Source organism: Electrophorus electricus, chromosome 2 (assembly GCF_041902795.1).
Source record: "Electrophorus electricus isolate QZ-2024a chromosome 2, ASM4190279v1, whole genome shotgun sequence".
Classification (NCBI taxonomy): Eukaryota; Metazoa; Chordata; class Actinopteri; order Gymnotiformes; family Gymnotidae; genus Electrophorus; species Electrophorus electricus.
Window position 1 is genome coordinate 17,402,496 of NC_137498.1, and position 72,089 is coordinate 17,474,584.

Here is a 72,089-nt window from a genome sequence, read left to right on the forward strand (position 1 = left end):
GGGGTGAGAGTTTGTGGCAGGGTTTGTCTTCTCCATTCTGGTGGGGGTGGGCTGCATCCTTGCCATGATGGAGATGTTGGTGGTGATCTGCTGAATGGTCTTGATCATGATCCTGCTCCTTGATGCCTACAGTCCAGTCCACTGACAGTATGAGGACAACAATCAAACAGCACTGGACCTTTCCCCACATTTTAACACCTGCAGAAGCACTGCACAGATTTGAAATGTATCACATGCAGGTTCATTTAAACACAACTATTACATTAGAAAATAGTCAACACATGGATTTTCATAAGAGAGGTATATACGTGATAGCCTGCATGGAGACTACTTCTGAGTCTAGTCTTTAATTCAGTTTTTACATTTTTAAAGATGTAATAGATCACTGTTGAAGTGTTTGCCATTTAGTTGAAACAAGATCTGAGGAAAAAATTATTTGTATCTCCAGAATATCAGTCATCTTACAGTACATTTACTTACCATCCACGTCCTGTCAGCAGTAAACTATTGGGATTGAGTTCATACATTTTATAGTCTGTTTGGTGTAATCTGAGGTCAGTCCTTTAAACATTAACCACTGAGGGGCTGTTTCAAATAGAGCAGGAACATTGCACAGCATTTATCCTTTAGTTAACATTACTGATGCCAAAACCCTGTATGCTGGCATTGTTAGCTCTGGTATTGATTCCTGTTAGGCTGTGTAGTCTCATTCCAAACTCAGCTGCTGCGGTCTTCGAATACACTAACTGATCTGTGTACATAAGTGCAATTCTTTTTATCAGCTATACAGGATGGCAGTCTTTTTTTTCATATTAGCTAACATGTACTTAGTACTTTCAGAGCTCTTTTTATTCTCGGTACCACTGACCTCTCTGAGAACCTTCACACAACTTGAACGATTCCTCGCCATCGCAGCCAGTTTTGGAAGCTTTTGAAAGTGCACATTTAGCCACACAGCATGTTTCAGTCTCAGGTGTATGCATTTTTATTTTATTTATTTACCTCCTATTTCAATTTAAGCTTGTATCATTAGCTCTGCTGTCATCATTTACCATCAGGGTCAGCTGCAAGCTCCATCTCTGAGCCTTTATGTGGTTTAAATGCACAGAGTTAGCCACACTGCTAGCAATAATATCTGACTAAATTAGCTTAGCATTTCTCATCATGACGGTTGAGCAGATTGTGAAACATTTTATGTTTGCCTTTAAAAGTGGGGAAAAAAACTTATTTGAATCTATATTAGGACATTCCCCTGATTATACGATCAGATTTTCTGTTTTATTAACTCCAAACATCTTTCACTGGTTAATGCTGGTTATTGTTTTTCTTCTTGAATAAAGAGCATAGATCTTGCTGCATTTCTAGAATCATCCAAGGCAGATGCATGACGCACCAAGCCCTCCACTGAGTCACCAATGTAAAGAGAAAGATCGCAACTCTACGGATCCACCTCGTTTGACACGAGGAATTCCTGATACGCCCAACGTAACTTAGCGTGTAAAACATACAGAAGGTTAGAGTGAAAATAGTAAGACATCTTAAATGACATCACATTAATATTAATCTAGATGGGGTGTAAAGGGAGATATGTTTTACAAGGGATTGGTTGTCCGCATGTATTTTTTTTTTTTCACTGGGAGATTTGCATCTCCTCACATCCCTCTTCAAATCAAGCCCAGAATATAGTTCTGGCTTTCAAAATATGACTAAACACATGCCAACCCATTATGTTTTACTGCCTCCTCAACCAGAGCAGTCTAGATCCAGGGCTGTTAAAATATATTGTGGATTTAATTTTAAAATTGAGAACAGCATTGTACACGCAGTGAAGTTTCATTTTCATTTCAGTTCCAACTCACATAGAATTAAACCCCTTATATGTTTTATTTAGCACAAAATTCTATTGATAAGGATATGAGGCTTGTCTCTTCAGTGCCTGACATGCCAGTATTACTGAGATTTCTTATGATCATGTTCTTAGCTAACCTACATACAAAGAGTCAAATGTTCAAATGTTGTGTCCAGTGTTCAGTTGATCCCAAAATTAGCTAAAGAGTATTTGTACTTTTTCTGCTATCTTAAAAATATCAGGCAAGCAGACCTAAGCTTGTGAGATTTTTTTTAATTGACTTTGGTTTGGCACAAGTTCAGGACAAGTTCAATAACCTGTTTTGTGAAACCTGATTTGGTCTGAGAGTTGGCACCGACTATTGTGGACCGTCCTTCATGGTCAGCCAGCATGCATGAAGAGCAAACAAACTGGAAGCTTGTGTCATTACATTTGTCTCCTTGCCATGTCTGTTTTGTACATTTTCCAGTTCCACAGGACTCAGTGATACATGTAGGAAATGATTGATTAAGAATTAGAGCAGGAATGCTAATGTTACATGTGACTCTACTTTACATATTACAGACTGTAATAATTATCAAATCATCATTTATTCAGTGGAACACAGCATTAACTGTGGTGAAAACAGCTGCTGCAGTGTCTTGCTCATCAATATCGAGGACCTCCCAGTAGAGCTGAGGAGTGCCTGGTGGAGCTGATGCCTACCTGTTGGAGTTAAATTCTGCCTGGTGGAGATATGGTGTACCTGGTGAAGATGAGGTCTGCCTGGTGGAGGTCCACCTGATGGAGATGAGGTACATATGGTGGATTTGAGGTGTGCCTTAATACTACTTAATTGAAGTGTCACAGCATGTTTATATTTCCCCCTAGGATAATGTAAGAGAGATTATAAACATTAACTTCCTGTCACACACTTCACCATTTAGTTAACTGTTGGAAAATCTACTTACATTGTAAAACATTCCTTGATGACACTAAGTAGGAATTTTTTTTTCCATCATGAAGGTTCACACTGTGAACTGTTTGTCGTTTTTTATAATTCACAGCCACAACCCACAGGAACATTTCCCCAGGACAATTTTAGCTTCAACAGTTTTCTGGGGAAGGATCAATCTGGCATTCTCTTGATTTTTGTTTAAGGTAACATTAGCTAATGTTACTCCCAGAGTGTCCTTTTTAGCAAGAGGAACCATATGAATCAAAATAATGATAACTCAGCATATGACATCATACACATAATAACTAATAATCTAACATCAAACTAATGACATCACATAATGTAAAGGCAACCTGGTGAATTTTATGTAGAATGTAACATATAGAATAAGAACTCTGAGTTGTGTTGATTGTGTAACACTGAATTAAGCTTATTGAGATGTTGAGAGAGACAACTGGAGATAAATGTTAGCACTGAATATATGTTTAGCACGCATCTTTAGTAAATCCTTCATACAAAAATGGAAACTGAACAGCAACCTGAACAACAAAAAAAGAACTAAGATTTACTAAATGGCTCTGTTTGTGGCTGTCTTTGGTGCTGAAACTAACTGTAATTTCAGCACCATGGGCAGCAGGCAGGCTGTCTAGGACTTCAGAACTCTCTCAGAAGTGCTTTGCTTTACTTAATAATACCTTTGTGCACAAGTGACTTTTTGTTACAGAGTAACTGTAAGGAGAGTGAGGCCTCTGAGTGAGCCCATGGTCACACATAATTTCTTTAGTTCCGCTACACCTTTGTGGTTTCCCTGAATATATATAAATCTTGGCGGTAACAGTACAGTACAATTTACTTTAGTGCAATAGATCATTATGCCTTTGTAGGAATAGGCACTGTATTTACTTATAATTAAGAGAATAGAGTCAAAATGTGGGATAATCAACTGAGTTCTTATGAGTTTACATGTAAAAAAAAAAAATTCAAACCACCAATTGTTACAATCCAGTAAAAACTGCAATCTAACGTTTTACCACTAGGTGGACCCATGCTACAATTTTACGTAAATCATATGGCAACACTGGGATTACAAAATTACAAATTTCTTATTAAGACTGATAAATGATTTTTTAAAAGTCCAATTTTCTTCTATAAAATTGGTGTTTTTTATTGACATACATAATCCATACCTTTAGCCTGTGCATTATTGCATGGACCAAGAAAAGGCTTTTGATATGCAGACTGCGCCTTTAAGAGGGAGCTATATGGTTATGTAGATTGAGTAACTGAGAGAGTGTGTGTGTGTGTGTGTGTGTGTGAGGGGAGAACCGTCACCTTTCTGTTCGTCTTCTCAACACTCCTTTTTCTTTGGTAACGCTGTACGGTACTTTTTACTGTTTCCTTTACGTATAAGTACAATGATGGCTTGAAGTGGTCCAGGAGAGAATAAAAGTCTTTCAGATTGCCCACAACAGTGTGTGTGTGTGTCACTCCATGTTTACTCCACGCATCGCGGTTACCCCGTAACACCTGTTCCTCACTCCAGGTAAGAAGCGTTACACTGTTTTCATTAATAAGCCTTTGAAGTACTTTGGGTGTCGTAGTGAAATGAACTGACCAAACAACAATAAGGGAGGTTATATTGGGTCTCACCCCCTGAGCTTCTACATCGTGTCTCTATGACAAAGGACGGAGCCACTTAACTAAGAATGAGACCGTCCTCACTGACAATGTGAGAATATCTGACAGATCACTGACTGATAAAGAAGAAAGAGGACGTACCACATGACATCTTACAAAACCTACCGCATCTCTATATTTGGTGTGTGTGTTGTGTTGTGGTTAGTTTGTCAGTTTCATCTGAATACACTTCCTCTCCACTATAAGTGTTCTTGTGAAATCAATCAGTAGACTGTATTGAAGAGTGTGTACGGTGTGTATCAGCAGTCCTGCTGTAGCTGTGTGTAGTGTGTGTGTAACTCAGTAAGAATGCAAGTGTGTGTTTATCTGCTCCTTGTGCTCCACGCTGCTGATGGTGAGTGTTACCTTTTCTCTACAGGTGTTGTCATCCTCATACATTCATTTGCACAAAGGCATTTATATCTGGGAGCAGCAGAGAGCAGCAGCTCACCACTTACCCCAGATTCTGTCTATCGACCAAGAAATTTTGCCTCTTTAGTTTAGAACAAAAGCTGTTAAATGCTAACGTTGCTAACAAACACTGGAAGTCAACAGCAGCTCAAATATAGCCTTCGTAAATACATGCCCACAGACTTCTCTCAAGACGGTCAAACCGCATCCAAGTATTAATAAATGTCTCCCAGACTAGTCGGTGTGTCGTATAACTCACTGTGAACTAGACAAGTGAAGAAACACGTCACCGGGAAGCGACCTGGATGAGGTTTGAGGACATGTAGCTCGCTATCTGACTTATTTACAAATCCTATTAGCTATCGTTGCTGTTGGCTTCCAATGTTTGTTAGCAATGTTAGCAGCTTTTTGTTCTAAAGGAGCGAAATATGGACTCCAAACATGCCTTGTCCACCCGGGTTAAGGGAAAATAAAGTAAATTTGATTCTTCGCCGACTTGTTCCGTTAAGTTGCACTGAAATCTGCGCTGTGGTTCGGTCCGGTAGAGAGGAACCGGTGCTAATTACATGCTAATTGCTGATTAGTTACTTCAGACCAGCATAAGGTAGGAATTGTAGGGACATTAGTAAGACTGACAAAATTGAGAAATAAGAAAAGTACAAGAGTATTGTGACTCTTACAAGGATAATTTTGCTCTATAAATCTGTACATTTATAAAAACAACTTGTTTTTTATTATGGTGTGGTATGTGAAATGTGCTCACTTGTTTATTTCTGTTTGTGTTATTTATTCCTCACTTTTTCATTCTGTGTATGATGCAGCTCTTGTCCACTACCCACTTCTGTATCCAGCTGCCTGTGACAGAGGTCACACCTCATTGTAGTTGATTGTATATGTGGTACAGTCCTTTACATGTGGTGTATGATGTGTGTGTTTGGTGCTTCTGTGTGTTTTCCCGAGTGTGGGTGGGTTTGGGGGAGAGACTACAGAGGATTCTGATCTCATGAATTTTGACATGCCCATCATATCCCTTATTGAGCTAGCAGTCAAACAAGTCAGTACTACTCTATATTACCATGGAGACCAGAGGAGGGGCAGAGCTCACTACCTGTGGGTTAAAGAGCTGGACTGGTACTGAATAAATCCATTTCAATCAGGAGGTCTCAGCTATCAGGACTTCCCAGAGGGTTTCAGCCAGACAGCTGTCTCCCAATGTGAAGACAGTGTTTGTTTGTTTGTTTGTTTGTTTGTTTGTTTGTTTGTTTTAGCCTATTTATATGGTTTACCCCCATGTTGCTCAGGGACACTATAGTACTTCCTGACACTTCGTCCAGTGTAGTGATTCAGATTAGGCTGGACCCCTGCTCAGCTTTCCTGAAACAAATGCACATGCTTTACCATATGGTCAACCAAAGTGGCCCAAAGCTCATCTGTGATGGTTGTTCTTCCTCGTCCTCATCCTCTCTTTCAAATATTGGCCTCCATTGATATCCAACCAAGACATCGAGCCTGTGGCCTCTTTATAGTGCTCAGGCTCTACAAATAGTATAGTGCTCCATGTACAAATTAGTCATAATTGTCTTCACCTATGAGTACTGGGTTTGGTTAATTGATAAATGGATGCATCATTTGCATTTGAGGGTTTTCTATAAGAAATGATGTGTCCAATATAGAGAATTGTGTTTAGCGTATTGGAAAAAAATGTGTTTTAGAAATACAAAATGAGTGTAAATCAGAGAAGGTGCTTTTGGTTTAGTATAACAGGTCAGGAGATGGGCTACATGAGTTAGTGGTTTCAATTATTGTGTCACATGTCACCGTTTTTGTGTCCTGCAAAAAACTGTAATATCACAAAAACAGTACAGTTTCCCAGCAAGCACTTGTTCCTCCTACCAAACTTGGAGCACTGTTTAACAATTTAACAATACATAACTAATACTGTCTCTCTCTTTCTTTCTCTCTCTCTCTCTTGCTCACACACACACACACACACACACACACACACACACAAAACATGCACAGCTGTTGCAGGATGGCCAGATCCACATCTGAAGGACTTGGAGAAAGACAATTTTACACACACAGTAAATGTACATTCAAAGTGATACTTGTAGCTGCAAAAACACCCCCTCCCACGGCCTGCCCTGCTCTCTCTCACACTCTGACACACACTCTCTCTCTCTCTCTCTCTCTCTTCTTGTTGGGTGTTTGGGCTTCAAGTTCTCCTATGTTGTTCCTCTTATCCTAGAGGCTTAGAACAATTTACAAATAAAAAATGAACAAATAAGAAAAAAATAAAACCATAAAGACAGTACAGTTTCCCAGTATGCACCTCTTCCTTCTCACATATGTATTGCTAAACTTGGTGCACTTTAGCAATACATAACACACACACACACACACACAGACATGCATATGTGCATGCTTCCTTTTTGGGTTCGTGATCTTAAAATTCTGCTGTGCTGTTCCTCAGAGTGGTGTGTGAACGACATGTTTACTTCTTTCACACACCCACGAAGATTGTCAAACAGTCTCCAAATCCTCATCAGTGTCAGTGATCTAGCTCTGAACTTCATGGTTTAATCAGTCAATCACTAACTGACTCTGGCAGCATAAATTCACTCCAGTGACTCCAGTTTAAAGACTTTTCTTATTTAGTCCCAAGTTATTCTGATGCCACCATAGTCATAGCTACCAGTTTACAGATGTGAGAATTCCCAGTATGCACCTCTTCCACCTGACATATGTATTGCTAATCTGGTTGCACTGGGTGCTACGTGTGAAATGTGCTCACTTGTTTATTTGTGTTTGTGTTATTTATTCCTCATTTGTTCATCAATTGGCCAGGAGGCTTAGACAGCCCATGCTGGGGGTTTTGTCTTTTTACAGTTTTAATTTTATTTTGTTGTTGTTGTTACAGCGCAGTGCACACTAGCCTACAGCCTCAGTTAGTTACTTTATAGATATCCACCATCATCAAACAGCTTTTGGCAGCTTTAACAACAAAAAGAACAAAGTAACAGAGAAAAGGTGAGAAAATGTTTCTACTTCCTGTGATAACTGTTGGGTTGTGATGACATTGTACTGTCTACATCCAAAGTGGTCTTTACTTTGGTGACTCCTTTAGTGGTTCTGTGTCAGTGGGTGGATTTCACAGCTTCACTTAAGCAGTTTTGTCTTAATAGTATGAAAGCTACAACATGATCATAGACTGCTGCAATCCACCTGTACTCTATGAATAATATGAATATCAGACCATCCTCATGTTTACCTGATTAAATGATCAATGTTTATTTTGATCAGCATGTAGTCTAGAGATCTTCCTGTCTGATCTCTCTAATATTTGCTAAGCTACACATTCAGTTTGGCCCTCTGATCACTAAGTGCAGGAGTGAAATGATGTGTCCAAACAGTGCTGAGGGGGATCACTGTGTAGCACTACTTCTTACTGCAGGATCACTTTACTGAGGATGGGGACTGAACACTGGGAAGCTCAGGAGGAAGTGATGACACTAGAAAGACACTGTTTCACTGTTAGATTTAGTCTGTATGTGAGAGAGAAAGAAGTGGAGGAATAATTTATTTTGCACTTGAACACACTTACCCTCTACTGTGGATATTAGTGGGTGGAGAATTTCTGTAGAGTTCTACTGAGAGAGTTGTAGAGTTCCAGGTCATAGTTGTGTGGTGGTTTCACTAGACAGACTGTAGTCTGGGCTGCAGTTTTCAGTGTTCAGTACACTGTAGTTTTGTAGCGTGTATAAGATGTGTAGCAGCGTTACTGCTGTAGCTGTGTGTAGTGTGTTGTGGAATGCAGCTGTGTTTTTATCTGCAGATGTGTTTTTACTTCCTTTTTGGTAATGATGTGCATAGGAAGTCCTGTGAAGCGTTTGAGGTTCTTCCTTATTGTACTGCTGAAGGATTCGAAGCTTTGGAGCATTGAAAGCTGGTGACAAAACAGCGACACCTGGTGGTTTTCAGAAATTATAGCAGCCATAGATTCAAAACTGCGCAATACAACACTGCACCGCCTTCATATTTCATTAAAAAAAATGATCAGTAATGATGTTTAGTAATTAAATTCTGCAATAATTAGTTTAGAATCATTGTTTCCATTTTTATGTGAAAACATAATACAAAACTATACTGGGAGACAACAGGTTGATGTAATGAAACATTTACCCTCCCTTTTGGGTTCTATAATTTGCACATTTCCAATTTTTTAGTAAAAAGATAAAGCTTCCAAGTTATAGGACAGTGCCAAACTTATGAAGCAGTCTCAAGCTCATCCTGTGTATCTGTGATGTTTGAAGCTTCAAACAAGATTAGTCACGTTATTAGTAACTTTAGTGGTAATGTTAGTGGTAATAACTTTAGTGGGAAGGGAGAGGGAGAGAAGGAAGGAGGGAGTGAGTGAGAGGGAGGCAAAGACAATCTATAATCAATATAATCAGACATTTACATCTTATAACTTGATGGTCATGCATCCATCATACCAACATCTATTGGGAAATCTCTTAGTGATTTCCAGTACCATCATCAGTTGGCTGGTACCATCAGTACCATCAGGTGACTGGACCTGGAGCAATTAAGTATGTCATATATAATAGTTAAGTATGTGATATATAATAATAATGGAGTATGTCATATATAATAATAATGGAGCATGTCATATGTAATAACAGCCATTTTACATGTACATGTGCAGCCATGTTTAATAGTGAAGGCCTTTATCCTGTGTGTTTCTGCAGGCTGCATGTTGGTAGGGAATCTGAGGACAGACGACATCACTGCATACACAGGAGACTCAGTACTGCTGCCCTGCTCCTGTACTGACCCACACGCCAAACCTGAGAGTTTCACCTGGAAGAAACACAACACAAACAGAAACACATGGGACGTGATCACCAGTGAGAGTGAACAGTACAGAAACAGAGTTCAGCTGGGTACTGTTCACTCTCCAGGAAATCTCTCTCTACTCATATCACACCTGACTGAAGAGGATGAGGGAGACTACAGGTGTTATCTTACAAACCAGAAATATAAAGACATCAGACTCACCGTTAAAGGTAAAACACTGTTTTTGATCCAAATCCAACTGCAAATGATAAATCCAGCTTTAAGGTTTTCTTAGGTATCCACACTAGCAAAGTCTTGGTTGTCTGAGTTACTTGTAGACTTTCTGCTGTCATATTTGTTGTTGTGCTGTCATCTGTGCACATTACCAGTAACGTTTAGTTCAGTGATGGTCAAATACTCCTTTAATTGTAACAAATATCTTGGGCAGTTCAAGTAAGAATGTCTCAGGTTTTTAACACACTTGCTTCTTTGTTTTGGTTTTTCTGTTCCGACCCCTCATTTGGTTTTCCTGTCACTGTTTTCATCTTTGTCTAGTTTGCATTCGTTAATCTTTGTATAAATATCCCTTGTTTTATCGTCTTGCTTGTGGGTCTTTGAACGTGCGCTCTCTCGTCCTCCCGTGAGTTTATTGTTGTTTGGTAATGTTATTAGCCTGCTCGTTATTCTAGTGTTTACTGTTTAACTTCCTTCTTGGTAATGATGTGCAGACGAAGTCCTGTGAAGCGTTTGAGGTTTTTCCTTATTGTACTGCTGAATGATTCGAAGCTTTGGAGCATTGAAAGCTGGTGACAAAACAGCGACACCTGGTGGTGTTCAGAATTTATAGCAGCCATAGATTAAAAACTGCGCAGCATTAGAAACTATTACAACACTCCGCCGCCTTCATATGTCATTAAAAAAAATGGATGATCAGTAATGATGTTTAGTAATTACATTCTGAAATTATTTGTCTAAAATCATTGTTTCCCTTTTATGTAAAAAACAACAGGTTGGCGTTATGAAACGTTTACACTCACTTTTGACTTCTGTAATTAGCATTTCCATTTTTTTTTTTAGTAAAAAGAAAAAGCTTCCAAGTTATAGGACAGTGCCAAACTTATGAAACAGTCTCACCCTCATCCTGTGCTTCAGTGACGTCTGAAGCTTTGACCATCATTAGTCACGTGTTAGTAACTTTAGTGGTAATATTAATGGTAATATTAACTTTAGTGGTAATAGTAACTGATACAGGCTTCGGTACACAGTGTGATACGAGCTTTGATGCCTTAGTATTAAATGTTACATCATAATTTTATTGTTTCTGCACAGTTCCTGTATCGTTTTTCTCCCTTTTTGGTGTTCCATTTAATCAGTGTTTAGTTTGCATCATTTGGTTAATTTTGCCGTTGTGTCCAGCTGTTTTGCAAATAAAGAACTTTCGTTTACACATGTGCGTAAAGTCCTGTCTGCCTCTGCGTTACATTATCGTTCTGAAAACTGCACAGTGTGCAGATCATTAATGTAGGTGGACCAGCTGGATCAAAATCACTAATGTGTTCTTATTTTAGCTTTTTGATTTGAAACATCTAAAATAAGAAGCAAGGCTTTGCTATGGCAAGTTGCAAATGGGCGTAAACAAAGAGTCATAAAAGTTGATTTAGTCAATGTTGATGTCAGTTTGACATTACAAGTGACATATTTGGAGCTTGTTACTGTAATTATTTACCCCTGTCCCACTTACCTACAACCAAAGGCAGAGGTGCAGGCAAAGGTTTAATGCACATAAAACTTATAAAATGTATCTGATTCCAAATTATGCCTGTAATTATAATTTATATTCTGAAGAGAATGCTCTACTGCATTGTCTAGCATGTGTTATGAGAATATGCATAACCACCTTTCTATAATTCCTCAGTCTTAATACATCCTGCTTTGTCAGTGGTTCTGTCAACCTAACATAGGGTTTGATCTACTAAACTTACAGTGCAGAGATTGGATACTTTACAGGAAACTGGTGTCAGCAGTCTAAATATATAGAAAAATATAGCTGGCTCTTCACTCAGCCTCAATCCACCAGTGCAGAGAATTTTGACTACAGTTTTGGACTTCCTCTCTCTTAATAAATTATCAAGTGATTAACATCATCTGCGAGTGTCTGGACTCCATCAGTCTCATTACAAATACTACACGGAGAGCCGAGCTTCATGAGTTCAATGTAGCAAAGAGTTCATTAGCATAACAGAAGAGAAGTAGATACACAATAGAATAGAATAGATATTATAATGAAACCAATTAGAATAAAATAGATATTATAATGAAACCAATTAGAATAAAATAGATATTATAATGAAACTCTGTAAATAAGTTACAGAAATGTGGCACAGAAAATACTTTCTAAATGTTACCTAACTGCTAGATGGATTGAGAGAAAGACAACATGAACATTAAAGAAGGTGAAGTGGGTGGCCAGGAACAGGAGAGCATGTCTGCTGAAAGAGAGAGAGAGAGAGAGAGAGAGAGAGAGAGAGAGAGAGAGAGAGAGAGAGAGAGAGAGAGAGAGAGAGAGAGAGAGAGAGAGAGAACAAGCACAAGGGAGAGATTTCTCCAAATGTACGTCTTCAGTCCACCAACTCTGCTCCAGCTCCACTCTCAGCTCTGCTTCAGCATTAACTCCATATGGTTCAGAATTTCTTTAGTCTTATCTTGATTGATCAACAGCAGAGTTTGTCCAACACTGACCAATCAAAGAGTGACCACATACGAGCAGCATCCCTGTCATAGCACATCCGAGAGGAACCCACAGCTGGTAGAGTGATTTACTGTCCTGAATAACAATTGATGAATAACAATACCTCTGCAAGAGACCACAGATGACCACAGCAGTTGGTGGCAAACAAGAACAAGACTTCATAGTTGAGAGTTTGGCGTACACATATCAATATGTTACGATTTTCTTGGTTGAAATGACATAGTATGCCATGACAAATGACGTTGTAGCTCAGTCTCTCTGTGTACACACATCTCAGCTACCTGTATGAGGGCATTATGGAATTTGTAGTTCATGAAGCATTTATGTACAAAGTCTTGTAATTTTGCTTTTTTTTTATCTTAATTTTGTAGCTGGTTGGGTTGAGGCTTTAAATGAGAATTTTCTGGAATGTCTATGGAAATACTGACCAATATGCTTCCAGATCCAAGACTGTTGAATAAATGTGTGATCACTGTTCTCCCTCTGACATATGCTGCCTGCTAAGGCATCTTATTTAGGTTCAATTTAAAGGCAGCATCAGACACTAAATCTGCAGTATAAATAATCTTTCACACCGAACACAAGAAAAATCTGCCTGGTGAAAAACCTCATTCACTTGAAGGGGCAAGAGCTTTACTTGCTTCTTTCTGAAAGAAAAGCAGCTGCTATTATTATACTAATTATTAGAACAATGTCACAAGTAGTGTTAGCTGTTTTCTGAAGGACTACGTTCCCCAAAATTACACGATACCAAGACCGCCCATAATCCCCTCATTTTGCTCCACCCATGTGAAAACATGAGCGAGGTGGCAGTTAGATGTGACCGACGCTTAAGTCTTCATACATGATGGGATTGGAAATCTAATTAGAATGGGAATCTAACTGGATCATTTCTGTTACTCAGACCTTTGCCTGTACAGACAACACCAGACCCCTCACTAGACACACAGGCAAACTCAGTGAGATCAGGTGGAAAACTGAACAAACATCAGCACTTCAAGAATCTGTAGCATTTGTTGTATGTGCCACTTGATTGCTGAGCAGGACGCACAGACTCCTTCGACTTTGACACACATTTATTGATACTTAACGCTTACGATGACGGCACTCGCACAACATATACGGATAACACGAATACACGTAACACTGCAGGAACACTAATGACGGCAACATGAACATATACGTTTAGCATGAATACACGTAGGACTAGTAACACAAACAATGACCAACACTAATGCACACACCAACAGGGGTTTAAATACACACAGACACACACAACATTAAACCAGGGGCAGGTGTGTGCCATCATGGGGGCGTGGTTACAAAACAAAAAATCACTTCAACTGCACTCAGTGGGCCGTACTGCATATAGCGACTGGTCTGTATCAATAACTACTGTACTACATAAAACAAAAAATCTATCCAGCGGCAGGATCTGCAGTTCTACTTCTGTCTGTTTCTAGTTACATCTTCTGTTTGTATTTGTATTTCATGCCTGTAGTTAATGACTCTTGTCTTCTGTCCTGTTTAGGTTCTAGTCAGTTATATACCCATATTACACACGACTTATGCCAAACTTATGAAACAGTCTCACCCTCATCCTGTGCTTCAGTGATGTCTAAAGCTTCGACCATCATTAGTCACGTGTTGTTAGTAACTTTAGTGGTAATATTAATGGTAATTTTAACTTTAGTGGTAATAGTAACTGATACAAGCTTCAGTACACAGTGCGATACAAGCTTCGATGCCATAGTATAAAATGTTACATCACAATTTTATTGTTTCTGCACAGTTCCTGTATCGTTTTTCTCCCTTTTTGGTGTTCCATTTAATCAGTGTTTAATTTGCATCATTTGGTTAATTTTGCCATTGTGTCCACCTGTTTTGCAAATGAAGAACTTTCGTTTACACATGTGCGTAAAGTCCTGTCTGCCTCCACGTTACATTATCGTTCTGAAAACTGCACAGTGTGCAGATCATTAATGTAGGTGGACCAGCTGGATCAAAATCACTAATGTGTTCTTATTTTAGATAACTTCTGTTACTGTAATTATTTACCCCTGTCTCTCTGTGTACACATATCTCAGCTACCTGTATGAGGGCATTATGGAATTTGTAGTTCATGAAGCATTTATGTACAAAGTCTTGTAATTTTGCTCTTTTTTATCTTAATTTTATAGCTGTTTGGGTTGACGCTTTAAATTAGAATTTTCTGGAATTCTAATTTTCGAGGTGGCAATTAGATGTGACCGACGCTTAAGTCTTCATACATGATGGGATTGGAAATCTAATTAGAATGGGAATCTAACTGGATCATTTCTGTTACTCAGACCTTTGCCTGTACAGACAACACCAGACCCCTCACTAGACACACAGACAAACTCAGTGAGATCAGGTGGAAAACTGAACAAACATCAGCACTTCAAGAATCTTTAGCATTTGTTGTATGTGCCACTTGATTGCTGTAACAGCTGGAGTGCCGCAGGGCGCGGAGCAGGACGCACAGACTCCCTCGACTTTGACACACATTTATTGATACTTAACGCTTACGACGACGGCACTCACACAACATAAACGGATAACACGAATACACGTAACACTGCAGGAACACTATCGACAGCAACACAAACATATACGTTTAACATGAATACACGTAGGACTAGCAACACAAACAATGACCAACACTAATGCACACACCAACAGGGGTTTAAATACACACAGACACACACAACATTAAACCAGGGGCAGGTGTGTGCCATCATGGGGGCGTGGTTACAAAACAAAAAGTGACTTCAACTGCAGGCGGTGGGCCGTACTGCATATAGCGACTGGTCTGTATCAATAACTACTGTACTACATAAAACAAAAAATCTATCCAGCAGCAGGATCTGCAGTTCTACTTCTGTCTGTTTCTAGTTACATCTTCTGTTTGTATTTGTATTTCATGCCTGTAGTTAATGACTCTTGTCTTCTGTCCTGTTTAGGTTCTAGTCAGTTATATACCCATATTACACACAACTTGTTTAGTTTCCTTATTTAGTTACTACTGTTCTCATTTGCTCTAGAGAGAGGGGGAGAAAGAGAAAGAGGGAGAGAGAGATGGGGGAGAGAAAGAAAGGAAGTGAGAGAGACAAGGAGGGAGGGAGAGAGAGGGGAAGAAGGAGAGAGAAAAGGAGGGAGGGGAGGACGGCAGAAAGGGAGGGAGGGAGAGAGAGAGAGAAAGGAAGAAATAGAGAGAATGAGGGATGGAGAGAGAAGGAGAGAAGGAGGGAGGGAGCGAGGGAGGGAGGGAGGGTGGGAAGAGGGGGAGAGAGACAATCTATAATCAATATAATCAGACATGTAAAACATTATTAGCAACCGCATTCCTAATGCCAATGAAAACCTCATAAGTCGATTTAGTCTCTCCACCATGAACTTACTTTTTAAACATACAAATAAATGTAATATAAATACATTCACCACACACTTTATTAGACACACATACATCAGATATTACTAAAATTCAAAAACAGGACATTTAAATATACAGAAACACCATTACATATTTATGTATCTAACATGTGGACCACATTATCCTCAGATATTAGTCAGATATTAGTACATGACCACCATGAACTTTACACATAAATGTAATATAAATACATTCACCACACACTTTATAAGAAACAACATCACATGTTACTAACAGGACACTAAACAGGATATTTAAAAGTAGAGAAACACCATTACATATTTATGTATCTATCATGTGGACCACATTATCCTCAGATATTAGTCACCAGACACCCTCTGTCACCAGAAGAGTTAAACACAACTGCCATACATTTCGCCTGCCCTCACTGAACACTTTCAGTACCTCTAATAAGTGAATGTGTAGGTATAATTACAGACTGTGTCCACCTGGTGTCTTACACAGTTTGTGTGTCACCCTGCACCCAGGACATCACTGGTCAGTTTCTGACCACAGATGTCCCAGTATATGTGGATACTGAACCATTCTCCACACATCAGTCCCACTACAGTGCTGGAGGCTTGGTAGTGGGTGTTGTACTGGTATGAGTGGTTCAGGTACAGCAGTGTTACTGGATTCAGTGCTACTGGTAGGCTGAGAGTGTTCTGACAGTGAAAGATATCCAGCCAGCAGTGTTTCAGTGGTCAGACACTGATCATGACTGGAGTTGGAGGATGGTTAACACTAACTGTGTAATAGACCAGATGGGCTAGAACCACTGACTCTACAAATACAAGATTTTTCTCAACCATTCATATTTATCAAATGTGATGGAGCATAAACTATTGCATAAAGAGAGAGAGAAGGAGGGAAGCAGAGAGAGAGAGAAGGAGAGAGGCAGAGAGGGAGAGAGAGAGTAAAAAAAAATAAGAGCAGAGAGAAGAGTCTCCTCTCACAGCTGGTGCTGACACTGAGTTCATTAACACACACTAACACTAACACATCAGGACCAGTCTGAAGTACAAACAATCAGACCAAACCAAATTATTACACTTCACAAACTAAACTACATCACCCACTGGAACACAAACACAAGCACAAAGCAAATTGCAGCGTTATCTGGCCCTAAAACGTCAGTACACGGTAGCAGACGACCTGTACACAGTGACTGACATTAAACACAGAACCACGTTGACAAAGTCCAGACTCAGAGAACACAGCCTGGCCGTCCAGACCAGCCGATATAAATGTCATGGCTGCCCAGAGAACAGAGACTCTGTCAGCAATGTAAATATGACACTGTAGAGACAGAGCTGCACTTCCTCACTGAATGTGAAAAATTCATCCAAATACGGCAAATTTACTTTACAAAATCTAAGACGATCCACCCCAACTTTAAGTGTCTGTTTAACACTGACAAACTGCCCATCCTACTGGGCGAAAAGAAGGAAAGCAGCGCTTTAGCTGGGTGATGCATATCTGCCTCCCATAAGATGAGGGACAGTGATTAACCCACCCAAATACACACACACACACACACACACACACACACACACACACACACACACACACACACACACACACACACACACACACACACAGACTATATTACCCAGTATATAAAAGTTACCTAACTATTTATTATTATTAACTATTTATTACTTCCCTTTCTTTTCACTTCTTCCCTTTTACTTCTTCCAATTATTATTATTTCAGACCAATTACAGTTTCTCTTCAAGTTCTTTATCATAACAGAATTCTTAATTTCCATAATTGCAAAGGTTGTAATGTTGTGTAATGTTCATGTTGTAATACTACTTTGGCAATACTACAATACTATAGTGGTATATGGTCACGCCAGTAAAGCTTACTGAACTGAAATGCACTGAGAGAGAGAGAGAGAGAGAGAGAGAGAGAGAGAGAGAGAGAGAGAGAGAGAGACTTGACCCAGGAGCCCCTAATTCATTCACTTTCAGAAAATGACTGAAGGACACACTGCACCTACAGAGCCCTGCAGCTTCAGACATAGCCAATGTATCACCACCGCTGACACACAGAGAACTGAACACATCTGCTTGGCCAAACTGTACATACATCAGTTCTGTAGTACAAAATCTAAACATGTTAAATACATAACAGCCCTGAACCCTCATTACTTATAACTGATCACACTTTTCTAATCTTGCAGAGGCTCCATATAAACCTGTAAATCCTCCTCCAGTGGACACTGACACAACAAGTCCAACAGCTTCAACTAAACCTACTACTACAGTGACGTCTCCAAATGGTTATAAGACATTCAGTCCATCAACTACCAATGGAGGTAACATGCATTGGTTTAACGAGTGTGGGGCAGGATGCAAGCGTGATTCTTTGATGTGGTTTTAAATGAAAATGAAAGCACGCATGAACATACCGTGTGAACGTTGCATACACAGAGTAATACATGCGATTAAGGCAAAATAACTGACATTAGTGTTTGGAAAGGTTCAGGCTTTATATGGGAAATAATGAGGGTGAGACTAGACCCTATGGGCAGCTAAGTGAAAGGGGAGACACAGGACCCCTGTGTGATGGTGGTGAAGGGGTGTTACAGTAGCCCCCACCCCAACGTGCAGCTCCTGACGTGCGTACCAGCTGACAAGCGAACCCGAGGCCAGTGTAACATGGCAGGGTCTGGGCTGGGGACAGAAACCTTGACAGGGACATCTGGAAAAAGAGAAAAAAAGTCTGTTGGGTGAGGGGTGGAAACAGGACCCTGTGCTGCAACCAGAAACCTGACAGCAGGCTGGAAAGGAAACTGACACCAGGACTCAGGGACAGGAGAGGACAAGATTCCAGGCTGGACAGTGGGATGGACTGGAGGTCGTCTGAGAGGAGGTGCAGGAACCTCTACAGGATCAGAATGGGAGATGGGCTGGACAGGGGCGGGACAACAGGAACTGGAACCACAACTGTAATTGGGACAGTTACACAGACAGTAATGGGGACAGACAAAGACAGACACTGGCATTGGTAGGGTAACAATGAAAGGTCATGACAGTCCCAGTACAACAGAGACGTGACAGGAGGTGGCCAAGCCAGGAATGAGGGAGCATGTCTGCTGGGGAGAGATGGAGAGATGGAGAGAGAGAGAGAGAGAGAGAGAGAGAGAGAGAGAGAGAGAGAGAGAGATTAACAAACCCTTGGGACAGCTGTCCCACTCAGGTGGTGCTCAGGTGAAGACTTGTCAGTTCCATTTGGACTCGACCCAGGAGCTCCTGTTTGATTCACTCACAGAAAAAGAGTGAGTGACTGAAGGAAACACTGCACCTCCAGAGCCTGTAACCTCACACTTAGTCGCTGTATTACCCACCACTGACACACAGAGAACCGAACACTTCTGCTTTTACAAACTGTACATTTATCAGTTCTGTAGTACAAAATATAAATGTAAACATGTAAAATGCATGAAAGCACAGAACCTTCAGTACTTTCAACTCATCATACTTTTCTATTCTTGCAGAGGCCCCACATTCATTCTGTTCATCAACTACCACTAAATTTAAGATGCTTTTGTTTAATAATATTCTCCCATCAACTCCATAAAATGATTCCCCACTATATACTACTACTACGAATACTACTACTACTCATGATAATAATAATAGTAGTAAATGACATTTAGTTTAGTTTAACATTTAGATTAAGAGGGAGTGTTTGGAAGAGTAAACAGTTCACAGCTGCGTTAAATAAATGTATTCTGCTGCTGTGTAAGACTGGGGTCAGTGTTTGTTGTGTTGTTACAGTCTCTCCTCAGACTCTGCCCTACATCCCCTTTGCTTTGGTCACTGTGATCTTCCTCCACATTATCGTGGCTGTGGTTTATTACACCAAGAGAAACAAAGGTAAAAATCTCATTAGCAAGCTGTTATAATCAGATTGTTTTCTCATTGTGCCCATTAACATCCATTTTACCATGTGTGAGTCAGATCCTGAATGAACTGAGTTGTTCTTGTTCATGTGACCTGCTTCAGTGTCAGAAATGAGCAGAGTTCACTATAACACTGCTGGTGGAGATGGAACAGCTAGTCTGCAGTAGAGAAGAAAACCAAGAGAAATCAACAGACCAGCTACAGACCTACACACCTGTTTAACAGACCTGCCACACACATCTGATCAGCTGTACCCACTGACCTGAACAAGTCTGTGTGTTAGAGATTTATCAGAATGTCTTCATTTGAATACAGTTCCTCTCCACTGTAAGTGTAGCTGTCAGATTATTCACTAGACTGTAGTTTTGAAGAGTGTGTACGGTGTGTAGCAGCAGTCCTGCTGTGTGTGTGTGTGTGTGTGTGTGTGTGTGTGTGTAACTCAGTAAGAATGCAGGTGTGTGTTTATCTGCTCCTTGTGCTCCACGCTGCTGATGGTGAGTGTTACCTTCTCTCTACAGATGTTGTCATCCTCATACATTCATTTACACAAAGTTATTTATATCTGGGATCAGCAGAGAGCAGCAGCACCCAGCCATCAAAAATCACAACACCTAAAATACATGATTGGTGTTTAACTCATTTTTTTATGACAGTACGGTGTGGTCACATATTCTTACAACAGCCGTCAGAAATGGTGATCTGTGTGTTGCAGGCTCTACAGTAACAAAATTCGGTGCTCACAGATTTTGGTGTACTACTGACATTTAACCATCTGAAGGCTCAGAGCAATGTCTGTTCTGCTTATTTTCTTAAATTCACCTTAAAGGTACTTACATGTTTGATATCACTGTGTTCAGAACAATCTCAGCTATCTTCCTATTGAGGTAGAATGTGACATAGATCACTGTATAAAGCAAGGTATGGAATATGGAAATTTTTCATCTCATGTGAAAAAGTACCTTTACTCATGTGGACCTGTTTTGGTGATTGAAATAAGTTTACCAAAGTAGTGAAATACATGAATAAAGTAATATTGAAAAGTCTAATAAATGTCTAAAATCACATTGTGTACATTTATTGAGTAAAAGCATGGTCTGTTAGCAACATTAGCAGCTTTTGTTCTAAATTAAAGGAGCAAAATGTGCTCCTTTAGTTTACTCCAACCATGTCTTGTCCACCTGGGTTAAGGAAAAATAAAGTAAATATGATTCTTCGCTAACCTGTCCCATTAAGTGGCACTGAAATAATGTGCAGTAGTTCGGTCCGATAGAGATGAACCAGTGCTAATTACTTGCTAATTGCTAATTAGATACTAGCATAAAGTAGGACTTGTAGAGGCAGGACTAAGATTGAAAAAATATAGAACCAGAGAACTTGTGGGGGTTTTGTTTGTTTGTTTTTGGTACACTTGAGAAAAGAGGCTAACTGCTAAATCAACATGTTAAATGCTGTAAATGTCAATTTAAATATTGTTAATCTAGAACTAAATTCTGACTCCTACAAGCATCATTTTGCTCTATGAGTCTGTAAAAAATGTATTGCGTTTTATTATTACATTATGGTATTTTTCTCAAGGAATAGTTTTTCTGCATTGTATGTGTATATCTCTATTGAAGGATTTTTTGATATTTGACCTTTAAATAGCAGCATATGTTTTCTGTTATTAATCATGCCTTTTAAAGTCAAATGCCGTCCGTTGTCTGTACGCTTCACTTCCACTGTGAGAGTCTATTGCTGTTTGATAAATAAAGAGCAGGACAGAGAGTTGTGTTTTCTGTTTACACCCACTAATAAACAAGTACATCATGAAGGTGTGTGTGGTGCAGTTTGACAGCAGAATGTGTGTAGAGTGCAGTTCACTGACAGCAGTTGGATATCCCACTATCTGTTGGGCATCACTATCTGTGATGTGTCTAGCTGGGGCAGAATTGGCACACACACATACACACACATGTTCTACTAAAGTCCGTCCTCATTCAGTCCTTTTACTGATATCTACATCTCAAGGTGCAAACTTCATGATTAAACCCCATCTCTTGGAAAGATTGAAACAAAAACACTGAATGAGAAAAATGTTATTCTCTATACATCTGTCCCAGTCAAAAAGTCATCTGCACAGAATATAACACAAAGAAGTAGGAATTAGGCATGTTGAGACTGTACGGTGTAGTAGAGTTTGTGGACAAGCATCATCCATCTTGGTTCTGCAAGTCAGTTTCTCCCACAGGATGGCAGTGTCGTCCTGGAGTGATAAAGACAACATGAGTCAGAGGGAAACACCTGACAGCCAGAGTCCAGTCAGTGGGAGGAAGTGGACTGCAGTGTTTACACTGTGGACACTCCCCCATCCTCAGTCGGGGGTGATATAAGTAGAGAGATATTTCCTGGAGAATCTTTAAGATGCTGAACTTTGCCTGTGTAACCCTGAGTCTGGTCAGTGGGGTAGATTTCTTTCTCTCTGAAGATCCATTTAAGAGTGTGTGGTATGTGATGTTCACTCCAGGAGCAGGTCAGTAGAACAGACCCTCCCACATGAACCTTTTGGTTCCCCCAGTTAATGTGCAGTCTGTGAAAAACACCTGATGGAAACAGTTCAAAATTCCCATGATGAGGATCTCTGCCATCCTTTTTGAATATCAAACAGGCCTTGGCCTCCATAGTAACCTACAGTAACATACACACTCTTTAGAAACATAGTCTACTGAATGTTCTACACTTACAGTAGAAAGGAAGTGTATTCAAATGAAATTTTGACAAACTTCTAACCCCAACACGCACACCAAATATTTTTACCACCCTGTTTTGTCATTTCATTTCACTATCGGTTCAAAGGCATCTTTTCTTCTTATTAATGAAAATAGCACATGAAATTAGAGCAGCTAAAGAATTGGCTTCCTGAGACTTTTAAAAATTGTTGAACAGATGTTAAGGAGCATTTTAAATTCAGAGCATTCTTATTACCCACAATGCAGTGTGTTAAGCATTTGGATGGTCAACCCTCAGTGAGGAGTCCGGTTTCATCTTTGTGAACCTCAGGTGCCTGAGGTGCACACAGGACACTAAGTCAGCAAGCACTCAGAAGTGCTCCAGTTTATTGTCACACAGGGCTTAGAATATATAGACAGCATGAGTGGCACAAAAGAGGAAGAATGTAGTTTTGGCAGACTGCTATCACAACAAACGTAGAAAACCTGCTTGGCAACATTATAAAGTGACTAAAACAACTATAGAATCTCTGCTTGACAACAGAGCAAAGATAAATTATTTAAAAATAGCTATTATACTGTTTTTAAATGGAACCATTTGTCAGAGGATATTTGAAGAGTGCTGACAACGGTGTGCAGCCTAGCATTGAAAAGTCATGGAAATACCAACCCGTTCATTGAACAGTTGTGGCGTCCTCCAGTGTTGATAATTGAGGTGATGTTGGTTAAGTAACGCATGGCTTACAACGCAAGTTCACGGCTACCAGAGGGAGGTCACAAGCCGAGAGCTAATCAGGGTTGGTTAGCCTGATCTCCTTCAGGTGGCATCACCCTACATAACAGCTTCACAAAGGCCCCTCTTAGAAAAGTCTTGTTGTGACACATGTGTTACGTCTGTCAGGGTGCCTCACCCCTGATCAACCTGACAGTCACAGGTTACATGTTGAAATTGTGAGTGGTGGGTTGTGGGATTGGTGGGTTGTGGGAGTTGTGCATGCAGACAAAACCACACCGGGGCATGTGGTGCATTGCATTGCTCCTGCATGTTTTCCTCAGTGTCAGTTGGCCGTTGGTTTATGGGGCAGAGTTGGTGGCTCTTAATGAGGGTACAACCTAATCAGAGTGTGCCACACAGCTAGCAGGAGGCCTGGTTGGCTCAAATGGTCTTCCCATGAAAACTTGGAAAGGGGCCACTTTTGTGGTTGCACTAGGAGTCATATGCATTTCACATAGAACTGCAGCTAGCAGTTTTTTGATCATGTAGTCTGTTCATTCCACTATGCCTGACGACCGAGGGTAATAGCGAATGTGAAACTTTGATGCTCAGATATTTACAGAGCTGATGAGTCATGCAAAACATCAAAGCACTCAAACAGGCAATGTTCAGGATGGTAGAGAAAAACAGAAGATGTCTTTATTGACACCAGTATGGTTTCCAACAAAGGAGTTGCCTCGAGAACAACTGCAGACCTGACATTTGGGATCTTCTTTTATCCTTCTTGCTACACCGCCCCACCAAAGTAGAGTGTCACCCTCCAAGGACGCCATTTCTTATTGTCTTATGTCTCAGTGAAATGTCGTCTCTCCAGTCTTAGCGCTCCATTAACTTTTCACACTTATCTGTACCATCTTTGCATTAGAAAAATCATCATTGTGTGTTAATATCTGCGTTGGTCATTATTTACATTCCAGCATTGAGCCCATATGTGTCATATTACCCAATTCCTCATCACAGTATAGCACTCAGCAGGCTGTTCATCACCCAACCCAGGACTCCACCAATCATGAACTTCACGTCAGATCGTCATCACCGGAATATTGAACTCCCCTGTGTACTTGATTGTTTAAGTCTGTCTCGAACATTAGGACACTGTGAAGTATTGCCTCTAGAGTCCTATGCATACCGAACGCTCTTTGGATTGTTTTCCTGTGTACCGAACTTTGACTTAATGTTTCCCGTTTCTGATTTTTGTCTGCTCCTTTTGGATTCTGATGCCTGGATTATTGGTTGGTCTTTATGATTTTTTGACACGGACTGTTTTCCCTACTTTCGAGTTACTAATTTATTTCTGTGACCGTTTCCACTACCTGTTACTACAATAAATCCCTATTTTTTTTATCTGCATGCGATTTTTGCCTGGCCCATACTTCACCTCCATGCAGTTGGCGGACTCAGATGCTTTGACCAACCAGGGTCAACTAATCCACCAACAGCACCAGTTGCTTGAGGGTTTCACACAGTCAATGGATACTATAGGCAAGCAACAAGCAGACCAACAAACTCAAATGTTGGAACTAGGACAAAGTCTCAGAGAACTTACCTCCTGGCTACAATTGATGACTACTCCTTCTCAGTTCAGTCCCACGCCTGCACCTACTACCGCCATGAGCAGTATCCAACCAACCCTCCCTGTGAGAAACCTGAAAAATATGATGGCTACCCAAGTGTCAACGTTTTTTGTTGCAATATTCATTGTATTTCAATAGCCTTCCAACCTGTTCCAATCAAGATAAAATTACCTTCATTACCTCTCGTCTAGCTGACAAAGCTCTTGACTGGGCGATTGCCATCTGGGCTAACGTACAACTGGCGTCTTATGACGACTTTATTGAGCAATTCAAGGCTGTGTTCGATCACCCGCATGATGGAAGAGCCAGTGGGGCGATACTTAACAAATTACACCAAGGCAATCATTCTGTGGCCGACTACGCACGAGATTTCCATACAGTCGCTGCTGGCAGTGGATGGAATGAGGAGGCGTTGAACGTCACTATCCGGAATGGTCTCAATGTAGAGGTTTTACATGAACTGGCTTGCCAAGATTTGAATCGGCTTATAGCTCTTTCTATACGTCTGGATCATTTCATCCAGGAACGAAAACCATGTAGAACTAGTAGTTCTCACCATACCTATCCCTCTCCCAGTTATAGACCAGAGCTCAGACGAGAGCAGACAGTGGAACCAATGCAATGTGATTCTTCACGCTTGACTGAAGAGGAGAGGTAGCTTCGATCCCAAGATGGTCTCTGTTTTTATTGTAGATCCTCAAAACATGTTATCAGGGATTGTTGTCTTCGACCTAATCCAGCATCACTGAGCCATAGACGGATCAGGCCACCCACATCAGAAAACAAGGTAGAGATCTTGCCATCAAGAAAGATGATCGCTAAGACATTTTTTTTTTGTTTATGTTGGGCTCCTACACATCTTCTATGTTTACAGCCTTAGTTGATTCAGGAGCCGAGGGAAGCTTCATACACGCACATCTTATATGGGAATTGGACATCGCAGCTATTACCCAAGCCTCTTCACCTGGTGGCTCTGGACGGATCACCAGTAGGAGCCCGTTCCATTACGCTCCACACTACTCCCATAAAACTTACCACAAGCGCAATCCACTCAGAGATCATCTCATTTCTCATCATAGAAGATGCCTCATTTCCAGTCATTTTAGGTCTACATTGGCTAGAACAACATGACCCAATTATATCATGGTCACGTAAGGAAATCACTCAGTGGTCATCTCAATGCCTAAGAAATTGTTTGACATTACCAGTTGTCCAGTTATATTCCACCACTGTTGAGAGCCCTGCTGATACACAAGCCTTTTCCCTCGCTCCGGAATACCAGGATCTCTCTTTGGTCTTTAGTAAGAAAAAAGCAACCCTGTTACCTCCCCATCTTCCCTACGACTGTGCTATTGAGCTCCTGGAGGTAGCCGTGTTTCCCAAGGCTCGTATTTATCCTCTCTCCCAAGAAGAAGAGAGGATCAAGGAGGAATATATAGATGAAGTATTAAGTCAAGGCTTTATTCAGCAATCCACCTCCCCCATGGTATCAGGATTTTTCTTTGTAAAAAAGAAGGACGGAGGTCTTCGTCCCTGTATTGACTACCGAAATCACATTTCCAAGAAATATTCATACCCATTACCTCTCATTCCTCTCACTCTGGAACTACTACAAGAAGCCAAGATCTTCACCAAATTAGAGCTCCGTAGTGCATTTAATTTGATAAGGATCAAGAAAGGTGATGAATGGAAAACCAATTTTATCACCACCAGAGGTCACTATGAGTGCAAAGTCATGCCATACGGTCTCAGTGTGGCTCCATCTGTCTTTCAGGCTTGTATCAATGATATCCTCTGTGAATACATGGGAAAATTTGTTATCGCTTATATTGATGACATCCTAATCTATTCACCCATTAAAAGCCAACACGTACGAAAAGTATTGAAGACTCCTCTGGATAACGTGTTATATGTCAAGGGAGAGAAATGTGAATTCCACCTTCCAACCACAACTTTTTTAGGATACGTGATTAGCCATAGTGGAATCACCCTGGATGACAAGAAGATCGACGTTATCATTCAGTGGCCCGTTCCGGTCACCGTTAAAAAGCTCCAGAGTTTCTTGGGGTTTGCAAACTTTTACCGACGATTCTTACGGAACTTAATAGTATTGCAGCCCCTCTCACAGTCCTCCTGAAGGGAGCAACAACCAAGTTATTGTGGAATCAGGAGGCTGACCAAGCATTCAGAAAACTGAAAGAAGCTTTTACCACGGCTCCTATACTTAGGCATCCAGATCCTTCCGTTCCCTTTGTCGTGGAGGTTGATGCTTCTAACATCAGGGTAGGAGCTGTACTTTCACAAGGACAAGATAAGTCCAAGTTACACCCAGTAGCTTATTGTTCCCGTAAGTTATCACCAGTTGAACGTAATTACGGAATAGGAAAATGTGAACTGTTGGCCATTAAACTGGCCTTAGAAGAGTGAAGGTATTGGTTAGAGGGGCAAATCATCCCTTTCTTGTTATCACCGACCACAGGAATCTGGAATACATGCCTACAGCTAAACAACTCTGTTCTTTTCAAGATTTGATTTTAAGATTGTGTACCATCCTGGGACCTGGAATACTAAAGCTAATCCCTTATCCTGTGTTTTCTTGGAGGAGACAGGAGATGGAAACCATCCTTCCTAGCTGGAAACACCTGTCATCTATACAATGGGAAATAGATGATGAAACAGAACAGGCCATGCAAGACACAGTCATCCCAAAGGTGTGTCCGTCAGGGAAACAATATGTTCCTACCTCGTGCCGTGACCGCCTATTGACGTGGGCTCATTCCTTGCTGGTTTCAGGGCATGCTGGGAAGATATACTTGTACTCGACAGCTTCTGGCTAACTGGTACTGGTGGGAGACCATGACGGGCGATGTTCATAAATATGTTTCTTCGTGTTCAGTTTGCACTCAGAGTAAAACACCTAAGACCCTACCCACAGGAAAGTTCATGCCACTTCCCATACCAGACAGAGCTTGCTCTCACATTGCTTTAGATTTCCTTACAGACCTCCCATGTTCTGAAGGTAACACTATGGTCCTCACTGTAGTTAAAAAAGTATGGGAGGAGACACACCTGTGTATCGAACAGAACCGTAGATATAATGAGGTGGTGGACAGACATGGGAGGGAGACCCTGCTGTACCAACCTGGTGACAGAGTGTGGCTCTACGCGTGACTTCCACAAGCCAGGGTCATGTCGCAAGCTGGGTCCCAAATTTATAGGTCCGAATTAAATTACAAAGCGCATGAATGAAGTGACATATCAACTCAATTTACCTGCTCACTTTTGTGTTTCAAGGTCGTTTCATTTGGTCCTTCTGAAGCCTGTGATTCCAGGGCCCTTGGATGAGGTCTCTCCTGAGGCCACTCCTCCACAGCTCTGACTGTGCCCCGATCTATGAAGTGCGCCATATTCTGGACTCTAGGAGGCAGGGTGGAGTAGTACTTCCTGTGAGAGGCATCTTGGGAAATATTGCCACTTGTATTGCATTCAGTGTGTTATGCAGTGGTAGTTCAGTGTTTAAAGTATTTGACTAGTAATCAGAAGGTTGCCCATTCAAACCCCACTGCTGCCAAGTTGCCACTGTTGGGCCTCTGAACAAGACCCTTAATTCTCAATGGATCTAATTGTAATTGTAATCATAATTGTAAGTTGCTTCGGAAAAAAAGTGCTAGATGAATGTTATATATTGTATTTCTTATTTCTGTTTTTTGCCCATCTTGTATTTGTCTGCCTGAATATTTTGTCTCTCTAGATTTCGACCTGGACTGTAGTTCCTCTCTGTGATGCTCCCTGGCTCTGTTTATCCTATAGTACTGGTTCTGTCCCTTGCCTGTGTTTTGACCGTGTTGGATTATCCTTTTCAGATTAAAACCAAGTTTAATTTTATCCTCGAGCATCTGGCTTTCTCTGAAACATCAGTGTCACTGGAGTGAATGTGACATTGTTCCTCAAAATCCCTCAGTTAGTGATTTATTGATTAAACCATGAAGTTCAGAGCTGGATCACAGCAGAACCTAAAGCCCATGAATCTCCAAAAGTAGCATCGTCATGTGTGTGTGTGTGTGTGTGTGTGTGTGTGTGTGTGTGTGTGTGTGTGTGTGTGTGTGTGTGTGTGTGTGTGTGTGTGTGTGCGTAGGTGTGCCTGTGTGGGTGGGTGTGTGTTTGTGTGTATTTGCATGAGCTGTCCAGTCTTCCTGACCAAGTGGACAGTGACCAACAGCTGCATCATATACAGAATGAACAAGTGAGGAATAAATAACACAAACAGAAATAAACAAGTGAGCACATTTCACACATTGCACCCAGTGCACCCAGATTAGCAATACATATATGAGGAGGAAGAGATGCATGCTGGGAACTGTCATATCTGTAAACCAGTAGCTGTTGCCACAGTGATAGTGTGTGCACGGGAGCATGCATGTATTTGTGAGTGTGGGAGCATGTGTGTGTATTTTGGGGTGGGCGGCGGTGTATCACTTTAGCAGATTTTTATCACTTTGAATGTACGTTTAGGGTGTGTATAATGATGTCTTTCTCCAGGTCCTTCAAATGTGGGTCTGGCCATATTGCAGCAGTCGTGTGTGTGTGTGCGTGTGTGTGTGTGTGTGTGTGTGTGTGTGTGTGTGTGCGTGTGTGCATGTGTGTCAATTTCCCCCCAGCTAGACACATTACAAATTCAGTAATGCTAAACTAATTATAACTGTAATATAAGTTATATAACAAGAGTTACAAGTTTATAGTAAGAATGATCCAAGGATTACTAATAACTGCCTGAGAAATAAATATATCTGAAGAAGATTCCAAGTTCCACTTCACCAGAAGCGCTTTGATTGTAAGATATCCATCACATCCCAGTTTAGATATCACTGTTTGGTACAACGGGACAAAAGCAACAAACACATCTGGGTGATGCTGTTGAATGTGCAATTGCATGTTCATGTGTTTTAGCCCACAGACTACAACACCAACACACTGTCCTCGTCCACCACTCAGGTCGCTGGGAAACTTTCCCACACAGGTGATTTGAAAGAAACAGGTCATAGTATTAATGATTCAGTAAATGTCGCTAATGTGCTTGAGTTAAATCCAGCCTAGCGTGTTGATAGCTTTTTTTGGCGTCGAATTTGCGAGTGTGAAATATGATTCCACATTACGTTCATCAGCCTTCACATTTAGACTACCACATACTCTCCATATGACTGCATACACAGAACTGTAATGTGTATGTGGTGATTTGGGATGAATACATGTACCATTACACTCCTAATATTTATATTTTAGTATAACTATATAGTTAATATGTCAACAGCAAAATAAATTCACTTTGCAGAATCTTTTCAATGCTGCTCTACCACCCTAAGCAACCACCTTCTATGACCAGCCTACATATGAACCCTTTCACACCAAACACTGGACCAGAGTTGCCTGTTTGGGATACAAGATGATTTTCACATTTGGTGTTTTTTCTTGAGTGTGAGTGAGTCTGTTTCCATGTCACTGATCTGGTTTCACATTGTGTACAAATCTGCAGAACCATCTGCTCTACTTTGGTGTTCAACCCTCCTGATCAAACTTGTCTGTCCAGTGCACTGAATTTGTACACCAGTAATGTGTACATGTGAACCAAACCACAGCTCAGAATGGCTTCCACTCTAAGGTCCTAAAAAGAAAGTAACAGACAGTGGCGTCCAACTGCTGTCAGTGAACTGCACTCTACACACATTCTGCTGTCAAACTGCACTACGCACACCTACATGATGTATGTGGTCATCCGTTGGTGTAAACAGAAACCACAACTCTCTGTCCTGCTTTGGCTCTTTATTTATGAAACAGCAATAGACTCTCACAGTGGAAGTGATGCGTACAGCCAACGCTTTGGCATTTGACCTTAAAAGACATGATTAATAACAGAAAAAAATATGCTGCTATTTAAAGGTCAAATATCAAAAAATCCTAGAGATACACACATAAAATGCAGAAAAAATTATTCCTTAGGAAAAATAGCATAATATAGTAATAAAATGCAATACATTTTTTTACAGAATCATAGAGCAAAATGATGGTTCTTGGAGTTAGAATTTAGTTCTAGACTGACAATATTTAAATTGACATTTACAGCATTTAACATGTTGATTTAGCAGTTAGCCTCCTTTCTCAAGTGTACCAAAAACAAACAAAAAACCCCACATGTACTCTGGTTCTATATTTTGTCAGTCTTGGTCTTGTCCCTACAATTCCTACTTTATGCTAGTATCTAATTAGCAATTAGCAAATAATTAGCACTTCTTCCTATTTTCTGGACTGAACCACAGTGCAGATTTTAGTGCCACTTAACGGAACAGGTCGGCAAAGAAGCAAATTTACTCTATTTTACCTTAACCCAGGTGGACAAGACATGTTTGGAGTCTAAACTGAAGGAGCACATTTTGGTCATTTAATTTAGAACAAAAGCTGCTAATGTTGCTAACAGACCATGCTTTTACTTAATAAATGTACACAATGACATTTTAGACATTTCTTAGACATTTCAATATTACTTTATTCATGTATTTCACTACTTTGGTAAACCTATTTCAATCACCAAACAGGTCCACATGAGTAAAGGTATTTTTTCACATGAGATGGAAAATTTCCATATTCCATAATATTACTTTATACAGTGATCTATGTCAAATTCTTCCTCATTAGGAAGATAGCTGAGATTGTTCTGAACAATGTGATATCAAACATGTAAGTACCTTTAAGGTGAATTTAAGAATATATGCAGAAATGGACATTGCTCTGAGCCATCAGATGGTTAAATGATGGTGTTACACCAAAATCTGTGACCACCAAATTCTGTCACTGTACAACCTGCAGCACACAGATCACCATTTCTGATGCCTGTGACTGCACTGTACCATCATAATAAATGAGTTAAACACCAATCAAAATGTTTTTTAGGTGTTGTGATTTCAGATGGCTGGGTGCTGCTGCTCTCTGCTGATCCCAGATATAAATACCTTTGTGTAAATTAATAACAACACCTGTAGAGAGAAGGTAACACTCACCATCAGCAGCATGGAGCACAAGGAGCAGATAAACACACAACTGCGTTCTTACTGAGTTACATACACACACACACACACACACACACACACACACACACACACACACACACACACAGCTACAGCAGGACTACTGCTACACACCATACACACACTCTTCAAAACTACAGACTAGTAAATGACCTGACAGTTACACTTACAGTGGAGAGGAAGTGTATTCAAATGAAGACATTCTGATGACTCTCTAACTCCAACACACAAACACACAAACTTGTTCAGGTCAGCGGGTACAGCTGATCAGATGTGTGTGGCAGGTCTGTTAAACAGGTGTGTAGGTCTGTAGCTGGTCTGTTGATTTCTCTTGGTTTTCTTCTCTACTGCAGACTAGTTGTTTCATCTCCACCAGCAGTGTTATAGTGAACTCTGCTCATTTCTGACACTGAAGCAGGTCACATGAACAAGAACAACTCAGTTCATTCAAGATCTGACTCACACATGGTAAAATGGATGTTAATGGACACAGTGAGAAAACAATCTTATTATAACAGCTTGCTAATGAGATTTTTACCTTTGTTTCTCTTGGTGTAATAAACCACAGCCATGATAATGTGGAGGAAGATCACAGTGACCAAAGCAAAGGGGATGTAGGGCAGAGTCTGAGGAGAGACTGTAACAACACAACAAACACTGACCCCAGTCTTACACAGCAGCAGAATACATTTATTTAACACAGCTGTGAACTGTTTACTATTCCAAACACTCCTTCTTAAACTAAATGTTAAACTAAACTAAATGTCATTTACTACTATTATTATTATTAGTTTAGTTCATCATGTGCTTTTGTTTGTTTGTTTAAGATGTATTCCCAAACTCTTTGTGTTGGCTCTATGACCCTGCAACGTAACGATGACTCTGATTATGGATTTGCCCTTAATATATTTCGCTCGTCTCAGCTCATGCATCCGCCTCGTGATCGCGCCACGTTACACACTGTATGGATAGTGTCATAGTCAGGACACATGACTCTTAAGAAAAATGCCATTTTCAGGTAAAAAAAAGTCTTTGGCAACTGGGAGCACATATAGTACTAGGTGAAATGAGTCAAAAACAGGTAATTTCTGTCATTGTGGGTGTAGCCTAGTTTTATGCTGGGAATTTGTCAGGATGCATCATAGTCAAGACGCAGGATTTTTGATTCATGCAAATTTATGAAAAATACAAATTTGAAGTAAAATATGGGTATTTGGACAACTGGGAGCACATCTTGTACAAGGTTATAAGTCAAAAACAGTAGATTTCTGTCATTTTGCAATTTTCAAGTTCAAGTTCAAGTTTGGTTTATTTGTCACATACATAGTCATACACAGTACAACACGCAGTGAAATGGTGGAGAGTGCTCTGTCCAAACTGAGGAAGAGAACCAGGGGTGCATAGAGAAAAAAATATATATATACAGATAAATATATATTCTATGTATGTACAAAAGTATATTAACAATGTATGTACAATATATGTATATTATGATTATATACACAATGTACAATGTATATGGTTGAGTATATATGTACACAATCTACAGAATGTACAGATCCATTGTATAGTACCATATCTACAGTTGTTGTAACAGGTTAATTGAGTATAAATCAAAATCTATATATACAGATGTACAGATATACAGTCATGTTACGTAACAGTCATGTTACGTGGTGGTGGTGGTGGTCCCCACAGTTTATCAGTTTCCCTGATTCAGGGCCCGAATGGCCTGTGGGAAGAAGCTCCTCTTCAGCCTCTCTGTCTTGGCTTTCAGGGAGCGGAAGCGCCTCCCTGACCTCAACAGAGAGAACAGTCTATTGTTGGGATGGGTGGGGTCCTTCACAATTTTCCTGGCCTTGGTTTGGCACCGCTTGTTGTAGGTGGTCTGCAGGTCAGGAAGTTCCGAGTGAGTGATGCGCTCTGCTGAACGCACTACCCTTTGGAGTGCTTGTCTGTCCTGCTTGGTGCTATTTCCAAACCAGACTGTGATGTTCCCCGTGAGGATGCTCTCGATAGTGCAGGTGTAGAAGTTCCGCAGTACCTTGGAGGGCAGTCTGAAGTCCCTTAGGCGTCTGAGGTGGTAAAGACGCTGACGAGCCTTCTTTGCCAGGGAGCTGGTATGGCGGGACCAGGACAGGTCCTGCGAGATATGAACACCAAGGTACCTGAAACTATCTACTCGCTCCACCGTGGTTCCACTGATCCTCACAGGTTGGTAGTGCCGCTCCTGCTTCTTGCTGCAATCCACGATCAGCTCCTTTGTCTTACTGACGTTTAGGAGGAGATTATTTTCCTGGCACCAGTTTTCCAGGTGTTTAATGTCCTCCAGGTAGGCCCTCTCGTCGTTGTCCGAGATCAGACCCACGACAACGGTGTCATCAGCAAACTTGACAATGGTGTTAGAGCTGGAAGTGGCTGTGCAGTCGTAGGTGTACAGTGAGTAGAGCAGGGGGCTTAGGACACAACCCTGAGGAGCTCCAGTGCTGAGGGTGAGGGTGGATGAGGCGCAGTTGCCCACCCGTACTGATTGTGGTCTGTCTGTTAGGAAGTTGGAGATCCAGTCGCACAGGGATGTATGCAGTCCTAGATCTCCCAACTTAGTAGTGAGTAGGGAGGGAATGATAGTGTTAAATGCTGAACTGTAGTCGACAAATAGCATTTTAACATAATTTCCCCTCCCTTCGTCCAGGTGAGTCAGTGTAGTGTGGAGCAGATGTGCAATCGCATCGTCAGTGGAGCGGTTGTGGCGGTATGCAAACTGCAGTGGGTCCGTGGAGGCTGGCAGTGAAGATGTGATGAAGTCTCTAACTAGCTTTTCAAAGCACTTCATCACGACTGATGTGAGGGCGACAGGGCGGTAGTCATTGAGGTCGGAGGGTCGAGGTTTCTTCGGGACGGGGACGATGGTGGACCGCTTGAAGCTGGACGGGACAATACCGAGCGTCAGGGAGAGATTGAAGATGTCGGTGAATACCGGGGCTAGCTGATCTGCGCAGGCTTTGAGGACCCTCCCGCAGATACCGTCTGGTCCCATCGCCTTCCTGGTATTCACCCTTTTAAACACTCTCCTCACGTCACTCTCCGTGATGATGAGAGGGCGCTGCTCTATGGTGGGCCCCGCGCATGTGCCACCGGCTGCGCCGATAGTGCCACTTGCACCAGCACCGTTAGCATTGGCGCTGTTAGCACTAGCGCCGTTAGCATTGGCGCTGTTAGCACTAGCGCCGTTAGCATTTGTGCTGCTAGCATTAGCGCTGCTAGATGTAGCCTCGAAGCGAGCAAAGAATGTATTTCTTAAAGTATTGTGTAAAACATTTTACATCAAAATGATATTTTTCATAAATGTTGACATGTCCTGACTATGACAATATCAAAGTACCAGTGCAAAACAGTATTTCCCCAACCACAGTAGTTTGAGGTTTCAGTTCACACAGTTCCTACTTACTGTTTGTGGATGGTCATAGTTAGGATGCATGACTCTTTAAGAAAAATGTCATCATGAGGTAAAATAGATAAAATAGTTCTTTGGACAACTGAACACATCTAGTACTAAGCAATGAATCAAAAACAGGACATTTCTGTCACTTTGGGTGTATACGATGTAGTGTGGCTGGGAAATAATTTTACACTGGCAGTTTATTGATACTGTCATAGTCCACCTATGCACTTTAGAAATAACATGAAAGTCAAAATGAGGGTCAGTGACATTATGGATTGTTTCCAGAAGATTAAGTCATGATTTAAATCCCAGTCAAGTATTTTTAAAGTACAAGAGGAGTATTTGACCATCACTGAACTAAACGCTACTGGTAATGTGCAGATGACAGCACAACAACAAATATGACAGCAGAAAGTCTACAAGTAACTCAGACAACCAAGACTTTGCTAGTGTGGATACATAAGAAAACCTTAAAGCTGGATTTATCATTTTCAGTTGGATTTGGATCAAAAACAGTGTTTTACCTTTAATGGTGAGTCTGATGTCTTTATATTTCTGGTTTGTAAGATAACACCTGTAGTATCCCTCATCCTCTTCAGTCAGGTGTGATATGAGTAGAGAGAGATTTCCTGGAGAGTGAGCAGTACCCAGCTGATCTCTGTTTCTGTACTGTTCACTCTCACTGGTGATCATGTCCCATGAGTTTCTGTTTGTGTTGTGTTTCTCCCAGGTAAAACGCTCAGGTTTGGCGTGTGGTTCAGTACAGGAGCAGGGCAGCAGTACTGAGTCTCCTGTGTATGCAGTGATGTAGTCTGTCTTCTGATTCTCTGCCAAACTGCAGCCTGCAGAAACACACGGGATAAAGGCCTTCACTATTAAACATGGCCGCACATGTACATGTAAAATGGTTATTATTACACATGACATACTCCGTTATTATTATTATATATGACATACTTAATTATTATTATATATCACATACTCCATTATTATTATTATATATGACATACTTAATTATTATTATATATCACATACTCCATTATTATTATATATGACATACTTAATTGCTCCAGGTCCAGTCACCTGATGGTACTGATGGTACCAGCCAACTGATGATGGTACTGGAAATCACTAAGAGATTTCCCAATAGATGTTGGTATGATGGATGCATGACCATCAAATTATAAGATGTAAATGTTTGATTATATTGATTATATATTGTCTCTCTCCCTCCCTCCTTCTCTCTCTCCCCCTCTGCCCACCCTCGCTCCCTCCCTCCCTCCTTCTCTCCTTCTCTCTCCATCCCTCATTCTCTCTCTATTTCTTCCTTTCTCTCTCTCTCCCTCCCTCCCTCCCTCCCTCCCTCTCTGCCTTCCTCCCCTCCCTCCTTTTCTCTCTCCTTCTTCCCCTCTCTCTCCCTCCCTCCTTCTCTCTCTCACTCCCTTTCTTTCTCTCCCCCTCTCTCTTTCCCTTTCTCTTTCTCCCCCTCTCTCTAGAGCAAATGAGAACAGTAGTAACTAAATAAGGAAACTAAACAAGTTGTGTGTAATATGGGTATATAACTGACTAGAACCTAAACAGGACAGAAGACAAGACTCATTAACTACAGGCATGAAATACACATACAAACAGAAGATGTAACTAGAAACAGACAGAAGTAGAACTGCAGATCCTGCAATTTATTAAGAGAGGGGAAATCCAAAGGTGTAGTCAAAATTCTCTACACTGGTAGATTGAGGCTGAGTGAAGAACCAGCTATATTTTTCTATATATTTAGAGTGCTGACACCAGTTTCCTGTAAAGTATCCAATCTCTGCACTATACGTTTAGTAGATCAAACCCTATGTTAGGCTGGCTGAACCGCTGACAAAGCAGAATGTATTAAGACAGGAATTTTAGAAAGGTGGTTATGCATATTCTCATAACACATGCTAGACAATGCAGTAGAGTATTCTCATTCTCTTCAGAATATAAATTGTAATTACAGGCATAATTTGGAATCAGATACATTTTGTAGTTTTATGTGCATTAAACCTTTGCCTGCACCTCTGCCTTTGGTTGTAGGTAAGTGGGACAGGGGTAAATAATTACAGTAACAGAAGCTCCAGATATGTCACTTGTAATGTCAAGCTAACATCAACATTGACTAAATCAACTTTTATGACTGTTTGTTTATGCCCATTTGCAACTTGTCATAGCAAAGCCTTGCTTCTTATTTTAGAAGTTTTAAATCAAAAATCTAAAATAAGAACACATTAGTGATTTTGATCCAGCTGCTCCACCTACATTAATGATCTGCACACTGTGCAGTTTTCAGAACGATAATGTAATGTGGAGGCAGACAGGACTTGATGCACATGTGTAAACGAAAGTTCTTTATTTGCAAAACAGCTGGACACAACGGCAAAATTAACAAAATGGTGCAAACTAAACACTGACTAAATGGAACACCAAAAAGGGAGAAAAACGATACAGGAACTGTGCAGAAACAATAAAATTGTGATGGAACATTTGATACTAAGGCATCGAAGCTCGTATCACACAGTGTACCAAAGCTTGTATCAGTTACTATTACCACTAAAGTTAATATTACCATTAATATTACCACTAAAGTTACTAACAACACGTGACTAATGATGGTCGAAGCTTCAGACGTCACTGAAGCACAGGATGAGGGTGAGACTGTATCATAAGTTTGGCACTGTCCTATAACGTGGAAGCTTATCTCTTTACTAAAAAATTGGAAATGTGCTAATTATAGAAGTCAATAGTGAGAGTAAACGTTTCATAACGCCAACCTGTTGTTTTTACATAAAAGGGAAACAATGATTTTACACAAATTATTGCAGAATTTAATTACTAAACATCATTACTGATCATCAATTTTTTAATGGCATATGAAGGCGGTGGAGTGTTGTATTGTTTATAGTGCTGCGCAGTTTTGAATCTATAGCTGCTATCATTTCTGAACACCACCAGGTGTCGCTGTTTTGTCACCAGCTTTCAATGCTCCAAAGCTTCGAATCCTTTAGCAGTACAATAAGGAAGAACCTCAAACGCTTCACAGGACTTCGTCTGCACATCATTACCAAGAAAGAAGATAAACAGTAAACACTAGAATAACGAGCAGGCTAATAACGTTACCAAACAACAATAATCTCACGGGAGGACGAGAGAGCGCACATTCAAAGACCCACAGCCAAGACGATAAAACAAGGGATATTTATATAAAGACTAACGAATGCAAACTAGACAAAGATGAAAACAGTGACAGGAAAACCAAACGAGGGGTCGGAACAGAAAAACCAAAACAAAGAAGCATGTGTGTTAAAAACCTGAGAAATTCTTACTTGAACTGCACAAGATATTTGTTAAAATTAAAGGAGTATTTGACCATCACTGAACTAAACGTTACTGGTAATGTGCACAGATGACAGCACAACAACAAATATGACAGCAGAAAGTCTACAAGTAACTCAGACAACCAAGACTTTGCTAGTGTGGATACATAAGAAAACCTTAAAGCTGGATTTATCATTTGCAGTTGGATTTGGATCAAATACAGTGTTTTACCTTTAACGGTGAGACTGATGTCTTTATAGTACTGGTTAAGATAACACCTGTAGTATCCCTTATCCTCTTCAGTCAGGTGTGATATGAGTAGAGAGAGATTTCCTGGAGAGTGAGCAGTACCCATCTGAACTCTGTTTCTGTACTGTTCACTCTCACTGGTGATCACGTCCCATGAGTTTCTGTTTGTGTTGTGTTTCCTCCAGGTGAAACTCTTAGGTTTGGCATGTGGGTCAGTACAGGAGCAGGGCAGCAGTACTGAGTCTCCTGTGTATGCAGTGACGTCGTCTGTCTTCTGATTCTCTGCCAAACTGCAGCCTGCAGAAACACACGAGATAAAGGCCTTCACTATTAAACATGGCCGCACATGTACATGTAAAATGGTTATTATTACATATGACATACTCCGTTATTATTATTATATATGACATACTTAATTATTATTATATATCACATACTCCATTATTATTATATATAGCATACTTAATTGCTCCAGGTCCAGTCACCTGATGATACTGATGGTACCAGCCAACTGATGATGGTACTGGAAATCACTAAGAGATTTCCCAATAGATGTTGGTATGATGGATGCATGACCATCAAGTTATAAGATGTAAATGTCTGATTATATATTGTCTCTCTCCCTCCCTCCTTCTCTCTCTCCCCCTCTGCCCACCCTCGCTCCCTCCCTCCCTCCTTCTCTCCTTCTCTCTCCATCCCTCATTCTCTCTCTATTTCTTCCTTTCTCTCTCTCTCTCTCCCTCCCTCTCTGCCTTCCTCCCCTCCCTCCTTTTCTCTCTCCTTCTCCCCCTCTCTCTCCCTCCCTCCTTCTTTCTCTCACTCCCTTTCTTTCTCTCCCCCTCTCTCTCTCCCTTTCTTTCTCCCTCCCTCCCTCTTTCTCTCCTCCCCTCTCTCTCCCTCTTTCTCTTTCTCCCCCTCTCTCTAGAGCAAATGAGAACAGTAGTAACTAAATAAGGAAACTAAACAAGTCGTGTGTAATATGGGTATATAACTGACTAGAACCTAAACAGGACAGAAGACAAGAGTCATTAACTACAGGCATGAAATACAAATACAAACAGAAGATGTAACTAGAAACAGACAGAAGTAGAACTGCAGATCCTGCCGCTGGATAGATTTTTCGTTTTATGTAGTACAGTAGTTATTGATACAGACCAGTCGCTATATGCAGTACGGCCCACTGAGTGCAGTTGAAGTGATTTTTTGTTTTGTAACCACGCCCCCATGATGGCACACACCTGCCCCTGGTTTAATGTTGTGTGTGTCTGTGTGTATTTAAACCCCTGTTGGTGTGTGCATTAGTGTTGGTCATTGTTTGTGTTGCTAGTCCTACGTGTATTCATGCTAAACGTATATGTTCATGTTGCCGTCATTAGTGTTCCTGCAGTGTTACGTGTATTCGTGTTATCCGTATATGTTGTGCGAGTGCCGTCATCGTAAGCGTTAAGTATCAATAAATGTGTGTCAAAGTCGAAGGAGTCTGTGCGTCCTGCTCAGCAATCAAGTGGCACATACAACAAATGCTACAGATTCTTGAAGTGCTGATGTTTGTTCAGTTTTCCACCTGATCTCACTGAGTTTGCCTGTGTGTCTAGTGAGGGGTCTGGTGTTGTCTGTACAGGCAAAGGTCTGAGTAACAGAAATGATCCAGTTAGATTCCCATTCTAATTAGATTTCCAATCCCATCATGTATGAAGACTTAAGCGTCGGTCACATCTAACTGCCACCTTGCTCATGTTTTCACATGGGTGGAGCAAAATGAGGGGATTATGGGCGGTCTTGGTATCGTGTAATTTTGGGGAACGTAGTCCTTCAGAAAACAGCTAACACTACTTGTGACATTGTTCTAATAATTAGTATAATAATAGCAGCTGCTTTTCTTTCAGAAAGAAGCAAGTAAAGCTCTTGCCCCTTCAAGTGAATGAGGTTTTTCACCAGGCAGATTTTTCTTGTGTTCGGTGTGAAAGATTATTTATACTGCAGATTTAGTGTCTGATGCTGCCTTTAAATTGAACCTAAATAAGATGCCTTAGCAGGCAGCATATGTCAGAGGGAGAACAGTGATCACACATTTATTCAACAGTCTTGGATCTGGAAGCATATTGGTCAGTATTTCCATAGACATTCCAGAAAATTCTCATTTAAAGCCTCAACCCAACCAGCTACAAAATTAAGATAAAAAAAGAGCAAAATTACAAGACTTTGTACATAAATGCTTCATGAACTACAAATTCCATAATGCCCTCATACAGGTAGCTGAGATGTGTGTACACAGAGAGACTGAGCTACAACGTCATTTGTCATGGCATACTATGTCATTTCAACCAAGAAAATCATAACATATTCATATGTGTAGGCCAAACTCTCTACTATAAAGTCTTGTTCTTGTTAGCCCCAACTGTTGTGGTCATCTGTGGTCTCTTACAGAGATATTGTTCTTCATCAATTGTTATTCAGGACAGTAAATCACTCTACCAGCTGTGGGTTCCTCTCGGATGTGCTATGACAGGGATGCTGCTCGTATGTGGTCACTCTGATTGGTCAGTGTTGGACAAACTCTGCTGTTGATCAATCAAGATAAGAATAAAGAAATTCTGAACCATACGGAGTTAATGCTGGAGCAGAGCTGAGAGTGGAGCTGGAGCAGAGCTGGTGGACTGAAGACGTACATTTGGAGAACTCTCTCCCTTGGGCTTGTGCTCTCTCTCTCTCTCTCTGTCATACTCTCTCTCAGTCACATTCTCTTTCTGTCTCTCCTTCTCTCTCTCTTTTTTCTGCCTGGAAGCCCCAGCAGACATGCTCTACTGTTCCTGGTCACCCACTTCACCTTCTTTAATGTTCATGTTGTCTTTCTCTCAATCCATCTAGCAGTTAGGTAACATTTAGAAAGTATTTTCTGTGCCACATTTCTGTAACTTATTTACAGAGTTTCATTATAATATCTATTTTATTCTAATTGGTTTCATTATAATATCTATTTTATTCTAATTGGTTTCATTATAATATCTATTCTATTCTATTGTGTATCTACTTCTCTTCTGTTATGCTAATGAACTCTTTGCTACATTGAACTCATGAAGCTCGGCTCTCCGTGTAGTATTTGTAATGAGACTGATGGAGTCCAGACACTCGCAGATGATGTTAATCACTTAATAATTTATTAAGAGAGAGGAAGTCCAAAACTGTAGTCAAAATTCTCTGCACTGGTGGATTGAGGCTGAGTGAAGAGCCAGCTATATTTTTCTATATATTTAGACTGCTGACACCAGTTTCCTGTAAAGTATCCAATCTCTGCACTGTAAGTTTAGTAGATCAAACCCTATGTTAGGTTGACAGAACCACTGACAAAGCAGGATGTATTAAGACTGAGGAATTATAGAAAGGTGGTTATGCATATTCTCATAACACATGCTAGACAATGCAGTAGAGCATTCTCTTCAGAATATAAATTATAATTACAGGCATAATTTGGAATCAGATACATTTTATAAGTTTTATGTGCATTAAACCTTTGCCTGCACCTCTGCCTTTGGTTGTAGGTAAGTGGGACAGGGGTAAATAATTACAGTAACAAGCTCCAAATATGTCACTTGTAATGTCAAACTGACATCAACATTGACTAAATCAACTTTTATGACTCTTTGTTTACGCCCATTTGCAACTTGCCATAGCAAAGCCTTGCTTCTTATTTTAGATGTTTCAAATCAAAAAGCTAAAATAAGAACACATTAGTGATTTTGATCCAGCTGGTCCACCTACATTAATGATCTGCACACTGTGCAGTTTTCAGAACGATAATGTAACGCAGAGGCAGACAGGACTTTACGCACATGTGTAAACGAAAGTTCTTCATTTGCAAAACAGCTGGACACAACGGCAAAATTAACCAAATGATGCAAACTAAACACTGATTAAATGGAACACCAAAAAGGGAGAAAAACGATACAGGAACTGTGCAGAAACAATAAAATTATGATGTAACATTTAATACTAAGGCATCAAAGCTCGTATCACACTGTGTACCGAAGCCTGTATCAGTTACTATTACCACTAAAGTTAATATTACCATTAATATTACCACTAAAGTTACTAACACGTGACTAATGATGGTCAAAGCTTCAGACGTCACTGAAGCACAGGATGAGGGTGAGACTGTTTCATAAGTTTGGCACTGTCCTATAACTTGGAAGCTTTATCTTTTTACTAAAAAAAATTGGAAATGTGCTAATTATAGAAGGTAAAAGTGAGAGTAAACGTTTCATAACGCCAACCTGTTGTTTTTACATAAAAGGGAAACAATGATTTTACACAATTTATTTCAGAATTTAATTACTAAACATCATTACTGATCATCCATTTTTTTATGACATATGAAGGCGGTGCAGTGTTGTATTGTTTATAATGCTGCGCAGTTTTGAATCTATGGCTGCTATAATTTCTGAACACCACCAGGTGTCGCTGTTTTGTCACCAGCTTTCAATGCTCCAACGCTTCGAATCCTTCAGCAGTACAATAAGGAAGAACCTCAAACGCTTCACAGGACTTCGTCTGCACATCATTACCAAGAAGGAAGTTAAACAGTAAACACTAGAATAACGAGCAGGCTAATAACGTTACCAAACAACAATAAACTCACGGGAGGACGAGAGAGCGCACGTTCAAAGACCCACAGCCAAGACGATAAAACAAGGGATATTTATACAAAGATTAACGAATGCAAACTAGACAAAGATGAAAATAGTGACAGGAAAACCAAAACAAAGAAGCATGTGTGTTAAAAACCTGAGAAATTCTTACTTGAACTGCACAAGATATTTGTTACAATTAAAGGAGTATTTGACCATCACTGAACTAAACGTTACTGGTAATGTGCACAGATGACAGCACAACAACAAATATGACAGCAGAAAGTCTACAAGTAACTCAGACAACCAAGACTTTGCTAGTGTGGATACCTAAGAAAACCTTAAAGCTGGATTTATCATTTGCAGTGGGATTTGGATCAAATACCGTGTTTTTACATGATGTTATTACATTAGTACTGACTGTGGCCTTAGGTGTGGTGTTAAAGATAAAATGTGAGGAGAAAAACTTCCATTTACTTTATTGAAGGCCTTCTCTGCATAGCAGTTTCTAATATGTGGAGTGAGGTGTGACGTATTTGTCATGGTTGGCCGGGCAGCCAGAGGGAGGGACACGCCCACTCCTGCTAGGGATCACACTAAACACCTGCCTCATTCCCAGTCTCCTGCCTACTAATCACCTTCACCTGTTCCTTGTTCATTCTCTCCATTTAAACTCACAGGTCCCGAGAGAAAGCGCTGCACATTAGTGGCCAGTCGGACTGCTCACTCCCAACGTGTACATCGCTACAAGGACTATTGGAACAGAGTAGTGTTTGTCGTTACTGGTGGTATCGTCACATATTGAGTGGAAAATAAAGAGCACTTTGGTGCAACCTTGCCTCTCGCTTCCTCTGAACTGCCACCGTCACAGTATTAGGTTAAGTAGTCTACCCTGTTAATGGCTGAGTGTCTCCTTTGATGAAAGCAGTTTGATCAGGATGGATCAGTGATGGAATAATATGTTCTAATCTAATGGCTAATGCTTTGCTAATTTTTTTTTGTTTTCATATTTATTTCACTTTCCAACAGATGATAGTTTTACTTAGAGAGAGGATTTCTACTTAGAGATGTAGATGTAAAAAAAGAGCAAAATGATTCCTGTAAGAGTCACAATATTCTGTACACTGTTTCTTAATTTCATCAGTCTTACTAATGTCCCTACAATTCCTACCTTATGCTGGTCTGAAGTAAGTAATTAGCATCGGTTCCTCTCTACCGGACCGAACCACAGCGCAGATTTCAGTGCCACTTAACGGGACAAATCGGCGAAGAAGCAAATTTACTTTATTCTCCCTTAATCCGGGTGGACAAGACATGTTTGGAGTCCATATTTTGCTCCTTTGGTGTAGAACAAAAGCTGCTAACAAACACTGGAAGCCAACAGCAACGATAGCTAATAGGATTTGTAAATAAGTCAGATATCGAGCTACATGTCCTCAAACCTCATCCAGGTCGCTTCCCGGTGACGCGTTTCTTCACTTGTCTAGTTCACAGTGAGTTATACGACACACCCACTAGTCTGGGAGACATTTATTAACACTTGGATGCGGTTTGACCGTCTTGAGAGAAGTTTGTGGGCATAGATTTATGAAGGCTATATTTGAGTTTCTGTTGACCTCCAGTGTTTGTTAGCAACGTTAGCATTTAACAGCTTTTGTTCTAAACTAAAGAGGCAAAATTTCTTGGTCGATAGACAGAATCTGGGGTAAGTGGTGAGCTGCTGCTCTCTGCTGCTCCCAGATATAAATACCTTTGTGCAAATGAATGTATGAGGATAACAACACCTGTAGAGAGAAGGTAACACTCACCATCAGCAGCGTGGAGCACAAGGAGCAGATAAACACACACCTGCATTCTTACTGAGTTACACACACACTACACACAGCTACAGCAGGACTGCTGATACACACCGTACACACTCTTCAATACAGTCTACTGAATGACTTCACAAGAATACTTATAGTGGAGAGGAAGTGTATTCAAATGAAACTCTGACAAACTAACCACAACACACACACACACCAAATATAGAGATGCGGTAGGTTTTGTAAGTTGTCATGTGGTATGTCCTCTTTCTTCTTTATCAGTCAGTGATCTATCAGATATTCTCACATTGTCAGTGAGGACGGTCTCATTCTTAGTTAAGTGGCTCCGTCCTTTGTCATAGAGACACGTAGAAGCTCAGGGGGTGAGACCCAACATAACCTCCCTCACTGCTGTTTGGTCAGTTCATTTCAATACGACACCCAAAGTACTTCAAAGGCTTATTAATGAAAACAGTGTAACGCTTCTTACCTGGAGTGAGGAACAGGTGCTACGGGGTAACCGCGATGCGCGGAGTTAACATGGAGTGACACACACACTGGTGTGGGCAATCTGAAAGACTTGATTCTCTCCTGGATCAGTTAAAGCCAGGTCACACGGCTACCATCATTGTATTTATATGTAAAGGAAACAGTAAAAAGCACCGTACAGCGTTACCAAAGAAAAAGGAGTGTTGAGAAGGCAAGCAGAAGGGTGACAGTTCTGCCCTCAGACTCCCGTGCTCGCTCGCTCGCGCTCTCTCTCTCTCTCTCTCTCTCTCTCTCTCTCTCGCTCTCTCTCTCTCTCTCTCTCTCTAGCGACATTAGGCACAACTGTCTCTGTTACAACAGCATGTGGAATTACAGCAGCCACAGAACTGGCTACCTGAGCCTTTCAAAAAGTTTGAACAGATGTTTAAAGGACTATTTAATTTCAGAACATTATTTTTATACACAATGCAGTGCATGAAACATAAGTCAGGGTGAATTTTAATTGCACATGTTCATCTTGAGTAGTGTTGTTCAGTTTCAAATTTGATGTGGAATTTGTTTGCAGGAGTAACGTGTTTGTTGGCCAAAAAACTGGTCCTCACTCTGTAAGAATGTCACTCCACCACTAGAGATGTGAACTCTACTCACACCACAAATGTATTGTTGCTTTCAGCTTCTGCATATCAAAAGCCTTTTCTTGGTCCGTACAATAATGCACAGGTTAAACATATGAATTATGTAAGTCAATAAAAAATACATCAATCTTATAGAAGGAAAATTGGACTTTTTAAAAATAGGCCCTGGGCCTACATGGCACTGTGTTTACCGTCCCCTCTGCCCTGGTGGCACAATGTTTACCATGCCCTGGGTCCTGGGTGGTGCTGTGTTTATTGTGCACAAACTCAGGCATCTGAATGGTAATTAAGGTTTTCAGTGAGACCTGAATGGGTCTTCATTTGTTTTGACAGACCAATCATAGCAGTCTCTAACACACCAGTCAGGGGCAGTTATAGCATTAGGCATGTTGGTGATATTTGTCATTGTTTCATACACATATTACTTAAGTTATGGAAACTATGTAATTCTAAAACAGATGTGGCAAACTCTCTGACTGACCTGTGACTCATTTATAAATCAGTTTGGAGTTCTTTCAAATCAAAGTTTATTTATATAACGCTTTTTACAACAGATGTTGTCACAAAACAGCTTTACAAATGTCCAAGTCCAAGCTCCCAGTGAGCAAGCCAAGGGCAACAGTCGCTAGAAAAATCTCCCAAGAGGAAGAAACTTTGAGAGGAACCAAGACTCAAAAGGTGGCCATCGTCCTCTGGCTGACAATGGTCACCACAATAATAACAATTTAAAAAGAAAAATAAATGTAATAGGTGAAAAAATAAGCAATTAATGTCCAGTCCAACTTTCTAGAGGTCCTATTCTTGTCCCAAGATGTGCATTCCCGGTGTGTTGTCTTGTATGTTGATTCACTATGATGATCTAATCACAGCAATTGGTGCAATATCCAGGCCCCTCTGAGTCTGTCAGGGTTCAAAATCAGATTTATCACCTCTGGTTTGGTGTCAGATAAAGTAATAAGAATCACAGTAACACTGCTTCTAAGCCAGTAACTAGAGGGGCCATAATTGTAAAAACATGTATGCAGTTCTGGTTTGATCATTTGAGCAGTAACTAAGTCAGAAATTACAATGTATGGTAGCTAGGTCTGACATTGAGGATTTTTTTAATGTTTGTGCATTAGAGAGTAAGAATTTTAGTTCTTTTTTTCAAATTTATTTGATCTTATATGACTTAATGTCTGTACTGGATCTGAAAAGCCCCTTGTTCTGTAACAGATATCTTAACTTTATTATATATCTCTAGGATTAGGTAAAATCATGCATATTAAAAGTAATATGTTTTAAACCATTTTATTCTTAGATTTAGTGCTTAGACTTTTACCAAGGGCCAATCCCCTCTCATTTTTCCTCCTACTCCTTGTTTTCAAGTGTCATCTTGCCCCTTGGGATTGAGTTACAAAAGATTTTTTCAATGATTCACAAGGGATTCTGAGAAATTTCTCCTAACACTCAATTTGGAGTGAGACTCTAAAACCCTCAGTAGGGCCATTTAGCCCTAAGACCTCACCCTAGCCCTCTATCAGACACCCAACCCCTACTCATGAACACCGCATATGGAGGGCCAGGGCTAAGTGGTAGGGTCAAGGGGTGAAATGTGATTGGGCCCAAGTGAAGGTATATGAAGCACAGGAACATGATAAATAATGATGTTTCTGTGGACCACAATGACTGAATTTAGAACCTCTGTGCTAGCTGAGCTGTTTTTAGAAGCACACGTGTGGTCTGAGCGAGCTGTTAGTCGTGGTTTTGGTCCTTGTGGTTTTAACCAGCAGTTTTTAGTATTAAGTGTAACGGCTCATATCAAAGGCAGAGTCTAATTATAACTGATCACCCAGGCTCTGTTTAACTGGCTTGTCAAATATCTTTCAAATACACAATAAATAGAATAATACAAATGTTTACACTTTAATACAAGAAAAAAGGATTTGTGGTGGAGGGGACAAAAACATCCATAGTTTGAAACACCATTCATTACCAAAAAACAACCCCACTATTGCTGATTTTATGTATTTATGCTGTATGATGTTTGCTGTATTTATGTATTTTACACTATACTACACTATAAGTAGCGTATGCAGATTTTGTCCATCAGTAGACTGGCTGTGTTACATGGCTGCTTTAACGGCAAGTTGTCAACAAGGAGGCTTTTTCAGCCTTCTGGTGGTTTCTCAAGCCTCCTATTTCTTCCCCCACAGACACACCCACACTGAAACCACAACATGCATGTCTAGTTCACAGAGGCACCAGGGGCCCTGTGGGTTCTGTGAAACTACACAATGAAAAAACAGACCTCAGGTGTTCTCAGGACTCACAAGACACCATATTACTTTAGTGAAGTCCTTGTGGACTTCAGTGAAGTACAGCTGAGAGTTCTGGACTGAGCTCTGGAGTCAGTGTGTGTCCACAGTGGTAGTGGAGTTCTGGGTGTAGAGTTGTCAGTGTGTGCTGGGAGGTTAGTGGTGTTTCCATAGTGACAATGCTACTGAGTTTATGTCTTCTCTTCACTAAAGGTGAGTGTGAAATTCTCTTTTAATGCTGAATTGCATGAAATTGTACAATTATTTGTTAATATAAAAATGTTATTTAAGTGAGCTGACTTTTTTCAGGTAACTGGAAAAATGTTTGCTTAACAAATAATTATTAAATATTTCTGCATATTGTATGATTCCATCTTATGAAGTCTGTGTACTTTTTAATATAGTTAAAATATAATTGTCCTATATTTCCTGTTATATGTTTCTATAGGCTACACTGTAGTAAAGAGTAGAAGACAATTACATGTTATTGCTTTAGTACGTCTTTGTCTCCATGTGCTTTGGTATGTTTTAGTTTGTAGCTCCTCCCCTGCTCTGCCCCTTGACATGTGTCTCATGTGAGTTTTGTCTCTTACCCCTCCCAGTAATTGTTCCCAGATATTCCCTGTTTGTCTCCTGCTGTATAAATACACTAATGCTAATGTCTGCAGTCATGGTAGTGTATGACCCTACTTTCATGTAAATACTTGTGTCATGAAATAACTCAGCTCAGTGAATACATCAAATATAACATACAGGCTCCACTTTTACAGCAGTGTTCTTAATCTATTAGTGGAGTGAGAAAAATATGGTTTGTGGACTAAATTGTGGTAGAAAAGTATTTGATATGTGTATGGCATCTTAATGTGAATATGTACAGTTTTTAAAGTCAATAAACATTTTGCTCTCAAAACACCTTATAAACGCCCCAGAAGAAGGAGGAGACTGTTCTGGTCTGAGAGCTCAGGATGTCTGATGTCTGCTGTGGTTTCATTTCTCACAGTTCCAACCAGTGGGCAGTGGATACCAGATCAGAGTCTAAAGCCCATTTTAGACCAGAAGTGACAACCGTGCTGCTTCTGCACCTCTGCAGCTGAACTGTGGTCACACACTCACAAGCTCAGTTTCCTTCTAGTCTATTTCTTGCCTTATGCCATGACAGGCTTATCAGTGGTTTCTAGCTAGAAATAGTACTACATTTATTCTGTAAAGTGTAGTGTAATAATCAAAACAGCACAACTCTGACTGCTGGGTCTATTCTAACATGAAATTGGGATAAAGGATGATGTTTTAAACACAGACTAAAACTAGGACTAGGCTCCAGTGTGTTTTCAATGGCAGGTCCAGTTTGAATTTAATTTAGTACAAAACAGGTTTAGTATGTGTAGGACTGGTATGGTTACTGATAATTTGGGGAATATTGTGTACTGTGAGGAGAGATGTCAGTACTTCACTGAGAAAAGGGACTGCTCATGTATTACCCAAACCATGTCTATGTTCAAAGGGTGATTAATGGAGTTTATCAAAGTTCAAAAAGGTTCTTAGTGTGAGTAATGCAGGTTTTTGTTGTTTGTTTTTGACTCATTCAGTAAATTCAGAACTTCATATTACTCACAAAAAATCTTAAAGACCTTTTCTACATAAGCAATGGTCCACAACAAATTATTGTGATGTGGAAACTGAAAAACCAAACAAAAAGCAGGTCCTCTCCCTATCTAGAAATGTGTGTGTGGGTGTGTGTATGTTTGCATGCTTATAGACTCTGGAGACATAGAGCAGACAGCATTCAGTAGTCACTGTGTATAATATTTATCAATAAAACATAAATGATGCAATGATTAAAAGATTAAGTACACAGGACATCATAAGACAGTGCAAACATGAAATATCTCATGCCATGAAAAAGTAATGCAAAAATGTGTGTGTGTGCAAGCTTTGAGGTGATTAACTCTATATACTGCATTTTAAAACTATAAACTTAGAAAGAAGAGTTTGAGAATAAGAGTGAGGGGATAGTATGTCTGTTTGTTTCTCTTCTCTACATCAGACTCCACCCCCTTTGCTTTATAATGAGCATGTGTGTCTCCTATATGGTTTCACAGATGCAGCATCATGGTCAGTGTGGGGTTGTGGGATACATCACAAAGGAAGAAACAACCAGAGTCCTCACAGGTCAAAGGACATGATGGCACTGTGTGTGGTTTTGTATGTTTCTGTAAAGCTGGTGATGTGAACTTGAAAAGAAACATAAGAGCTCTGGCCAAGTTCATTTGTTCCCAGTTCCTCTCTGCTGGGTGGACATTAGGGTCTGGAGTACTGAAGTAATGCTGTGAGAGTTCTGGAGTCAGTGTATGTCCACAGTGGTAGTGGAGATCTAGGTGTAGAGTTGTCAGTGTGTGCTGGGAGGGCAGTGGTGTTTCCATAGAGACAAGGATGCTCAGTTTGTGTTTTCTCTTTACTGTACTTACTCTCACAAAAGGTGAGTGACATGAAACTGTACATATATGTGATAATCTAAAAATGTTATTAAAGTGAGTTGAATCATTCAAGATTTATTTGGCTGAATTAGAATCATAACCTGGCTGGTCTTAGAATGAAAAATATGATTAAACGGTCCAGAATGCAAACAGACTATATCTTTGCATGAAGTAAAGTTTATTAATTAAAAATAAATCAAAAAGTCAAAAGATGTTATTTCAGAAAATGAAAAGACAGGTTGGGGAAAATGAAGGGAAAAAAGAAATACAAAATAAATTGGTAAAAAGAGCTGGGAAAAGTTAAAGAGTAGGGCTAATTTTGTTGGAGCACTTGGCACAGGACAAGGTGCTTTTTATAGCCTGCCATGCTCGTCTGGAGAAGATGCGTACTCTCTTCAACTTCTTGCATTCTGAGCCTTTATATTTGAAATAAAAGTAGAATTTTTAAACTGGTGTCCATGGAGTGGATGTATGTAAACTCTGATTATTGATGTGGTGCTTTGATGCTACTCACCAGCTGGGGTGTTCTCCACTTTAACTGCCTCTGTAATAGATTCCCCTACTCCACCCAGATCCTCTCTTACATCTACAGATGTTTTTTTTCCCAAAAAAATCAATAAAAATGCAATTACATAATAAAGTACAGGCACATATTTAAAGTGAACAAACATCATGTCCTACTGTGTGTTCTTAATGAAAAGCTAGATTTATGCAAGAAAGTACATCTGCACCTTCTACATGGGCGCTGTGGTCCAAATAGCAAATCTCTCCCGTTGACTCTGTGATCATAATGTGTTCAGCAGTTCTGCTCCGGATGGTACAAACCTCCTTACAGTCCTCCTGTTTCTTGGGTGAGAAATGAGAAATAATCAGTGATGAATTGTAAAGGAAATTAATCATCCACCTGGGCAGTGGAAACTCCACTAATGGACAGCATATTTTTGGATTGCCATGTGTACAAGTCAGGGAAATGTGAAGGCAAAATAAATAAAACTGGATGCATTAAAAAGATGTAGACACTTACACTTTCTCCCAGATTGGCACAGTAATGTTGCTTAAACCAAGCAATGGGAGCAGGGTCTCTATGACTCTTGTGTCTTCTGGTAATAATATTAGTAATTAAGTTGTCCCTTGGCATCTAGAAAGGGCAGAAGAAAGCTCTATTGTACTGAACGATAATAAAGCTGTTTACTTTCTTTTAAAAAGTTGTAACAGTTTGCATGTGTTTTTGGACATTTAAAAAAAAAACTTTAATTTTTAAGAATTAAACATTTATTCCTAAGAAGTAATTAAATTTGAAATGAAAATTAGGCTTTGATTACAACAGTTTTCTACAAAACAAGGCTTATTTTACATGCATTTGTGCACAGGATTACCTTTGTACCCCAGTTTCATATCTTTATATGGAAATGAAAAATCAGAGCCTGTAGACTTTAAATATGTATATACAGTTACTATGTAACAGAACAAATGGCCACCCGTAGCTCAATTTCTTCTACAAATGGTAATAAATGTGAAACAAAGGTTGTCTGTTGTGCGACAGTGCATAATGGCCACACTCGTGGTCTTGCAGAGGCTTTTCTAAAACAAGCCCATAAGTCACTTTCCCTTGTCTCAGTCAACGCATTTCATCTAATGGAGTTCGGTTACCCGAATATTTTCAGCTACGTCCCCTTTTATTTATCAAGGTTTCCTTTTGTTAGTTCACTCTCTACTCACTTATTCCGCATTTGAAAATATTTGTGCGGTCCGAGTGCCGCAGGTCCCACAAACTCCCACAAACTCCCTTGACGTAGACAGACGTTTATTAGACGAACACGAATAACTAACACAGTGGCGCTCACACGAAACAGGCAAGATGAACATGAGCAACGTTGAACACAGCTTACAAACCATAAAATGCACCACGTACGTGAACATTAGCGAACACAATCCGACAGGGATACACACACCAACCGGGGTTTAAACACACACAGACATTAGGAGAATAACCCGGTGCAGGTGTGTGTGACTACATAGTCGTGGTTTCACACAAGACCATGAACTCCCACTGCAGGCGGCGGGCCGTACCACGTGACTAGTGGGGCGGGGAGCTCACTATCAGCCCGCTAATTAGTTCTCCGTTCAGTCAAAAGTTCTCCATCATTAAAATGTGTGTTCTCATTTTAAATTCGCATATTGGCTACATGTTTATAATACGATTCCCTTATCAAATATTTAATTTCTAATTTGGGAAAAAAAACTGCCTTTGTAGATAAAACTAAATTCTACTTACGTTTTGTTTTCGTTTCTCAGTACCTCTTATGCGTGAAGAATTGTTTGTAGTCTCTGTTGATGTTTTGTCTAAAATGATCGTCATCGGCAAATCCACTCAATAAACTGATCTGGGGTCAGAAATAGAATGACACACATTATGACATAATCGAGCGCTAAATTCTGTTCAGTGGTTGTTTAGAACAATGACAGAAGTGCAGCTGAAATGACATTATAGTCTCATATTATAAATCACATTTTAAAATAATTTCCCCCTCTTTATGCTATCATTTTGTTATCAAGCTCAGATTAAAAAATCTAAATAAAGTAAATATAACCTATACATGTAAACTATATATTAATTAATTAATTAGTAATCATTCCACATAGGTACAATTCACTCGCTCTGTGTTCGTTATAATCCAAAGTCATTTGAACACTCATTAAGGATCAAAATGCAACCTAAACAACAACAATAATAATAAAACCTTAAGAAATTATACCATTTTAACTGAAAATTAGGCTTAATGGTCACAATACAACGTTCAACAAAACAAGACTTATCTTTACTCTGGTGTTTCAGTACTAAGGCTAAGCAGTTATGCAAACATGTTCTTGCATAATATATGCTTATATTATGAAACTGAACAACTAGACAAACAGAATTAAATGCTCCGTTCATTACTGCTTCAAATGTTTGTTTGTTTTTAATATATTTTTTAAAAGTGCAGGATTGTAGCCCCAAAATAACCTGCACGTGGTTTTACAGTGGCTATTCCAATATGTGTTTTATAACACAACGTTTCAATCTCATCTTCACAAAGGTTAATTACTGCTGAAAAGAAAAAAAGGTTAGCATAATTTTAAAAATGTTTCTTATATCTTATAAAGAACACCCAACCAAACAACCTAGCTACAAAGAGACAAGGATAAAAAACATCATTACATGTATTATATAGGCATACAGATTTGAAATAAATGTGGTAAGTGCAGTGGACAGGATGGAGTCTAGAATTCATCATCTGTTGAGGCATCCGTGGCAACATCCTCATATGGCTCTTCAGTGTCTTCATCAGTCTCACCATAACCTGCCACCATTAGGTGGTGTGTTTCTTTCACAGCTACCAGGTCTGTCTTCAGCTCTTCAAGCTCTGGGAATACAACACTGTGCAGGCCACAGTAAGCTTGAGCAGAAATTCCTGAAGGGTAGTTTAACAAATCAAACTGGGTAATAAAAGCACCATGAAAAAACAACACAAAACAAACAAACAAACAACCAAACATCACCCCTCATCAAAAATAAACACAAACAATCACATTCTGAATGCAAGATTATATATAATCAGGCCATAAACACAACATGAATGAATATGAAATGATCATATTAATAGGGGTTTGAAAAGTAGGAGGCAGTGAAGAGTCAGGTATGAATGCTGGGAAACATTCCTAAAGTATCTATAAATATGGCCCTTTGTAGGAAAGATCATCTGTAAAGCAGTTCAAGAACACATCTGTAAGGCAGGCTTGAATCCAGGTCACCTAAGTAATGAGACCAATAGCCTACTGGGTAAGCAACCACGCTTTTAACAATGGTGGGTCCCTGTGCAGAACAGTTAGATCTTGGATCAGGTAAAACAAAAGGTAAATAACTAAACACCATGCCGAGCGTGGAAAAAGGGAGAACAAAGGACATGACAGGAAAAAATGGAAACCCCAATGCACTGAGGAAAACCAGACTAAAACTTCCCAAACAAAACCAGAAAACAGGGAGGAACTTGAATGGCTAAGGGAAGCCTTGGGAGAGAGACAGACTCCAGATGGAAAACTGGAGAGGGGAGGGGACACATAAAAACACAAACACCCTCACAAACAAGAAGTGAGGTGTAGCACAAGGGCTCACAGACTTCAATACCTGAAGCTAGTGGCTAGGAGCTTGGATCAAAACTTTAGCAAAGACCCAGCACTGAATGACGGGGTCACAGGGTTTTTATAAGGTCTAACCCAGCTGTTGGGTGTTAAACCTGATTAGTGGCGTGGTTGACTTGAGGCCTCCCTCTGGTGGCCGGAGGGGGTCTTGGCCTGGTGCCAACCCTTACAGTATCCCATATGAAGTGACCTGCATTAAGAAATTAATTGTTGATGTCACTTACTATTATTATTGTTAGTAGTAGTAGTATTTAGTGGGGAATCATTTATGGTGTTGATTGGAGAATACTATTAAACAAATTAATCTTACCATCAGTAGTAGTTGATGAAATTAATAACTTCTAACCATTTGGAGATGTCATTGTTGTAGTAGGTTTAGTTGAAGCTGTTGGACTTGATGTGTCAGTGTCCACTGGAGTAAGAGTTACAGGTTTATATGGAGCCTCTGCAAGAATAGAAAAGTGTGGTCAGTTCTAAGTATGAACTCTGTTTCTGTACTGTTCACTCTCACTGGAGATCACTTCCCATGTGTTTCTGTTTGTGTTGTATTTATACCAGGTGAAGCTCTCAGGTATGGTGTGTATATCAGTGCAGGAACAGGGCAGCAGCCTGAGTGCTGCAGCTGATATGCATGAGATTTAACTGCACCACAATAATACATTGATTTCAAGATTTGGTTTTATGACTGATGGCAGTCTAAACAGCAAATTGTAATTGTTCAAATTCTACCTTATATGTTCAGATAACATGGAGTGCCTCTTATACGTTATCAGAAATATATGACATGTCGTCTCTAACTGGACTCCTATTAGATGTTTCCAGTGTTTCTTATAAAGTAGCTACTGAGTAGATATTTGATGATCTACAGATGTAGAGAGAAAGTCACACTCACCATCAGCAGCAAGGAGCAGATAAACACACACCTGCATTCTTACTGAGTTCCACACACACTACACACAGCTAAAGCAGGACTGCTGATACACACCGTACACACTCTTCTATACAGTCTACTGAATGTTCTGACAACTACAGTTACAGTGGAGATGAAGTGTATTCAAATGAAGCTTTGACAAACTTCTATCCCCAACACACACAACAAATATAGGGAGGCAGTAGGGTTTTATAAGTTTTTAAAAGTCATTTGGTGTGTCCTCTTTCTTCCTTAACAGTCTCACATTATAAGTGAAAATGTCATCATTCTTACTTAAGTTGGCTCGGTCCGTTGTCACAGAGATGTGGCGGCCCAGTGGGATGGACCCAAAATGACTCCCTAAGTGCTGTTAGTTCAGTCCAGCACATCTGCCCCTTTGTACATGCATCATTTATGAACGTATTTAAACACATCTGTCACTGCAGTGGTTGTCGGTCTATGTTCGTGCTCAGGTTGGCATTACTGCTCATTTAATAAATGCATGTCTTCGTCAAGAGACGTCTGTGCTTCCTGCGCCTTGCCTTGTGGCACTTGGGCCATCACAACAAACAAAATATTAGTATTTTCTTATACCTGCGTGCGGGGGGTGGCATAACGTGACTAAGTGAATAAATCATATAAAAGCACACATTGTGTTCACTTTGTTTTCAGTAGGCTACACCAAAAGTGAGGAGGAGGCCTTCAGTATTTTGAGGCGTTCCCTTCAGTATTCTGGGAAGAGTCTCATATATAGTCAGGGCCATTGGACCTGGACTTCACCATCTCTCACACCAATCTTATTCCCACTTCCTAAAAAAAGAGAGAAGCCTGCAGCCAAGGGATCAGTTACGATAAGGCAAAAAGCAAACGTAAAAATGATGTATATGTAACATGCTGCAACCGTCCCTGATCTGGGCTGAGATCTTCTCCAAGGTCGGGGTGAGTTGCAACATCTGACTTCTTCTATTCAAATAAATAAGTGATGTCGTGTAATCATTTAGCATTTTTTCTTCACAAACTCAAATATTTACTGTATAAACTGAAAAATCTTTAGGATTTAGCATTGTTGTGCATCACTAAACTAATATTTAGTTGTATAACTACTGTTTCTGAGAACTGCTTCACATCTGTGTTGCATGGAGTCGACCAACTTCTGGCAGCTGTAAACAGGTATTCCAGCCCAGGATGCTTTGACAACTTTCCACAGTTCCTCTCCATTTCTTGGTTTTGCCTCAGAAACAGAATTTTTGATGTCCCCCCTCAAGTTTTCTATCGGATTAAAGTCCGGGGATTGGGCTGGCCACTCCGTAACTTTAATTTTGTTGGTCTGAAACCAAGATGCTGCTCGCTGACTGGTGTGTTTGGGGTCGTTGTCTTGTTGAAACATCCATTTCAAGGGCATTTCCTCTTCAGCATAAGGCAACATGACCTCTTCAAGTATTTTGATATATGCAAACTGATCCATGATGCCTGGTATGCGATAAATAGGCCCGACACCATAATAAGAGAAACATCCCCATATCATGATGCCTGCACCACCATGCTTCACTGTCTTCAGAGTGTACTGTGGATGGAATTCAGTGTTTGGGGGTCATCTGACAAACTGTCTGCGGCTCTTGGATCCAAAAAGAACAATCTTACTTTCATCAGTCCACAAAACGTTTCTTCATTTCTCTTTAGGCCAGTCCATGTGTTCTTTGGCAAATTGTAACCTCTTCAGCACGTCTTTTTTTTAACAGTGGGACTTTGCGGGGGCTTCTTGCTGATAGAATAGCTTCACACAGGCGTCTTCTAATTGTCACAGTACTCACAGGTAACTTCAGACTGTCTTTGATCACCCTGGAGCTGATCATTGGCTGAGTCTTTGCCATACTGGCTATTCTTCAATCCATTCAAATGGTATTCTTCCGTTTTCTTCCACATCTCTCTGGTTTTGTTTTCTATTTTAATTGGGGCATTGGGGATCATTTTAGCTGAGCAGCCTATCATTTTCTTTATATCATTTTCACTTCTTTATATGTTTTCCCCTCTCCAATCAAAGTTTTAATCAAAGTACGCTGTTCTTCTGAATAATGTCTGGAACGACCCATTTTTCTCAGATTTTCAGAGAGAAATGCATGTACATGTGTTGGCTTCATCTTTAAATAAAGGCCACCTGATTGACATCTGTTTTTTCACAGAAGGAATGACAGAAGGAATGACCTCACTAATTGAACTCCACTCCATTATTATTTTGAACACACCCGTTTCAATTAATTATTCAATTACACAACCTCAGGAGCATGCATATCATGAATGTTGGGTGTGATGGTTTTCTATGACTCTGCTACACCTACTGGTAAATTATTTACCATGTAGTAATATAATTTCTACCAAAAACAGTGATTGATATGATTAGTCATGTTGGACTACTATTATTTGAAACACAACTCTCTCTCTCTCTCTCTCTCTCTCTCTATATATATATATATATTATTCCAAGTGTTGCTTGTTGCTTGTTGACATTTATTTTGAATTTGTCTTATTTTCTGTTAAGTTGCAGTGTACTCATTCATAGTTTTATTAAAGCGCCTCAGGAACTGCAGTGTCTCATTTATAGCTTTACAATGTAATATAACTGAATTTTAATTGAACCTAAATAAAAATTAATTGAACAGTTGTTCATCTATACAGTGCAGGCTATACAACTCTAGGTAGGAGGCTAGGCAGGACGCATGAACGAGCCGACAAAAGTTACGTTTATTAACACCAGACAACAGACAATGTAGCACATAGGCTAATACATGGTCAATCACCGACAACATACACTACTAAACAGTAAAGTTATATACACGCACAGTAACGACACAAAACAAGGAGCAGGCGTGAAACACGGGGAGGGCATGGCCATATGCATGAACACACACACACACACACACACACATCTGGGAGGAGGGGCCGTACCGTGAACATTTACACATCATTTTTTATTTCATTAAAGCCAAAAGCACTACCACTAAATAAATTACATGCAAAAAAGCTAACAATTCACAGTATTAAAATTACCTTTCAGCCGATTAACCCCTAATGAGGCATTTACAGTGATGAAACAAATAAAATACTTGATATTTAATGGCTACCATACATGTTTTTGTATGTTTGTTTTTTGTCCATTTGCTTGATTGCATTTGTGTGTGTGTGTGTGTGTGTGTGTGTGCTTAATTTGAATTTAATTTGATGCTGGCATATTCTGTATAATCTGCATTATCCATTGGAGTGGACGCTGGTTTGGTTTTCTGACTGTATACTAGAGTGGAGTAAGTGACATCATCCTGTAGGAATAACACATTAACAATTATTACATAACACACATGTTTACAAAACACACATTCAGTATGATGCACACCTGTTCTTTTGCTGTTTTGCATTTCACTTCTGGATTTACAATTGCATTTAGGACACTTGAATCTTCCTGTAGAAACACAGAAATGGGAAATTAGACAAACTTGTGTAAACACTAAAACACACTTTCACAAAAATACTGTATATAGGAGTCTATACATGCACACAAATGCACAATTGAAATGCACCAATAACCTTTATGCACCTGTGACCATCATGCAAAGAGCAACAACAATATCCTATATGTGGTGTGAAATCACTGGTACATGTCCAGAAGATGTCTCCGTTTTCATATGAATGCAGTGATAAGAGCTGTGCTCCATAAGGGCACAGGTGAAGTGAAACACAGGTAGAATTTAGTGGTAAATAATCCTTGTCCAAAGAAGGACAATATAACCCGCCTTAATACCTACAGGTCAGACGCTTTAACATCAGTAGTCATGAAATGCTTCGAGAAGCTGGTTCTGTCTTACGTCAAGTCTATCACTCCCACTTCCTTGGACTGATATAGTTTTACAGAGCAATCTGCACTATGCACAGTCACAATCAACACTATGTCTGTACTCATCTGGACCTTCTAGGATCCTATGACAGAGTCATGTTTGTAGACTTCAGCTCTGCTTTCAACACAACTGAGAGTGGAACCCTGTGTCTGTCAGGGTATTTTCAACTACCTGTCAGATAGAAAGTAGCTTGTGTGCCTGGAACCTTATCTGTCAGAGCCCCTATCCATCAGCACTGGGGTTCCTCAAGGCTGGACACTCTCAGTCCTCCTCTTCTGATGCTACACCAACAAGTGCATCTCCAGCTATCATCAAGCAAATGACCCTAACAGGACTCGTTAGCAACACTGACGGGACTGCTAGTGGAGTCAAGTGGCTCGTCTGGCTTTGTGGTGCACTGAAAACAACTTGGAGGTCAACATGCAAAAAGCAGTAGAGATGGATGATATATTTCTGAAATAAGACAACTGTCCATCTCCCTTTGTAACTCAGTACAGTAAGTGATGTGGAGTCTGAGCTTCCTACACACCACCATCTCCACTGATTTCAAACTAGAGATCACAACAGCCATCATCAAAAATGTTCATCAGTGTATCAAGAGCTGCTTTGTATCAGAAACTCAACATGGACCCCACACAACTAGGGAACCCCACACACTATCTGTATAAAACTGCTCAGGTATTTGGTACTGCTTCAACAAAACCTGAACTTCACAACCTGTGTTTCCCAAAGATGGTTTTCCTTATTAAAAAAAACAAACAAACAAACAAAAAGAAACATTAAAAAAGTGCTGTATGTGATATATGTGATCCTTTATTTTAACTATATTGTATTGTATCATCTGAACCCCCCTCAGTATTCAGATACAAAGTAGCACTCACCTGAACAGGTGAACAAAGCACAGCAGAACAATCCTGTAAACACACACACACACACACACACCATGGAAGATTTGACCTTGAAGGATGTGTGCCAGTAATGATGTGGAGGTTGTTTTTCTTATGTTACAGTGGATGGTATGTGAGCATTCACCTGTGTCTCCTGCTCTCTCTTCTCTTCTGTTTGCCCCTTTCTTAGCCTCGTTTGTCCATGTCTCTGGACTACATTAGAAAAACAGGCAATGTGACCCACAACTTGTATGCATGCATATGTGTGTGTGTGTGTGCGTGTGCGTGTGTGTGTGTGTGTGTGTGTGTGTATGTGTATGTGTACCTTTGTATCTCCAGCACAAGACCCCTACGAGACCCAGCAGCAGGAGGAGGACAGCTCCCACAGCAGTAGTCATGAGGATATATAATCGATCACCAGCAGGGTTTTGGACATCTGAAGGCAAACGTTATACAAATGTTATGTGTATTTGTGTGCGTGTTAGTGTTTGTGTTTTTACACAGCATGCATTTTAATTGCTTTTTAAGATATTAGGAGACCATGTTGATATGCAGTAAATACATGTTACCGTCAGTCAGAGTCTTTGCACTGTCAGTAGTGGAAGCATCAGCTGGAGCCTTTGCACTTGTTTTGACATCAAATCTTGATGTAAATTCTGTTGTTGAGATTCCTGGAGAGGGAGATGTGTTTGTTAGCATAAGATGGTGTACTGCTTTAGTACTACTTGTGTTTGCAAGTTTAGCTACAGTACTGACCCATTATAAATGTGTATAGGAACATTCAGGGTGGTTTACATTCGTGACACTAGTAGACATGTGATTGTGCCTGACTGGGGGGCAGGTGAACAAGCTCATCAGTGCATGTTTAAAAGTTGTTTAAATCTAATTATAATGAAGCCTTGACTTTCCAAGTAATGATGTTATATTAGAGTTAGCACTAATGAAATGGAATTATCCCTCTTGAGCATCGTGATACGGCCACAAAACAAATCAAACTATGTCAAAATAAAATTCCCAATGAAGTATTAAAAGTATTTAAAATATATATTTTACATTTGTTTTATATGTTGATCAAAAAGCTGTCAATTTAGGTATATAGCCTGTAATTAGACTTCTGTGGTTGGGAAATACAGTTTATTACTTTATTGACAGTGTCATAGTCAGGACACATGAAGAAAAATGCCATTTTCAGGTAAAATGTGTCTTTGGACAATTGGGAAAACATCTAGTACTAGGTAAGGAACCAAAAACAGATCACTTCTATCATTTTGGGTATAGCCTTTGTCAAACTAGTGTGACTGAGAAACAGTTTTATGCTGGTACTTTCTTAGGAGACATGATTTTGGACTCATGAAAGTGTATAAAAAAATAAAATTTTTAGGTAAAACATGTATTTGGACAACTGGGAGCACATCTTGTACAAGGTGATAAGTCAAAAACAGTGGATTTCTGTCATTTTGTGAAGTATTGTGAAGTAAAACATTTTACATCAAAATTGTATGTCCTGACTATGACAATATCAAAGTGCCAGTGCAAAGCAGTATTTCCCCAACCACAGTAGTTTGAGGTTTCAGTTCACACGGTTCCTACTTACTGTTTGTGGATGGTCATAGTTAGGACACATGACAATTTAATCAAAATGTCAATATGAGGTAAAATAGATAAAATAGTTCTTTGGACAACTGAACACATCTAGTACTAAGCAATGAATCAAAAACATGACATTTCTGTCACTTTGGGTGTATACGATGTAGTGTGGCTGGGAAATAATTTTACACTGGCAGTTTATTGATACTGTCATAGTCCACCTATGCACTTTAGAAATAACATGAAAGTCAAAATGAGGGTCAGTGACATTATGGATTGTTTCCAGAAGATTAAGTCATGATTTAAATCCCAGTCAAGTATTTTTAAAGTACAAGAGGAGTATTTGACCATCACTGAACTAAACGCTACTGGTAATGTGCAGATGACAGCACAACAACAAATATGACAGCAGAAAGTCTACAAGTAACTCAGACAACCAAGACTTTGCTAGTGTGGATACATAAGAAAACCTTAAAGCTGGATTTATCATTTGCAGTTGGATTTGGATCAAAAACAGTGTTTTACCTTTAATGGTGAGTCTGATGTCTTTATATTTCTGGTTTGTAAGATAACACCTGTAGTCTCCCTTATGCTCCTCAGTCAGGTGTGATATGAGTAGAGAGAGATTTCCTGGAGAGTGAGCAGTACCCAGCTGATCTCTGTTTCTGTACTGTTCACTCTCACTGGTGATCACATCCCATGTTTGTCTTCTTGTGTTGTATTTCTGCCAGGTAATATTCTCAGGTTTGGCGTGTGGTTCAGTACAGGAGCAGGGCAGCAGTACTGAGTCTCCTGTGTATGCAGTGATGTCGTCTGTCTTCTGATTCTCTGACAAACTGCAGCCTGCAGAAACACACGGGATAAAGGCCTTCACTATTAAACATGGCCGCACATGTACATGTAAAATGGTTATTATTACACATGACATACTCCGTTATTATTATTATATATGACATACTTAATTATTATTATATATCACATACTCCATTATTATTATTATATATGACATACTTAATTATTATTATATATCACATACTCCATTATTATTATATATGACATACTTAACTATTATATATGACATACTTAATTGCTCCAGGTCCAGTCACCTGATGGTACTGATGGTACCAGCCAACTGATGATGGTACTGGAAATCACTAAGAGATTTCCCAATAGATGTTGGTATGATGGATGCATGACCATCAAATTATAAGATGTAAATGTTTGATTATATTGATTATATATTGTCTCTCTCCCTCCCTCCTTCTCTCTCTCCCCCTCTGCCCACCCTCGCTCCCTCCCTCCCTCCTTCTCTCCTTCTCTCTCCATCCCTCATTCTCTCTCTATTTCTTCCTTTCTCTCTCTCTCCCTCCCTCCCTCTCTGCCTTCCTCCCCTCCCTCCTTTTCTCTCTCCTTCTTCCCCTCTCTCTCCCTCCCTCCTTCTCTCTCTCACTCCCTTTCTTTCTCTCCCCCTCTCTCTCCCTCTTTCTCTTTCTCCCCCTCTCTCTAGAGCAAATGAGAACAGTAGTAACTAAATAAGGAAACTAAACAAGTTGTGTGTAATATGGGTATATAACTGACTAGAACCTAAACAGGACAGAAGACAAGAGTCATTAACTACAGGCATGAAATACACATACAAACAGAAGATGTAACTAGAAACAGACAGAAGTAGAACTGCAGATCCTGCAGATCCTGCAATTTATTAAGAGAGGGGAAATCCAAAGGTGTAGTCAAAATTCTCTACACTGGTAGATTGAGGCTGAGTGAAGAACCAGCTATATTTTTCTATATATTTAGAGTGCTGACACCAGTTTCCTGTAAAGTATCCAATCTCTGCACTATACGTTTAGTAGATCAAACCCTATGTTAGGCTGGCTGAACCGCTGACAAAGCAGGATGTATTAAGACAGGAATTTTAGAAAGGTGGTTATGCATATTCTCATAACACATGCTAGACAATGCAGTAGAGTATTCTCATTCTCTTCAGAATATAAATTGTAATTACAGGCATAATTTGGAATCAGATACATTTTGTAGTTTTATGTGCATTAAACCTTTGCCTGCACCTCTGCCTTTGGTTGTAGGTAAGTGGGACAGGGGTAAATAATTACAGTAACAGAAGCTCCAAATATGTCACTTGTAATGTCAAGCTAACATCAACATTGACTAAATCAACTTTTATGACTGTTTGTTTATGCCCATTTGAAACTTGTCATAGCAAAGCCTTGCTTCTTATTTTAGAAGTTTTAAATCAAAAATCTAAAATAAGAACACATTAGTGATTTTGATCCAGCTGCTCCACCTACATTAATGATCTGCACACTGTGCAGTTTTCAGAACGATAATGTAATGCGGAGGCAGACAGGACTTGATGCACATGTGTAAACGAAAGTTCTTTATTTGCAAAACAGCTGGACACAACGGCAAAATTAACAAAATGGTGCAAACTAAACACTGACTAAATGGAACACCAAAAAGGGAGAAAAACGATACAGGAACTGTGCAGAAACAATAAAATTGTGATGGAACATTTGATACTAAGGCATCGAAGCTCGTATCACACAGTGTACCAAAGCTTGTATCAGTTACTATTACCACTAAAGTTAATATTACCATTAATATTACCACTAAAGTTACTAACAACACGTGACTAATGATGGTCGAAGCTTCAGACGTCACTGAAGCACAGGATGAGGGTGAGACTGTATCATAAGTTTGGCACTGTCCTATAACGTGGAAGCTTATCTCTTTACTAAAAAATTGGAAATGTGCTAATTATAGAAGTCAATAGTGAGAGTAAACGTTTCATAACGCCAACCTGTTGTTTTTACATAAAAGGGAAACAATGATTTTACACAAATTATTGCAGAATTTAATTACTAAACATCATTACTGATCATCAATTTTTTAATGGCATATGAAGGCGGTGGAGTGTTGTATTGTTTATAGTGCTGCGCAGTTTTGAATCTATAGCTGCTATCATTTCTGAAAAGCACCAGGTGTCGCTGTTTTGTCACCAGATTTCAATGCTCCAAAGCTTCGAATCCTTTAGCAGTACAATAAGGAAGAACCTCAAACGCTTCACAGGACTTCGTCTGCACATTACCAAGAAAGAAGATAAACAGTAAACACTAGAATAACGAGCAGGCTAATAACGTTACCAAACAACAATAAACTCACGGGAGGACGAGAGAGCGCACATTCAAAGACCCACAGCCAAGACGATAAAACAAGGGATATTTATATAAAGACTAACGAATGCAAACTAGACAAAGATGAAAACAGTGACAGGAAAACCAAACGAGGGGTCGGAACAGAAAAACCAAAACAAAGAAGCATGTGTGTTAAAAACCTGAGAAATTCTTACTTGAACTGCACAAGATATTTGTTAAAATTAAAGGAGTATTTGACCATCACTGAACTAAACGTTACTGGTAATGTGCACAGATGACAGCACAACAACAAATATGACAGCAGAAAGTCTACAAGTAACTCAGACAACCAAGACTTTGCTAGTGTGGATACATAAGAAAACCTTAAAGCTGGATTTATCATTTGCAGTTGGATTTGGATCAAAAACAGTGTTTTACCTTTAATAGTGAGTCTGATGTCTTTATAGTACTGGTTAAGATAACACCTGTAGTATCCCTTATCCTCTTCAGTCAGGTGTGATATGAGTAGAGAGAGATTTCCTGGAGAGTGAGCAGTACCCAGCTGAACTCTGTTTCTGTACTGTTCACTCTCACTGGTGATCACGTCCCATGAGTTTCTGTTTGTGTTGTGTTTCCTCCAGGTGAAACTCTCAGGTTTGGCATGTGGGTCAGTACAGGAGCAGGGCAGCAGTACTGAGTCTCCTGTGTATGCAGTGACGTCGTCTGTCTTCTGATTCTCTGCCAAACTGCAGCCTGCAGAAACACACGAGATAAAGGCCTTCACTATTAAACATGGCTGCACATGTACATGTAAAATGGTTATTATTATATATGGCATATTTCATTATTATATATGACATAATTATTATTAAATATGACATACTTAATTGTTATTATTATATATTATATACTAAATTGCTGCAGATCCAGTCTCCCAGAACCACAATAATGTTTTCTCACATAAATGTTAAAGAGAGGGGTTCAAGTTTCTTGCTCTGATATAACTGTAAGTCACTTTGCATAAGTGTCAGCTAAATGCCATAGAAATGTAGGTTTGATGAGCAACTAAGCAAGTTATGTTCCACCAATTTATATCATTCAGTGTATCTGTAAATCCAAGTACAGTAGCAGAGAAAATGAAACACTCACCTTCAGTAATATGAAGTACAAGTAGCAAATAAACACACACCTGCATTCTTACTGAATTCCACTACACACTACAGCAGAAACAACGCTACACATCTTAACAGAACTAGTTTACTGAGTGCTCTGACAGCTGTACACACTACAGAGCTTCAGTGCTTCTGTGGTTCAGTCTTCAGAACTACAGTTTACCTGTGAGAATCTCCACACTACTATGATCTGGAACTCTAGAACTCTCTCAGAAGAACTCCACTGAAAGGGACCACTCCATAATGTCCACACAGCAGAGAGGAAGTCTGATCACATGCAGAAAAACTTCTTCCTATTCTTCTCTCTTTCTCTTACATATGAGCACAAAAGTGTCTTCAGAGTGTCATCACGTCCTTCCTCTTTCTTCTCTCTCAGCACATGATGTACTACATAATCAAACTGCAAGTGCATGCAAAGAAATGCACCCATGTGTGATGTAGGCAGCACAGAGGACGTGAAAGGCGAAGTCGAACGAATATGTTCTTTATTTTCCATGGTCTTGTAACAAAGCAATGACGAGTCTAGGTAATCTCCTGGGTCGGAGCAGCGCTGCACCAACAGACGCTTGTGGTCCTGTCCGCTAATGCGCAGCGCTGTCCCTCCGAACCTGTAGGAATATAAATGGTGTGAGGTGATAATGAGCAGCAGGTGTCTCCCGTCAGAAGACAGGTGATTGCGAGGGGGGGAGGCAAGTGATACGGTCCTGTTCTAGAGGGGATGTGTCCCTCCCGGTAGGGGACCCGTCTACTGTGACAGAACCCCCGCCAAAGACCCCGCCTGGCCCCTGAAACGCGGCCGGCCCCTCCGACTCGGGGCGGGCTTCAGCGGGTGCAGCCTATGAAATGAGGTACTGGATGCCCCTCCCTCTCCTACAGGAGTCCAGCAGAACCCCTAATCTATATGCCGCGTCATCTTCCATCTCCGGGGTGGGGGAGGGTCTCCCGAGGAACCCTCCTCCTCGGCAAGGGGACCCTCCTTCACGGGCTTCAGCGCTGACAGATGAAAGGCCCAGGAAGCTCCCCGTCAGGCCAACCCTGTAGGTCACCTCGTTGACCCGGTCAGTAATGGATTACGGGCCCTCATACCTCGCTTTGAGCTTGCCTGTGGCACCAGCGCGGCCGTCCTTGGTTGAGAACCACACCTTCTGTCCAATAGTGTATTGCGGGGTCTTTCCCTGTTTTCTGTCCGCCTTCCTCTTGTAGGCAGCGATCGCCTTACTCGGTCTTCGGTGCGTCTCCTCCCAGGTCCGCTCTCCCCGCACCATCTCTCCACTGCCGGCTGGTCTGACACGGGGGCATTCCAGGGGTAGAGAGACAGCTGGTAGCCTAGCACGCACTCAAACGGGGTGAGACCAGTTCCCATGTGTTACAGAGAATTCTGTGCGTACTCCGCCCATGGGAGGTACGTACTCCACGTCCCTGGGTGGTGTTTTCTGTAGAGGCACAGGAACTTACCTAGTTCCTGGTTAACCCCATTCTACCTGCCCATTAGCCTGAGAGTGGTAGCTGGACATTAGGCTAACCGTGATGTTAAGCCTACCTAGCAGTTCCTTCCACACCTGCAATGTGAACTGAGGGCCTCGGTCCGAATCGATATCTTTAGGTAGGCCGAACTGTCTGAAGACCTGGCGGTCTCTAGCACGGTGGGCAGGGCTGCTAAAGGCACCAAACGAATCATTTTCGAGAATCTGTTAGCTATGCTCAGGATAGCGGTGTTGCCCTCTGAGACAGGTAAGTCCGTTACAAAACCCACCGCCAGGTGGGACCACGGTCGGTGGGGAGTAGCCAGGGGTAGAAGCTTACCTGCCGGAGGTACCCGGGGTGTTTTGCTGCGCAAAACCTGCGCTCCTCCCCCTAAGGCGAAGAGCCTCAGAGCGCATGCGCCTACGCCTACGCCTTGTGGAGGCAAAAAGGCAGCACCACCAGTGCCTACACCGGAACCCGGCAACACGACTGATGCGCTTCCCGACAGCATGCGCCAAAACCAGGACAGCCGCCGCTACCCAAGCCGGCGAAGAACAATCCCCCCCCCCCCCCCCCCCCGCCAGGCAGGTCGGTCTCCAACCCAGCCGACGACTGGGGGACTGGCTGGGGTTCCTTTCCCCTTTTCTGGACTGTTGAATATGTGCCTGTCCCCGTCACCGTGCCTGTCCCTGTTACGCTGAATGTACCGGTCACTTTGTTCCCCTTTGTGTCTGTGCCCATCCCCGTCGTCCTGGTCCCGGTCCTTCTCCCTGCTATCCTTGCGCTGGCCCGTGGCGGGTTGTCCAGTCCTTTTGCCTCACCGTTTAGCATTGGTCTCGGTGTCGCAGTCCGATAGGCCCCTCCTCCCTCTGTCGGTGTGTGAAACCGTAGCCTGCGTGCTTCGTCTAAGTGTTAAGTCTATGAATAAATGTCTGTTTCAACGTGCCTCGTCCCTGCATCCTGCTTAAGCCTCCGAACGTCACAAGCTTCAGCGTGGCTCAGTCTTCCGAACTAAAGAATACCTGTAAGAATCAACACACAACTATGGTCTGGAACTCTAGAACTCTCTAAAACTCTGAACAGAACTGTAGAGGGGAATTGTGTTCAAGCGCAAAACTGATTCTTTCTCCACTACTCTTTCTCTCTCACATACAGACTAAATATAACAGTGAAACTGTCTTTCTAGTGTCATCACTTCCTCCTGAGCTGCCAGTGTTCAGTCCCCATCCTCAGTAAAGTGATCCTGCAGTAAGAAGTAGTGCTACACAGTGATCCCCCTCAGCACTGTTTGGTCACATCATTTCACTCCTGCACTTAGTGATCAGAGGACCAAACTGAATGTGTAGCTTAGCAAATATTAGACAGATCAGACAGGAAGAGCACTAGACTACATGCTGATCAAAATATTGATCATTTAATCAGGTAGACAACAGCATTTTCTAGTAATGTTCATGAAGTAAAGTTGAAATACAGTTGAAAGTTGAAATGCAGCAGTCTGTTAGCATGCGATAATCTCTCATACTATTGGGAAAATCTTCTTAAGCGAACCTGTGATAAACTAATACTCAGGTGTGATTATGAGTTTAATTACTTGTAGGATTGCACCAGCCATAGCTTTATTTGGCTCCAAACCCACAATGCCACACTAGTCAGCTTTACTAACAAACTGTTATGCAGGAGGAGGACTAAGTAGTTTTTCAGAAGGACATTGACTCAGAACAGAGGCAGAGTGGGAGGAACCAAGGCCTGTAGTGTGACAATGCTTGTATGGAATATCACACACATCCTCTCCAAGGTGCTTAAGTTTGATGCTGTTCATATACTCATTAACATAAATCAAATCTGATATTTCCCTTTGGAGAGGAAACTGTGGCAGTAGGTTTCACTTTCGATTGGTTTTGCCCATCCCTGTCTGCCTGTCTCTGTATTTGTCTCCCTGTCTGCTTGTATTATTGATCTTGTTGCCTGTTTTTGCAGCACTTCATAGATTGGCCTAAATAAACCAACTCTGTGCATGCACTTTACGGACTTTCCTTCCTGTATGTTACCATGTGTGAGTATCTCTCCTGGGTTGAGTGTGGTTCTCTGATCTAATACGTCCATCCAACATTAGTGCTTTAGTCAGAAACTGACTACTGATGAAGTACAAGAAGACAGCCAATACAAATTACACACGGCAACAAGTATCTAACTGTTCACCTACCAGGTGTTTATAAGTGGTGCTGCTAAGAACATGTCTGAGTAAACAATAAAAAACCAGAAAAGACCAGTGCATCATCTGTATTAAACAGCAACAACTCAAAGTGAATGGAGCATCTATGTAGTGCTGACTGTCTCTGATTACTAGTGTGTTCATTACCATAGCATAAGCAATGTAGCCACAAACAATTTAAGTCAAACTCTTGGTCTTTTAGTTTGGACAACCCCCCCCCCCCCCCCCACACACACACACACAAACACACACACATACACACACACACACACACACACACACACACACACACACGCTGCTACTGCTCTCTCTCTCTCACAAACACACGGGCACACACACACACATACATACACATACACACACACGCACGCACACACACATACACACATACACATACACACACACGCACGCACGCACATACACACACACACACACACATGCTGCTACTGCTCTCTCTCACAAACACACGCACACACGCACAAACACACACACACACACAAACACACATGCTGCTACTGCTCTCTCTCTCACAAACACACACACACACGCATGCACACACACATACACACACACACACACATGCTGCTACTGCTCTCTCTCTCTCACAAACACATACACACACACACACACACACACATGCTGCTACTGCTCTCTCACAAACGCACGCACATCAGCACACTTTTCTGTTACTATGGAAGGTCCCTGCTCCATGAAAGAAACCTTTACTCTCATTCCTGAGGTCTTCGCATTGTTTTCTTTGTAAGAGAGAAACAGAGAGAAGGGAAAGGAGCAACAGAACAGGGAGAGGAGGTGGGGCGTAAATCAAAAGGCCCTGACTGACCGGCATGATAAAGGGGTTGGTCTGCATCCACTGGAAGGGCATGTACTGTGTGCACAATATAACGATGTAATGGCAATATAAGAACAAGGTACTAACACAAGGTAATAAGGCAATGTAATAATACAATTTAATAACTACGTAATAATGCAATGTAATGTAGTAACACAAAGTAACAACACATAAGAAGAAGAAGAAGAAGCCTCCGTCCAAAGAGATTTTTTTTTAAAAAACAAATATTTTTAAAGAAAGCCCCTACACTGCCTCTTGTGGTGGGGCCCCAGAGTTTGTACTTCCTTAATTCTGTAGTCTAGAAACACAAAAATACAGATATCTAAAATACATAATGTTAAATAAAAAGGAATGCACTTAATCTAATTATAATTGCACACAAGTATGAAAACTTAACCCTGAATAAACACTGAAGTCAGGTAAAGCAAGTAATTTAAATTACAGCTATCATGTATCTAACCAAGAACATGCTTA

At 40.5% G+C, this 72,089-nt stretch overlaps 1 protein-coding gene, 2 long non-coding RNA genes and 1 pseudogene across 3 annotated transcripts; 1 reads left to right on the forward strand and 3 right to left on the reverse strand.

The window, feature by feature from the left end:
• LOC145660352 (alpha-1-antitrypsin homolog) overlaps positions 1 to 441 on the reverse strand; it is a 2,839-nt pseudogene extending 2,398 nt beyond the window's left edge.
• Positions 442 to 19,896: 19,455 nt separating this feature from the next.
• Positions 19,897 to 21,640, forward strand: LOC145648240 (uncharacterized). Its single transcript, XR_014116440.1, has 2 exons — positions 19,897 to 20,157; positions 20,349 to 21,640. It is a non-coding gene; the product is annotated as an uncharacterized LOC145648240 (long non-coding RNA).
• Positions 21,641 to 51,837: 30,197 nt separating this feature from the next.
• LOC145660354 (uncharacterized) lies at positions 51,838 to 53,129 on the reverse strand. The gene is made up of 4 exons (XR_014126616.1): positions 53,038 to 53,129; positions 52,343 to 52,456; positions 52,050 to 52,164; positions 51,838 to 51,904 (listed from the first exon to the last, which is right to left on the reverse strand). It is a non-coding gene; the product is annotated as an uncharacterized LOC145660354 (long non-coding RNA).
• A 6,000-nt stretch (positions 53,130 to 59,129) lies between these two features.
• Positions 59,130 to 69,123, reverse strand: LOC145648251 (uncharacterized). Its single transcript, XM_081695506.1, has 9 exons — positions 67,067 to 69,123; positions 66,356 to 66,670; positions 63,291 to 63,608; positions 61,748 to 61,849; positions 61,504 to 61,614; positions 61,324 to 61,391; positions 61,173 to 61,205; positions 59,793 to 59,858; positions 59,130 to 59,718 (listed from the first exon to the last, which is right to left on the reverse strand). Exons 1-9 carry the CDS (start codon positions 67,110 to 67,112, stop codon positions 59,605 to 59,607), a joined length of 1,173 nt encoding a protein of 390 aa, XP_081551632.1. The 5' UTR covers positions 67,113 to 69,123; the 3' UTR covers positions 59,130 to 59,604.
• Between the last annotated feature and the right edge of the window lie 2,966 nt (positions 69,124 to 72,089).

Coding starts and splice junctions, on each gene's coding strand:
- LOC145648251 (XM_081695506.1), bottom strand. CDS start 67,112: ATGCAGGTGTGTGTTTATTTGCTACTTGTACTTCATATTACTGAAG. Junction 66,671..67,066: donor TGTACTTCATATTACTGAAG/GTGAGTGTTTCA, acceptor GTGTTTCTGCAG/GCTGCAGTTTGGCAGAGAAT. Junction 59,859..61,172: donor TGCTTTGTTCACCTGTTCAG/GTGAGTGCTACT, acceptor GTGTTTCTACAG/GAAGATTCAAGTGTCCTAAA.